At 45.3% G+C, this 71,661-nt stretch overlaps 4 protein-coding genes and 1 long non-coding RNA gene across 6 annotated transcripts; 4 read left to right on the top strand and 1 right to left on the bottom strand.

The window, feature by feature from the left end:
- Nucleotides 1-5,148: 5,148 nt before the first annotated feature.
- LOC119185342 (uncharacterized) lies at nt 5,149-13,407 on the bottom strand. The gene is made up of 4 exons (XR_005111530.2): nt 12,656-13,407; nt 10,378-10,488; nt 8,862-9,015; nt 5,149-5,575 (listed from the first exon to the last, which is right to left on the bottom strand). It is a non-coding gene; the product is annotated as an uncharacterized LOC119185342 (long non-coding RNA).
- A 2,289-nt stretch (nt 13,408-15,696) lies between these two features.
- Nucleotides 15,697-17,870, top strand: LOC119185344 (major centromere autoantigen B). The gene is made up of 3 exons (XM_075874487.1): nt 15,697-15,848; nt 15,962-16,698; nt 17,863-17,870. The coding sequence occupies exons 1-3, from the start codon at nt 15,697-15,699 to the stop codon at nt 17,868-17,870; spliced, it is 897 nt and encodes a 298-aa protein (XP_075730602.1).
- A 13,334-nt stretch (nt 17,871-31,204) lies between these two features.
- LOC142771361 (uncharacterized) lies at nt 31,205-34,659 on the top strand. Its single transcript, XM_075872834.1, has 3 exons — nt 31,205-31,497; nt 32,256-33,288; nt 34,156-34,659. Exons 1-3 carry the CDS (start codon nt 31,413-31,415, stop codon nt 34,541-34,543), a joined length of 1,506 nt encoding a protein of 501 aa, XP_075728949.1. The 5' UTR covers nt 31,205-31,412; the 3' UTR covers nt 34,544-34,659.
- A 596-nt stretch (nt 34,660-35,255) lies between these two features.
- LOC142771852 (uncharacterized) lies at nt 35,256-37,568 on the top strand. Its single transcript, XM_075873760.1, has 2 exons — nt 35,256-35,908; nt 36,938-37,568. The coding sequence occupies exons 1-2, from the start codon at nt 35,682-35,684 to the stop codon at nt 37,059-37,061; spliced, it is 351 nt and encodes a 116-aa protein (XP_075729875.1). The 5' UTR covers nt 35,256-35,681; the 3' UTR covers nt 37,062-37,568.
- Nucleotides 36,946-54,250, top strand: LOC142771851 (membrane metallo-endopeptidase-like 1). Of its 2 annotated transcripts, XM_075873758.1 has the most exons (4): nt 36,946-37,057; nt 41,270-44,058; nt 45,353-45,707; nt 52,283-54,250. In XM_075873758.1, the coding sequence occupies exons 2-4, from the start codon at nt 41,375-41,377 to the stop codon at nt 52,592-52,594; spliced, it is 3,351 nt and encodes a 1,116-aa protein (XP_075729873.1). In that variant the 5' UTR covers nt 36,946-37,057; nt 41,270-41,374; the 3' UTR covers nt 52,595-54,250. The 2 variants fall into 2 exon arrangements, with proteins under 2 accessions (XP_075729873.1, XP_075729874.1); XM_075873759.1 differs by lacking the exon at nt 36,946-37,057 and having other exon boundaries at nt 40,784-44,058.
- Nucleotides 54,251-71,661: the final 17,411 nt, after the last annotated feature.

Below are 71,661 nucleotides of genomic sequence, written 5' to 3' on the forward strand. Positions count from 1 at the left end.
ATTCCACGTGGTGACAAACTGCTCGACCAAACTGCAGTCCTGTGCAAGTTACACTTCGAGCAACGGTTTATTGTGAGAGATTACACCCCCATCGTGAATGGTGAAGTTGTGAAGATTCCTCGCGGCCGCCCATGCCTTACCAACGATGCAATACCGTCGATCTTCCCAAACACGCCGAGTTATCTCTCTAAAAAGCTTCCTCAGAAGTGCAAATCCCGGACATCGAGAGGAGAAGTGCTCGGCAAAAAAAGAAAAGTGAACGCTGAAAATGAACTTCCTTCAATGGAGCACGATTCTTCCTTAGATGTGACAACGAACGGTGAACGTGTTCCCGGCACGTAGTGTACAGTGGAAAAACTGGAGCATATGAAAGGTGAGAAGCTTCCAAGCAAATACTGGTCGATGTGCCTACATGCGGATGCTCCGAACGCTGTTGCATTTACTGTTTGTGCTCAAGATGGTGATAGTGTGTGCTTCAAGAAACTGGTGTTGTGCTCTGCTGAGGATACTTGCTATCAAGATGGTGATAGTGTGTGCTTCAAGAAACTGGTGTTGTGCTCTGCTGAGGATACTTGCTATCATTGTGTAGTGTTTGTGCAAGAGAAAGTTGTAAAAAAAGTGGACGTGTTTGATGTGAATGCTGTGGAAAGCCTCCTCCACTCCATCAACGAGATGGTTGTGTGCTCCGGTTCTGAACAAGGTGCTATTCCACTGGAGCGGCTTAACAGTTCCAATCAATCAAAATACAGAACGCATGGAAACAAGTTGTACAGCAAAAGTTGCTCAGGCATGTCTCAAGATCAAAGGCCTTGTATACACTGCAGGTATCTAAGGAAACTGCTTTTGAACCAAGCATCCTATAAGAAGAGAAAAGCTAGAGTGGCTACTGGTTACCGTGCTTCGAAGAAACTAATTATGCGGGGAAGACAGTTGAGGCGAGAAAAGGCAAAAGTCAGTGAACTAAAGCAAATGCTTGCGAAAATGAAGCAAAGTAATTCTGCTCTCTCTGAATCAAACCTTCAGGAGAGTCTGTCTAAGCTGCCTGAGAAACAGCGGCAGCAGGTACAAACATGCTTTGAAGCAGCGAAAAGGAAAGGAACACAGGGGATGAAGTACAGCGATGAATGGCTTCTGGACTGCATTATAATGCGCATGAAAAGCCCAAAGCTGTATGAGCATATTCGAAAGCATAAAATAATGGTCTTGCCCAGCAAGAGTTGTTTGAACAAGTACGTGAGAAATTATAAGAGCAACTTTGGGTTCAATGATAATGTTTTTGCTGCCATCGAAGAAAAAACCAAAAATATAGATGAGTTTCACAGGCACGGAGGTCTCTTAATTGACGAGCTGAAGCTCTCGGAGAGCCTCAAAGTGACAAGCAGTGGACTCATCAAAGGTTTCGTTGACTTGGGCAAATACACTTCTCTAGATCAAAGCACACAAACGTGTGATCACGGTCTAGTAGTATTGTACCAGCCATTTTCAGGCAACTTTCAGCAAATCTTAGGGGTTTTCGGCTTCCATGGAAATGTCAAGGCAGATGTGCTTGCAAAAATCATTGTCGATGCAACACTAACTGCCGAGAAGTCTGGGCTTTTTGTGGATTTTGTGACCACAGATGGTGCATCCTGGAACAGGAGTATGTGGCAACAATTTGGCATCAAGGGTTCTTCAAAGTCAGTTGTTTGCAAAGTGAAGCACCCTGCAGATCACAGCAGAAGTCTGCACTTCTTATCAGACCGCGCTACGGAAGCTGCATGTGCCATTACCACGAGGGCAGAAAATGAAAGAGCCAGCCATTCAGAAGCTCCAAACATACTATCAGATTGCCATAACAAGCAACAGGGGGAGTGTACGGGATATGTACACTGCAGTATGGGCTTCGTACTTCCACTCATGCTCTACTGACAATGCTGGCAGCCACAAGTTTGGCCCTGCAGGAACAGAGTCGTGGTGCAAACATCAACGCGCTGAAGCACTTGGTGAACCTGCACCACGCCACACACCTCTCTTGACAAAAGCACAGGGATTGGCTGTTTTGCCCATTTATAAGCGGCTAACGGATGAGAAGCTCCTTGCTCGATGCATCAAAGGGAAAACCCAGAACGCATCGGAATCCCTGAACAGCAAAATTTGGCTACTTAGTCTGGGGGCAAAGTTTGTCTCCCGAACGGTTGTCGAGACTGCCGCAGCTATGGCAATCCTGTGGTTCAACAAGGGTCATGCTACTTTCGAGCACATCCTGGAAGAGCTCAACATACTGCCATCTAGAGATCTAGTTACTTTCAGTGATTCCCGCAATGCGAGGCGCATCAAGAGAATGTCCAAGCGTCTGACAGCAGAAGCAAGGGCCCACCGTCGTCGTGGAGTGAAAAGGTCACGGCTAGAAAAGAGTGCTCACAAGGACCGTGAGGGCACAACCTATGCTGCAGGACAGTTCTAGTAACTTGCAGTGCTTTTCAAAGTTCTGTTGAACATTATGGCCAAAGATTATGCATTTCTAACAACTCTGTGATAAAAAAAAAAACGTTTCAAACTTTCAAATGCGTTTTTCTCCTTTTGCAGTTTTGTGTGATCTGTGCTTCTTATACACGCTAGTTCGTATACTTAGAATTGTCATACCTCTATGAAATTTTGCACATAGCATGATGAAGGCCCATAGAGTGCAAGTATCTATTCAGATTGTCAGTGCTGCTTGATTATGTTTTTCAAAAATTACAGAACATTGAAAGCCCTTGGCAACTAGAGCCATAGTAAATTTTTCTATTTTATTATTGTATTTCACCTTTTCACACACAAAATTTATATAGTTTTTTGCACTCTACAGTTCCAAAGGATCGTAGTCAGCTATATCTGCATGCTTTATCTCAAATTTTTATGGGTCAGAATTGTTGCATAACAATGGCCATAGTTCTGCAGTATCTGACCTGCAGAAAGAAAACCAAGCAATCTACATGAAAATAAATGACATATTTGAAAAGACGAGAAAAAACTCTATTAGCATGCCAATTTGTGTTAAATTCAGACTCTTATTAAAGAAAATCGTTTTTCGAGTAGCATCTCCCCTTAACCAACCAACATAGATGGAAGCGACGAGTGCACCAAATTTGTCATGGGAAAATAAAAAATAAATCCTCGCTGCTTCCGTGGTGTGGCCAGAATGCGCTACCGCCATAACTGCAAAACATGGATGACGAAAGAACATTACTGGGAGTGGCTGTTAGAGTTAAACCCACCACCGAAAGGAAAGTGGCACTCATCGCCGATAATTGTAGTGCCTGCTATTCCATGCCCAAGCTTTCAAGCATGGAAGTTTTTCCGCCTGCCTCTGAACACGACGGCAGATTCGCAGCCCATGCATGCCGATATGATTGCCAACATAAAGGTCACGTACAGACGGGTCCACTGTTAAAAGGAACACTTGCATGCAAGGCTAGTCCAGAGTTCGCACTCTTGAAAAAGCACAGTGGCTTAGATTAGCATAAGACTTTCGATTTTTGACAGTGCTGACTTCTTTTGACAGACTAGTGCCCTGCATGAATGACATTTCGAGATAGACTTGCTGTTAGGAGGCCAGCAATATGAAAGGTGCTCATTCGAGTGTTCCTTTTAACAGTGGATGATACTGTAACTTTTCCATGCTGTTGATGACATCAACACATGAACAAGCAGAGGCAAATAATTCTCAAGATCAATCTGTTTATGGCTGTGCAGTTCGTCCTTGCTGCTTCGCCCAAGTAAGCGCTGCTAAAGTGCGGAACTGCTTCGAGAGCAAGCACGTTCCAAGGCAGCAGTGACTTATGCGAAGCATACAAAGCTTCTGTAGATGAAGTGGCAACTCAACTTGGGTCTGCAGTTGACAAGGATGCTTTAGGACTTAAAGGGACTGCTTGCAGACACACTGCAAAAATCAGACCATTTAACCAGTGAGCCAACTGCCCTGAATGTGCTTGTGTCAGAGCAACGGTCCCAGTGACAACGCATTAGGGCAGGCTGCACCGACATTGTCCTCGCAGGAGGCTCTGCAGATGATGCACTCCCTTTGGGGACTTGTTTTCATTAGGAACCTCTCATTGCACAAGAAGCACCTAAAGACGCTTCAAAGGAGAATGTCGCTTCCCATAAAACAAGCAAGGCTGACGAATATGGGGTATTTTATGCCAGCCAGGGAGAAGCACGTGGTGTGGCGATTGTGGCGACCGCATCACCGCATTTCAAGATTTCTCCAGGCCCACAGCAACCTTCTTCTATTTTATAGCACATACTCGTGTCTGTCTGTACTGAGTTATCCTAATTACTGATGTGCATTGGGATATCCTTTCCAATGTTGTGTTTTTTTCACAGCAGTCTGCCATTCCTCTATTTTGCTTTTTTTTCTTCACGCAACCCGCTTACAACATTTACCGGTAATAACAGTGGAATTTCGGAGACACTTGAATATTGTTATACGTGGATTGCACTGTGGTGCTGTTAAGCACAAATAAATTGCACTGGAAAAAAGAAGTAAACCTTCAGAGAGAACACCCTACATTTTCATGCAGCGTGCCACCCAGGGCTGCTCTTTCTCAAAATATGGTAAAGCATCAGTTGATATACAAGGAAGGTACTGACAAACCTTACAAAAGACACTATTCAAACACTATACATCACAATGTCTTATGAGCAGCCACTAGCACCTAAATGGTAAAGAGTATTCAAGCAAAACCAACAAGTTAATAGCAAAGATTGCGCCACAACAGAAAAAACTCAAGACGCCCTATGAAACAAAATTCAGTGGCTTAAATAATCACTTGAGAAAAGAAATACAGCTAGCATGAAGTATATCGTTTAGTTGGATTTCACTTCTCAACAAAATCAAAAGACACCATCGATCCTCTAACATTGTGGCATTTGAACATATTAATGAATCGTTTCTTTAGCACGCTTTCATTAACGTACTTTGCTCTTGAATCTACCTTTCAGCATTCACACAAAAAATTAATACAGTTGGACCCCTCCGTAAATGACACACGCCGGGTCACACTTCTTGTCCCTTTTATGACATTTCTGTTATAAGCAGGGTACCACAGGCTCTCGTGTTCTGATCAACCCTTATTTTGCGGTAGACAAACTGGTGTCCCTTACACCCATTTGTTTCTTACACCAGTGTCTCTCATAAATGGGTTCAACTGTATTATGTGATTGGCAATGCAGCTCCTGTGAAGTAATCCTTGATGCACCTAATTCACAGATGTGAGTAGAACATTGACAACTATTGAATGGCTTCCCATGAGGTGTGGCTCAATAAGGTAGGGGTTGTGGTATCATGGAAAGAATGTGCAGACCTTGACTTGTCACAGGTAGCTTCATTTTTGTCCGGTCCATTCATGATGCCGGGAGCCTGGTGGGTGGCACAGGCGTGATTGGTCTCGGCAGCGGCCTGTGCCGCAGCCACGTTGCTGGCCTCCATGTCAAGGATGTGATGGTGGGTGTAGTTTTCGCAGGGCAATTCCTTGAGCTGCATAAGGAGCTGATGCTCCTCATTGTTCAGCAGCTCTTTGACATCATGGTCAGACCGTGTCACCTGCAGCGGGTCCTGCAGAAAAAATGACATAGTGAAAATTAATTCCCTTCCTTATCATGGTATGCAACCTTCTGCTAGAACTTCCCAAATGTGGAAGTTGCAAAGAATTACACGTTAATGAAGTAACTTATTCATAATTGTCGGCGATTAAGTTCAGCAACTCTTCAGCAGTTCCACTTCAGCGCCTTAACCTTTTCAGACTCGCCAATTCAAATCAGCTCACAAAGTCCCCAATGATCCATTCTTTTATCCAAAACAAACTCAAAAAACGCAGCAATAGGCAAAGCCACAAGTACATTGGAAGCAACAGGCACGAATACTAAGCAATTGAATGTACACTCATACTTTAATACAGTCAAATCTCGATAACTCGAACTCGAAGGGGCCCGAAAATTTGTACAGTTTAAAAGAAGTTCGAATTAACGAAAGCTAACAGAACGGAGGGCTCACCATGCAGTGGCGCATGTGCATTGAGCTAACACACGAGGGGAAGTTTTGGAAGACTTGCATTTATTCACAAATCACAGGACATCGGTCATTAATTGAAGTAATCGGTGATGCGCGTCTGCACACATTTGCCTAGCAGCGAGTCAATTTCGCACGCAGCTTGCGAAGCATTTCTACTTCGGCATCAGCATTCTCCTAGCAAAAGAAGTTGCACACGACACACTCTATAGACAACAACGACTGGGTTTCCACTAAGCAGCCGCAGCGTGACCAGCACATGACAAGAAAGGAGGAGCGTCTCCACGAGGAGAGAAGCAGATCGACATTTGAGAGAGAACCACCATTGCATGGCAGCTTTTTTTTTTTTTTTTGCTCTCTTCCTGCACGTCGTTGAGAGGAGAAGGGTCTACGTAGCAGGGACGACAAAGAGGCACTGGCACTGGCGTGTGAGAGCCAACACTCCGCGACAGCCGTCTTTTTTCCCCTCTCTTTCTCTCTTTTTGCACGCGGTATTGAAAAGAGAAGGGTCTTTCCGTGACAGGGATGGAAAAGGGAGAAGCGTGGCACAGGCACGTTGCATATCGGCATTTGAGAGAGAGCAAACATTCCATTGTGGCTTTTTCTTTACTTTTCTTTTCCTTTGCAGGCAGCATTGAGATGTGGGAGGTGATGCCGGGGGTAGAATGTGGTGTTGAGAGCATTTTCAGAGGGCAGTATGTCCGAATTAACCGTGGCAAGTTCTCGCAAGTTCGATTTACAGGGCGTTTTCCCCCGTTGGAATACACACAGCTTTGACGAAACCTCAGCGTGAGTTCGAATTAACGGGAAGTTCGAATTAACTGTATTTGAATTAATGACATTCAACTGTACAACAAACCCAGATATATTGAAATATCGTATATAACGAACTTATCTTCGAGTAAGATGAACTTCGCTACAATGAGGTTTAATTGTACTGCCCATAATTTCCCTGGTGGCCAAATTATCACAGTGCCAGAGCTCCCTTTAGTAAATACTGTAGCAAACTCTATGTCCCTTACCTCCACATGCTTTATATTGGCTTGTGCCTGGCTTTCAAGCTTTTTTTATTTAAGTCACTTTTTCACAACACAGAGGAAAGTGCAAAGTCCTTTATGCACCTTTAGTTGGCTGTAGCCATCTTGCACGAAATTGCGTGATATCTCCAACTGCTCACACATTCCAGGTTTTCCATGTGAGCTCGTTTGGAGAGGTACCTTTTTTAGTGCAAGGGTGCATGCTATTGTGAAAAGGTGTTTGTGCCGTGACCGATGCTTGGCGTTATGAAGGCTCATTTGGGACAGGTAGTTTGGTCATGTTTTCCTGCGTGAAAGTTCTTCCTGCTAGCGGTATGCTTCGTCGCATAAAGCCGCTGAATTGCAGTAAAGCTCACTAAAGTAAATGTGTAATAACCACGGTGTAAGAAAATTAATTCGGGAGTGTACACTCTCTGCCCGACAAAACGGAGACCGCATCCAGATGATGTTTGATTTTAGTACATGGACTGGCTGCAGCATCCTGGCACAAAAACCAAGGGGTGCTACCACATGGGGGCCTGAAGGGACTCAGCGCGATGAGGCAGACGTGGGTTCCACTTCTTTGTTCGCCTTGTGCATCTTTTTAAAGCACCATGTGCGCTAGCAACTAACACTAGGAACGCATGCTGCTTTTGAGCAACCGAGAAACACTAGTGTGGCGAACACTGTAGTTGCCTCTTCGGTGTTCTCCCACACGCAACACCGTTACGGATGCTACGTGTGCAGCTCGTCATTTATAGTACATATGACGGCTGCGGTCACGTGGAAGGCGACGAGGGGGCCTAAAGGGACTGAAAATAGTGAACATTATTTGGACGCTCCTTCAAGCGGAGTGTCTACACCTAAATTACTTTTCTTACACTGTGGTGATAACGTTGTACATATAATTAGGATTTCCAAATGAAACTTCAGTCACTTTTTCTCCACAGCACAAATAGTTCCTTTCAAAATAAGCGCCCTCTTTGACAGCATCGGCCAAGATAGTGTTGTTTAACTTTTAGCATGAATGTTTCCAGAAATACACGAAGTGTTTGCGGTATCACCAAGCAGAGCACTGGCAGGGGCACAGGCGATGCAGCATCAATACAAAATAATATTAATAATAAAAAAATTCTTTACAATTTTAACACAAGCGCACCAAAGCGATACACAAAAGGTTTCGAAGAGAACGTTATAGTTCAGTGTGCTGCACAGATCATGACAACAGCACCGTGCACAGTCCCGGAAATATTAGACTCTTTTCTTTCGAGTACTGTGCTAATGCAGTCTGCAAGTAACAACAGGGCAAGAACTGGAAAATCAGATTAGGATCAACTCTTTTGCAAGGACACTAGAAAAGGAAATAACCACTACATTCTGAGGTTCTGTGTCAATGGTATGGTATATTCATGAGGAACGCTGTACAGGGTGACGTTGGGTTACTTTTGATGGCTGAGGGCTTTTACGGGTACACACCTAAGCTCACGGGTACTCTTGCATTTGCCTGCCCTGAAAATGCAGCAGCTAAGCACCGTCATGTTCACCAGTCAATCAATGAACCAATACATCAACAAATTCATCAATCATTTTATGTTCCACTTCAGCAAGTAGAAGGGCATGGGAAAAAAACGCTCCTGTGAGCTTGACTAGGCTTCCAGCTTAGTGAAGTTCCCAGTTAAGTAGAACAACACCTCCCACACTATATGTGGATGTAAACTAAGACAGTAGCAGTGAAAATTTCAAATCGGTGGAGCCAACAAGAGGGAAACAATACAGGCTTCAGTGACAAATGAATAGACACAATTTTTAGATCGTACCTCTCAGGTTCCCAAGAGCATTATGGTCAGACTAAATGTCCCTGATGTTTGGTCCATTGGTCGAAAAGAAGGCGCAGCGAGCAATCTGAAGCTACACATTTCCTGTGTTGGTAAAATTTTCACTACTAGTGGTCTCAGTCCCATGAACCTGTAACTAAACGAGTAAAAGATGTAAGTTGAAAGCAAATAGTAAATGGCACTTGAGGTTCCAGGGTAGCACAAAATAATACACGAGGTTCTACAGTAGTATAGCAAAATCACTATCAAACTGGATAGCGAAATGTTATGTGACCACAGTGCTGCGTATGACTTCAATGTAAGCTTTTTAATACGAGCATGGCATGTACAAAGATGCAAGCCATCTGGTCAGCCCCTCTAAAGATCCAGGAAGCAACTGTGTGTGTCAGTCAAAAGATCTAGGGAGCCCTGTGAGTCAAAGCATACACACTTCTCAACAGAAGCACGCAGTGCCTCCTTTTACTTCAGTCCCCCTCCCCGGCTCCTGTAATCCACGTGCCTTTTGCTCTACAAAAGACAGCCACTGCATTTTCTTTCTACTTCAGAACTATTCATCAGCAGGCATCGCATGTCTTAATCCACACAGAATATACCATGCGTAGGACGTTGTTATTGATTTTATCTTTACACGGGACATCAGTGACAGCAAGAACATGCTGTAAGGTTCATATAATTATTATCACAATGACAAATGTACTAATCATACAACCAGTGCAGCCAAACTTCGTAAAAAATGACTGAACACGTTTTGAAAAGCTTGGCTTATCTAAAACAATGACTGGTGCCTGTTCAACATCCAGCCTCATCTCAAAAAAAGATGCCTACGGTAAAGTGACGTTGTTTTACGAAGCCAGAGGAGTGACTGTGCCCGTTTATGTTTAGAATCATTTTGTGCCACTTCTGTTCCTTCAGCATGACAGTGACAGGCAGAGCCCATACTGATAAAATAAAGCGCGAGGGATTCATATGTCCATATCAATCCCTCACTCTTCACATTTAAGACCATCACCTACTACACTGCTAATAGCTCCCACATGTTCTTTCACTCTTGTTGAGAAGCTGCAATTGATGTTCAGTCTTTGCTGCTTTCAGCGAGCGTCACTGCTCAGAATTTCACTTAGGTGCCATCTGGTAATCTGCCAAGAACTTTTCTTGCAAGACCATGAGTGTTCTACAACAGAGTACTTTGCAGTCTATACCCATTCATGTTCCAGATGAAGAGTGCAGATGCAAAAAAATTTCCAGATGCAATAAATAACAAAGCAATACCTACTATATTTCTTGCTAATTTTACCTGTTGATAATTCACAAATGTTGCGTGTGTGTCCCCATAGGTCTATCCTACAGGTTATCTCGCCTTCAATATTTTGTCTCAACACTCTTTGAGGCAGCACTGAGTAGTTCACAATTCCAAGTGCGCGCTGGGAAATCCTTCGTAGGAGCTACACTCATACACAACGTGGTCTGCAGTCAAACTATTCAGCATATTGGCCCTTACCTTTAACTATTTGAATGAGTGCTTTGAAATCGGAATTCCTCACAGCAGTTTGATGAGGCATTTGGTAGTGCATTGAAGCCGGTCCAGAACTGGTTCACCCTGGAGACTTCCCTGTACAAATGGAACTGGTATTTTGTACAGCAACATCTCAATGTAAGGACGCAAATACATGAGTCAGCTTTTGTGAACAGAGGAATTAGGTATTGTATGACCACCCATACAAATAAATTGGGGGGAGCACAGTACCTGCTGTGACCTGTATGGCAATCAAAACATCACTGAAAACTGTTATAATAGGTGGAACCATGCCTACACAGTTTTGATTGATGATTGATATGGGGTTTAACGTCCCAAAACCACCACATAATTATGAGAGCCGCCATAGTGGAGGGCTCCGGAAATTTCGACCACTCGGGGTTCTTCAAAGGGATACTGAACAAAAATTGGTTGATTGATATGTGAAGTTTAACGCCCCAAAACAACTATATGATTATGAGAGACGCCATAGTGGAGGGCTCCGGAAATTTCGACCACCTGGGGTTCTTTTCGTGCACCCAAATCTGAGCACACGGGCCTACAACATTTCCGCCTCCATAGGAAATGCAGCTGCCGCAGCCTGAACAAAAATTGAGCTAACTGACGAAACTTGGCAATTGCACTCGAAAGATGCTACTGTTCCAATAAACTGAGTTTCTTCCCCGTATTTTTGAACAGTTCGTTGTGTTTTTGATGGATTGTGAGCGCGCGAGGGCTGCTTGTGAGCGGGAGCAGTGACGTCGAATTCACCGAGGTGCATGCAAGATACACGTGTTCTTGTCCTCCTCTTCCTTTTCTCCAGCTGTCCTTTTACACTCCCCTCTTTTTCTTTTACAAAAGCGCTGCCGCTTTGCCCCTGCCCGATGCATTGTTCACTGCTGTTGCTGTTCATACCGGTTCTGGGAACCGAAACGGAAGACGAGGGAGTCTAGAGAGGCGGGCGATGGCTGGCATTGCTGGCTTGCCAGTTTCCGGTGAGTTTGACGTCACCCAATGTCACATCCTCTAGTTCCTGGCCCTGCTGCTAGATGCAACAGTTTGTGAAAAAAGCATTCAATTTAATATTTTCCTTTAGTTTCTGCTTGGAATGAAGGTTGTCTCTATCGATTTAAGGACCAAATCTATCGATTTGGCTGACAATATTGGTGGCAAAAATTTTGCTCAGTATACCTTTAACATGCCTACACAGTGTTTTACCAGGCACAACCTAACTGTTCTGTATGCATGCGGTCTTCCACTGCACCAGTATTCCAACCTTGTGGCACTCTATTCTTGTCTTCAATATTATCCAGTCTTGCACATTTACTAGTGAGCAAAGATATCTGAAGTACTGACGTGACAATCACTCTTGGAAATGGAGTCATCAAATTTGCAGCTGTCAGGTGAAAATTTATGCTTTTGTCAGTTAGTAATCTATGGATTGAAAGCTCATCCAAGTTACCATTTTAAAAAATACAACGAAATAGATGCACATCCTCAACGAAGACACAGCACGAGTGCCCACTGTAATCTGAATTCCTGTAACTACAATAATTCACGAAAATCAACGGCAAAGGTCCGCGTTTATTTATTTTTTGAGTACCTTTCTCCCCCCCCCCCCCTCCTTCCATTTTTTTTAAGTAAGAGAGATAATGGCTGGCACTGCTGCTCCATATTTAGTCACTTCCGCTTAAAGTGCGCCCTAACGTAAACCGGCCTAGATAAAGCGCGGGCAAACTCATCATCTCGTATTCAGAGTGATAGCGTCTAAGTCCCACCATAGCCGAAAGTATAGAGGCTATGGTCCCACATACGTAAAATACAGTGCATGGAACTTTGAGTGCAATGCGTAAAACGACAAATACGCCGTTTCGTTCCTCTAGCTTGGCTTTCATTAACATCACATCGCTCTACTGCCATGCTGTAATTTGTTATTACAACTGTCCTGCATTTGAGCAATGAGTTAAAAGATCATCATAGATATTACGACACGTGCAGTATTCCTGTCGAAGCGCAATTAAAGTCGCTTCAAGTCAAGAAAACCACCGAAAGGCAACGTAGGAGTGTGAACAGTGGCCTAATGAAGTATGGGAACGTCTGGACCAACCGAACGTTGTTTACGTAACAAACACATAAGCTTTATCTCCGTAACAGGACTCCAGGGCATCGGAGCGCCGTCTCGGTGCGAGTCCAGAGAAGTGCGGCAGAAGTAGGGTTTCATGCGTGACACATGGACAATGTCAACATTACCTGCACCACTCACCCGTATCACTGCAGCGAGAAATTATTGTCGTCACGGTATCGCTAACAAGCCCCACTAAGTTTCGCGAAACTGAGAACAACTCATCCACTCTGTACGCTCCATGAATAAGCATAAGAAAGGGCACATGAATTGAAGAACATTATCTTTGCTTCTACCACATGCGATGAACCTTTCAAAAAGGGCAGTCCGCCGTTGACCGACTTCGGCTCAAAATGCCCGTAAGTTGGCTTCGAAGGCATCCGCGAGCATGACCTACTACACTCCTGACCTGCCCAGAGAGCACCTCTTCCAGCGCCCACGTTCTAGTTCATACCTTCTGCCGCTAGGGCCGTAACTTAGGAGCACTGTGGCGCTAGTCAGCACCTGTTCGCTGACGTCAGCTTGAGTGTTCGTGGTCATATTTCGGCCAACAGAGCACTCATATTGCGTAATTATTATGCACTAATGAAAAATAATTTTGAAACAAATATTTCAAAAGTCATTCACAAATTCTTTGCAATTAAATGGACGCAACATCACATATGCTGTCCTACACTATGTAAGTCTACGGATTCTCGCATTTGTCCACCAGTGTGCAATAAATTTTTCGTCACACTGAACAGCTTACTTGACCAGTCATCTAAGTGAAAAAATAGTCACATATATGCCGGCTGTTCATCACGGAATGCAGCCGTTCTTACTCTAGCGCCGTCCAAACAGCCGTAAAGTAGCAGACGAACAGGTTATAGGTAGCGCCACCTACGGCGAGCGATTGAACGAGAGCGGGGACACGCGCTCCCATAGGAACCCCGCTATCTGAACAGGTCAGGAGTGTAGTAGGTCATGTCCGCGAGGACAAACGAAGCCAACACCAAGCCAACGCGATCCTGTAGTCAGTTTGTGCAACGCCTCCTATACTTTGAAATGCCTGGCACGTCGGCCGCTATCCTATTGTTCACCCGCGGCCACCGTGTTTTACCGGACTGCCGTGAGGCGGCGCCAGCTTTTGACACTCTGCTTCATCACAGAAAGTCACTACGCTAGTCGCTCTGTGGAGCTTCGCAGCGCTCGTTTTTGTGAAAATTTTGTACTTCAAGGTTTGTAGGGCTTAGCAGAGTGAAAATAAAGTCAAGAACGAAAACAAAAAGTAAATCAAGTGGAACTACAATAGCACAATATTCTCTGCCAAGAGCTGGGGTGTGCTGCAGATAACGCAATATCACAGTACGGTAATAATACGAATAGATATTGCTTCAACATAAAAAAGAAATAACATCAATGTAAAGCAAGATCAACTGCAGGTTCATGCACATAATGGCCAGAAAATTGTAAACAAAAAAAGGCAACATGTATATATTTTATCACAGGAGTAAGTATCACAGCTATACAAAATAGCAGCAGCCTCGGCTGTGAAGAAAAAAATGCAAAACATTGGTAGTCAAAGAAAGTGCAAAGCAGAAAATGACTTTGTTGTCACAGACAATGGTAAAAATCGAGGGGCATCATCATGCATATGTAGCAAAACTAACAATTTAAAGCGAACAGGGTGGAAGAAGAGTTCTCCAATCCATGACACTGGTATCACAGTTGAAGTCTGCAGTCTAAAGAAATCACTTCACTGAAGAAAATTAAAGAACAGAACCAATATATGCCGTTTCAAAGCTTCAGTACTTTGCGTGACAGCGGCTTGTTGTGATACATCTTAGCCACTGCATTTCTGTCACTTATGTCTAATGCATGGTTTGAAAATAGCGGCTTCATAAATTTTTTGCATATTACTTTAACAAAAGCCTCTCTCTGGTCATCATTGCAGCTTTTACATTTCAACACAGGCAAGCCTGTGATTGCACTGACACTGTGCTGCAAACAATGCTCCATTGGTTTCAGTAGAGCTTTTCTGTCTGACAGCATTATGTCAACGTATTTCTTCAGTCCATAAAGAACTGTAATGAGTTCTTGTGTTGGGTAGTAGAGGCCACCCCTGTCTTGGTGGGAAATCAACCCATCCACAGCAAAGTTTCCTTTTGCTTTCCTAACTAAAGAGACACAGTTCTCACACGCACTTGTTTCGCTCACTACGCGAGCTATATAGCCCCCAACAAGTGATATGGCTGCCATATTGGGAGTCGGCAAAAAAGGCTTCGATGACAAGCAAACTTCTCGCAGCACTTGTTGCGTCCTTTTGGCGTTCGCACAGACAGCTGCTGTGCTGCCCCTCACTTCACTTCCACTAACAGCCCGGGAAGAGCAGAAGGAAGTAGAGCTGTTGACCTTGCTTCTGTCGGATGATGCAACTATTCCTGTCTTCAAAATTTTTTCTAGTCCAGAAACAGCACTTCTCACATCCATGACGTCAATGCAACCTGCAGTCCTTCTTAGAAATCCAAACAATGATTCTATTGGATCGCTTGAGAATTTTCTTGCGAGTACAAACGTGAAGCCGCACTCATTCAGCAGAAACTGTATGCATTGCACGTTGGAAACTGTGGTGAAAACTAGGGCATGGTAGGTTTCCTACCTAAAGACTGCGCGGGCGCTCGCTTGCCGGAGAGGCGCACGATAGTGTCAGAACACAGCGCCGCGGCGCAGCGGTGGCGTGCGTAAACAAGAGAGAATCACACAAAGGAATCGGCGCCGACGCGCCAGGCATCTCAAAGTACAGAAGGCGTTGGTTTGTTAAATGGTTTTGCGCGCTCTTTGAGAAGGGGCACCGTATCATTCATTCGCCTCAACAAAGGATACTCCAGTAATGTCGCGCAAACGACGTTCGCTGAGGCTCGACGAAAAGCTCATGATACTGAAATTCGTCGACGAGAACCCGACGAGCAAGCGGCGAGTGCTGGCCGGCAACTGGACATTCCCGTGTACACGCTGGTTACCGTGGTTGGGAAGCGCGAACGTATCGAGGCCGATGTCCAACGCTTCGGCCTGGCCTGCTGAGCGACGAAGTCGGGGCAACACAAGAACCTCGAGGACTTCATGCGAACCTGGTTGAGCAACGTGGCTGAAAAGCGCCCACCGCGCAGGAAGTGCGAGAGACTGCCCAAGCCGTGGCTCTCAGCATGGGCATCGATGACTTCACCGCGAGCAACGGCTGGCTGTGGCGCTTCAGGAAGGGTTTCGGCTTAGGTCGCTGCGAGCGGCTGTCTTCGGCGAAGCAGCGAGCCGCCGTCTCCAGCGAAAGGACCCGGAGGGAACCAGAGGACTTCCTCGCGTACCTTGACGCCAGAGAGCAGTACCATCCGCGCGACGTCTACGTCATCTGCTGGAATCAAATCTACTGTGCGCACCTTCCTTTCGACCTCGTAAAGCCTGATTCGGACGGAGATCCCTGGTCGCCAACCACGTGGCGGTGGTCGGGCAGCGTGTCGGCGTCATTCTGGGCGTAAACGAAGACTGCTCGGACAAGCTGGCTCCGTGGGTCGTGGGACGCCGCAGTGACCCGAAGAACCTGCGAAACGTTTGCAGCCCACCTTGCGCGTACCTTGCCAGCACGGAGGACCTCTCGCGGATGCCTGTGGGTGCATTAGAGCAGTACCTGGATGTCCTAGACAGACGCATGCGTGCCGAGAAACGCGTGGTCGCCGTCTTCCTGACCCCAGATGTGGCGGAAGCCGTCAGTAGCGACTTCAAGAACATTCGCCTGTTCTCGCTCGGATGCTCAAGCATGAGCAACCGGAATTCGTCAGACGTGAGCATACTGAAACATTTCAAGCAACTCTATCGAACCTTCCTGTTAAGGAGGTTCACCGTACTGAACGGTCAGCCGGTGGAGGCGAGGCCTACGCTCCTTTCCGCCATGTCCTTGATCACCATGTCGTGGGACTGTCTGAAGCAGGACATCATTAGGACCGCATTCAAAGATTGGGGCTTCCATGGTTGCATCCTGTCTCACTCGGCTGCTGCCGAACAAAAACAAGGTGACGCGGCAGGACATGCAGTGGACACTGGGAACGTTCTGCTGGACAGCTTTGTCTGGACGGATGAAGAGCCTGTGCTGAAGGATGTGGTAGTGAAGCTGGAGCCTCGTGACACTGTCGACGAGACAGAACAGCGGCAGGCAGGTGATAACGGTCAAACGCAACGAGTCATGTCAAACTGCAATGCTTTAAAGGCACTCGACACTATCCGTCTTTTTATTTGTCATAACGACTGCGGCGAAGAAGCGTTAAAATGTTTTCGCACTCTCGAGAGCGCATTCTACAAAGCATTTTCTAAGAAAGTGTGTGAGCGCCGAAGAAACCGAACTTTTGTCAAAGTACGAGTTGGAAGCACGGGGCAGCATCAATATAAGTCATGGTTGAATAGCATTGGGGGTTCGCATCCTTTACAAGCTCATTGTGTCAGTATGTTGGGTGATGTTCAGAAATAGGCATAATATGCCACATAGCTTCATAAACAAGATATTTTCTGATTGTCCATAGCTAGTGGTGATCAAAAGGCTGTGGTAGATTGAAAGATTTACTTTAAGCATAGCATTGTGCATCTTTACAAACAGCATGTTAACGGAAAAGAAGCAGCATTTGTCATCCAAATGTGTGGCAGTTTGGCTTAAAAAATACTACTCTCGTAGCTGAAATCTACATGTCTAGCAGTTCTATGCAAATGTGATCAAGATGTAACGATAATTCATTCAGCCACTCACACCAGAACAAGGAAATGTTTGCTGCCTACGAATTCCATCTGTAATAAATTGTTTGCTTTGTTTCAAATGGATTTGACCCACTATTGCGTAGCTGTCTTGTCAAGCACAAGTTGCTACAAGAGAAACTGACTATATATATTTGTAGGTGTTTCTTTTTATATTTGCTATAACTACGTGCAGGGACATTATTATTATTACCAGGTTTCCCAGTGCAAGCTAGCACATTTAGAAATTCTAGCTGCTATTGGCTTTGCATGGAAACACATGAATCTTTGAAGTGAATGAAAATTCAGAAAGAAATTGAGTTCCTCAAAACTGGTGTGTGAGGAAAAGATACCATTGTGAAGTACAGTCCGCTTTTGTGCATCATTTCATGGCACTGCTGTAACTTTTGTAGTGCAAGCTACATTGGCCTTATTGCCATTTCGCTGCGGTTCATGGCCACACTGAGAGCTGAGCCATGGCCTATCAACCGCCTCTGCAGGCAGCGCCACTCACCCTGCCATCTGGCATAACAACAGAGAAGGAGCCGATGAAACGGCATTTTCATTTGAAAGTCAGTGTTGTGTGTCTCTGTGTGTAGAACCCTGACCATGTTCAGTCGCACTGTGACTGTTCAAACTTAACAAAGGAGAATCTTCTATCATGTTCCCTTCTTTTTTCATCTGAAGGGGTTTAGTATGAACCAAATAGCCCAACAACACGTTCTCGTGACCGGCGTTGCATCATACATACAGAGAAAGCGGCTCGGTGGGATTCGTCGGCAGGTATTAAAAATGAGTCGCAGTGACGAAAAGAAGCTAGTCTTGTCGGCTGAACAAAACCGAGAGGAGGCAACAAGCTAGATTATCAAGGTGGAGATGGATGCAATAAGCAGGACACGAATCGTACCTCTCGTTACGTACACGCAGGCAAGACTGAGTGGAGCAGCAGCCAATTTTTTTCAGATTTTGGGTACAATTAAACAGAAAATTGAAAAAAAAAAGCAATACGTAAAGGTAATGATAGCACAAGTGCCACTCCCTCTCTCCTCCCCTTCAGTGAAAAGTAATTCAACAAGATTTGGAGTGGTCGCCCTTAGTTGGTCCAGATCAAAATTTCATATGACGGAGGATGAGCCACTAAAAATTTTAAAATGCTCACCCATGATTTTAGTAAAGGGCTTTATTGAGTTGGCATAGATTCACCATTTCGAAAATGGTGAAGTCATGTGAGGAAAGTGTATAGGACGCTTGCTTCGTCATTGTCTTAAATTTCAAGTTTTGAGAACGAAGGAGGGGGGGGGGGCACTGGCTCGGGATTTAACAGTAACACTTAACAGCTGAAGGTTAACTTTGTAACATTCTACGGTTATATGGCTAGTTCTACAAATAGCATGCATTAGAATAACATTGAAAAATTCTTACAACAGTGCACTGAGCCAATCACAAGAATATCATTTAAATTACATCTGTTTCTAAAGCATGGAGCCGCTCTTATGTTTAGCCACAATTTTTGGGACACCAAAATGTGGTGATCACTTTTTTTTTCTAGTACAAAACATCCTGTTGTACAATCAATGCAACTTGGGCAGGTTGGCGCATAACTATAATAGAGAAGCGCATAAGATTCGTTTGCGAAAGATGGAGATGTAGACAGCACAAGCAAACTTCAACCAAGGTTCAGTTTGGAACACGCAAGAATAGATCGTGTCATAAATTGCAGTGATGTCACGCATCGTGCTTATATAATGAAAGTACTAAAAATCCTTGTTATCACAAAGGCCAGTGGGTGTCATTGCTGCCAGCGCATGTAATATTCTCGGCTCTATAGTATCACTCCTGTTTCTTGATAGCTGAAAGGCTTTTATAATTTTCTGATATCACCAGGATGCTTGAGATCATGGTGATTTGTGGTAGGATATATTCTTCTGCATTCCATAATGAGTGTGGTTTAGAGTTGATGTTTGTGCTGTATACATTTCGGGTCTTTTGTATCCACAACTTATGTGCTAATGATTCGATGTTCTACAAGTAAATTCGTAAAGCAGTTTGTGGATGTGCTACATTCATTTCACAGCTAATATAAAAATTTTTAATATTTTGAGTGAAGAGATGAAAAGCATACATGAAATCCTAAGTGGTGGAAAGGTAATCGTTGCTTTAAAGGTGGTTGTAGTAATACCACGCTTGGTTCTATATAGCTCGAGGCTATAACCAGTAGTTGCCCCTGAGATAAACCATGATGAGCTTGGTTAGCCACCTTATATACGAAGTCTCTCTCTGGATGGGAAGGGTACCAGAATCTTGGAAGAACGCCAACATCGTTTCAGTTCATAAGAAAGAATGTGTCAAGCAGTTGACAAATTAAAGACTTAACAGCTTACTGTCTGTTGGCTACAAACTATTTACAAAAATAATAGCTAATATAATTAAGGCGACATTAGAGTTCAATCAACCAAAGGACCAAGCAGGATATTGTAGAGGCTGCTCCACAATAGACCATATTCATCCTGTAATAAAGAATGCGCAGAATACAACAAACCCCTATACACAGCTTTCATAGATTACGAGAAGGTGTTTGACTCAGTTGAGACATCAGCAGTAATGCTGGCACTACGGAATCAGGGCATCAACGAGCCCTACATAAACATACTGGAAGAAATATACAGTGGATTTACAGTCACCATAGTTCTCCATAAAGAAAGTGACAGAATCCCCATAGAGAAGGGTGTAAGGTAGGGAGACACGATCGTTCCAATGCTATTCACTATACGTGTTTACAGGATCGGCAAAGAAGCACACTAGCTGAGGTTAAGCCAAGACATGCTGACTGCAGAATGTTCAGCTTGTCTAATGAGCTATGTATCTAGCTCTAATTTTGCCCCAAGTTGACACAAGTTCCATACGCAAACATATACCGGCCCCCACTGAAGTGGTTGTTAAAATATGGCTCATATTGAAAGCTTGGGATGGTTCTATACGTATTCATACAAGCATGTTTTTTTAGTGCGTGTCTGTTTTTTTATTTCCGTGCATTGAAGAAACTTGCCAGTATGAATAGACCATAGAGGCGCCAAAATTGCGAAGGCAAAAGAAGGTAGAAAGGCGCTATGCATGTCAGGCGAAATCAATGCACGTCAGCATTATCGCTTTTTAAAAAAGCACGCTGCTAGCACGTGCTTCAAGTTTAAGAGTATTTCATACCGTGGTCATTTAAATGAGGGGCGATTACTTATAATCCCAGGGTTTATTGCTGACTTATACCCAATAAAGTGGATGCTATGAGAACCGTCACCATGACCCAATCGGTGGTAGAACATCGATCACGTAATTTGAAAGTAATAGGTTTGGTCGCTGCCATCTCAAAGTTGCCTTTTTGTCCACTCTGGTTTAAGCAATCCCGCATGGAAGAACACCTGGAAAACTGCTCCTCTGCATTCGAGCAATTTTTAATCTAGGCTTTTAGACGTCTCAGCTGTCGTATAAATGTATGCAATGTAAGTAGCAGTATATATACATGAATAGGGACGTTTTGAATCGAATACGAATATCTATTGAATATTAGTCGAACAGTTTTCGAAAGGCTTAACGTTCTGAAACATTTTATTTCAAACAGATACCCACAGTATTTAACAACGTAACATATTACTTCAGACTTAAGCACCGAAGATGCCAAATTTATGTAAAGTGAAATAAGCTCGTGTACCGCATGCAGCGACCAGAGCCTTCGAGGTTCTAACCACTTATATGCATGCGTTTCGACACATTTCTTAGGTGTAAGTTGAATAATACACTTACTTCAGTGCTGGAGGCGTTACTTCGTCACCATCTTTTCAGAAACGCTATAAAACCTAAAAGTTATTTCGTGAATGAACATCATAAATTTCACGTTGATAAGTGGAATGAGGATGGTCCCTTCGGTGACGGTGAAGTTTAAAGCAAAAATTCATTCATCTATTGGCGAGTGTAACACTTCGATATTCCCATGAAAGCTTGAATTACACACGCCTTGGTAATTCACCAACTAAAGTTTGCTCTTCCGACACGTTGTTCCTTTCAGGTTTTCCCATCAGTAACAATTGTTCGAAAGTTATCAGTTAAAGTATATTCGGCAATTCAAGTTTTTGCCATTTCATACCACTACCAAATCGAATATAACGCTATTCGATTGGTTATTCGAAACTTTCGAATATTCGCACACCCCTTAATGTATGACGTTGGTTAGATTTTTCGATACGTGGGAACCCTGACACTGTAAATTTACCAGTATCGCCAGTATCGATTAACTGGTAGCACAGCAACATCATCGTTTCGCCAGAGTGCTGGGTGATTACTTCAGCCTAGCTCTGTATCATATGTCAATAAGTAGAAAAACTATGATATTGGTATGCATTTATTCTACAGTTATTCCATGAAGGACCTAGTGAAATTTTGCACGGCTGGTTTTACTTTCACGGTGGTCTTGTAGATATTGTGTGTATATACAATATAGTGAATCGACTTCTCACCCAAGGTCGCAGAGTAGAATCCCGGCCACGCCGGCCGCATTTTCGATGGTGGCGAAATGCTATAGGTCGGTGTATACTGTTATGTTTAAACAGATAGTCGAAATTCCGGTCCACTTCTCTGCAGGGTCTCATAATCAGATCGCACCTTTGGCTCGTAAGACCCCAGCAATTATAACCTTCATAAGCTTCCTCACGCAGTGGACGTTCTGAAATAATCATTAATGCTTAATTAGTGCGTTTAATGAAAACACTAAGACTGTTTTTCTCAGTGTATGGCAGGTAAAGTGCGCCGCTCATCTGCGTGTGAATTTTATATCCAGGAAAGCACACTGCCGTGCGCGTGTTTTATTTATACAAGTCCGCGTTCCTGCATTAGCAAACTGGCGGAAGGGTTTGGTGCTCCGGTTTAATTATACCTAAATGGTAATCTTCCTCCCATTCTTCCTTTGTTACCAATCCTCTTCTACCTGCCCGCCTCATCAAGGTACGTTGTTAATGCTTAAAAAAAGTTTCTTGTCTTCTTCACTAGCTTCCCTGAACAATGTTTGCGGAGGATTAATCTGCTCTCGCGGTGGTAAAGCAATTCACGCATACAGATACGTTTGCCTATACACTTGAACAAACACCACCAATCCGTCTACTCGATATAAACAAGGATTCCCGCATGTTGTTACCCACGAGTTAGTCGCCAAAGGCTTAGTTTCACGTAAACCAGCGGGATCTCGACGGACGAGTGGTGTACAGAGCTTTGTAGTTGCCTTAATCCAACCAAATCTAGCCACAGTGTATGCGTGCATCAGCCGCTTTTCTGACGAGATGTTGTACACCGCATTTCTTTCTTATTGCGTGTCTACAGCGGTAGATGTGTTTTCGTGGACCCAAGTGCGAGGTTCATGCCCGTCTCAGGAAACCCTGTGCGCTTCAAGAGGACTTTTACAAAAAAGAATAAAAAAAATAAAGCAGTAAAGCACGCAGCGCCAGAGGTGTATCGGAACATGGGTCCCGTGGAGAGGCAGTAGAACGTGAATCCGTCAATCCTCTCATGCAGCAACTTAACCTTCCATTAGTTTGATTTCCTCACTGCGTGTAAACAAAATAAAAAAATCACAGCATATCCACGGAGTGAATGATATGTGGGGCGAAGCGTCCATCCATCCGTCCGTGTGTCTGTCCGTCCATGCATGTGTTCATCACGTTCGAGAATGCATATGGCGTGCGGGTAACACCGACGAGACGCAAGCCAAGGAAGCCCAGTGCAAGTTTTGTCAACGCGCCCGTCGCTCTGCTTCGTTCTTGCCTAAACCAACAATTCGCCACGTACGGGAACTATCCAGGAAACTAAGAGAAGCACTCGTTCTCCGCGCAGTCAGGCAAAGCGCGCGCAGCAGCTAATCGGAGCAGTGGCACTTCGGAGAGTCGTGGCAGAGTAACGCCATCTAGAATATGAGACGAGAAATGGTCATCAAATTGTTTTGCCTTCTTTCTCCTCTCGTCTTCTCTCGGTTACACGTGACTAGTGACAAGGTTAGAATAAAAGGAGCTTAGCCCCTGAAAAAAAAAAACATCGACCCAAGAGTGAAAAAATAAATGAAACTGCTGCAAATTGTTTCGAAAAACACTGGGCGTTCATACACAGACGAAATATCAAAGTCAGAGCACCACAAAATGGTGTGTTGTCCTGACTCATTGTAGACAGGTTGAAAATTCTGTGACGTTTTATTTTAATCAAATATTCACATATTCGCAGCGTTGAGGTGTCACGACCTTCTTCTTGTGATCGTGTCCACATGCTCTGTCTTTATATAACGGCAGATTAGATAATCTGTGAGCTTCGTCTTTTAAGAGCTGAACGCGATAGCGATATGCTGTCCCTGTAGTGCGTACTTGAAACACAAAGTGCATGAAATCTTTTCGGACTTGCTATGCAACCACTATGCGGCGTTAAGGGAATACGCGCAGTAACGTGTGTGCTTTGTGTAGTGGGTGACCGGTTTTTTAACCATGAAGTCGTTATGATAATCACAGGTTCTGATGCCCGATGTACGCTTGTATCGCACGTTACTACTGCAATATTTTAAGTTGTATTGTGAAGAATGTACACAGGACGCGTGTGTTTATAAAGCATGAAAGTTACTTTCACTGCATTTCAAAACAGGGAGAGTTATTCTCACTGATCACTCCAGCAGACGCGAGGTTGTGTGGTAGAATATCCGCTTGTCACAAAAAAGGAACACTAGGCAGATCTGTTTAGTGTTCCTAAACGAACGGATACTAGCGCGACAAAAACGAGAATGAAAGATATACTACAGCGCTGCTCGCAACCTAAATTTTATTCCGAAAAGAAGCGAAGAAAAAACAAATAGAAACTGGAAAAACTAAGAAAACAAACCATCGCGATATGAAAGGTGACCAAAGAAACAACAACAGCATATGCGACCGATGAGACGTGAACGTGACGCAAGCTACCCATGAGTTATGGTCACTTCTGCACCCCATAGTGCCAATGAAGGCTGACTTGCCACCTTCTAGTGACATGCAGAACACTCTCATGATTTCCCGTGAGCGCTGGTCTCTGTGGAAAGGCAAGATTTATATTATATCAAAGCAATGTTTACAAGCACTTCTCCGATAATTAATGGTTAAAATGGGAACCTGTGCCTGTCTGTCTTTTCTCTCCTCATTAACGTTTTTGTCGCGCTATAGTATTCGTTAAAGATACAGAGGAAATGACACTGAGTATACATTTACGAGAGTTATTCTTTTTCGAAAGTCTATATCAACTTTTCAATTACGCTGTTCCACACATAGAAGGGCGTCTCGCGAAGGCTAGCGAAGTTATATGTCATGTTTCGCAACCCGAAAGTATTGAGTCGCATACAAAAAAACGTATATTTATGCGTCATGCGATTTTATACTAGGCTGCATCTGACGCTTCTATGTCAATGAACCCGCCTTATTGCTTGACAGATGGTCATAGGTGTCAACATATTTGTCTTCGTATAAGTGGCGTGATACGCCTTTGCGAGCAGTGGTAAGGACACCTCAACTCAAGTTTTCGAGCGCATGATACAATAAGCAAAGCAAGAAACACACACAAAAAAGTTGATTTCATGTAATCTTGTGTTTTCTAGCTAAATATATGGCTGTTAATGACAAAGAACAGTTATTGTTTGTCGAAAGCGTCACAGGTAATAGAAGAAGAAGCTCCACACAACGCGCGGAATAATACATATATATGAAAACACTATAGAGATTTCGTCGGTAGCGCATGCATTAGACGCTGTGTGTGAAACGCACTACAAATATTCACATTAATTGTCAAGACATCAACAGCACTCACAGTGAAGCAAGCTGCAGTTTCTGAGAATTTACGTCTCATTCGCTGGAGGTAAATGACGCGCCGTCTCCCGAGGCGCTAAACACGACTTCGTGTCACTCCTACAGAGCTCCCGACAACGCCGACTAAATGAGGCACGTTCTGAGTGATTCGTATAAGAAATGTCTTTGCCGACAGTGACAAGCTTTTTCTCTTCGCATCTGGCATGCGCAGAGATCCCTTCGTAAGCGTGAATTACTTTAACTACCAATAGCTTCACCAGGCTGCGCAAATGGCTGGCAGTCACTTTTGAGCCGTTTGCTCCTATGGGGAATGCTGTTTCCGAAACGCGCGACCTGTTTAGAACCTCCTAACGACGCTTTGACTCGACCTTTTTTGGCCTTTTTCTTTCGCCGAACGCCTTCTGGCTTTCTGCCATACCTTCTCTGGCACACAGGTGACCAGAGAAGCTCCAGGGGTTGCTTCCTGCATTTAGTTTCAGTAAACGGCATTCTTTGTTGAAGCAAAAGCTTCATAGCCCTGCCTTTGTTGTACACGTGTACTGACAAATCACCAAGCTCAGTAAAATCCTGACGAAAAGCTGGCTTTAATGTAAGCAAGGATGTCGTTGCCAGGCTAATAAAAGAAGAAGGACGACAAAAAGATGACGTTCGACCCCGTGAAGCATGCGCCAAATAGTGACGTACTATTGTACTAGCAGCTCGATCGTTGCCGAACCTAATTTTGCTTCTACCAGCTGTACTTTCACACAAAGACATACGGGATAACGACGTCCGCTGTATAAGTCGCTGTATTTTTTTAGAGCCCAATATCAACGAAAAAAAGGAAGACAACCATGGAGAAAGAGCACAAACCCGAGGGCCAGCGGAAAAGCACCTGCTGACCCTGCAGCGCAATTTCCACACGGTGGAGACCCCACTAATGAGCAGGCTTTGTCGTGTCAGCAGATTATTTAAGCAAACATGTCGCCAAATGAAGAACTCCCGCTCGCATCTACATGAACCGTGAGCTACATGTGGTCTAGTGGCTAAGGTACACGGTTGCTGACTCGCAGGTCGTGGGATCGAATCCTGGCTGCGGTGGCTGCATTTTCGATGGAGGCGAAGCGAAAGAATGGCGCTAGTAGCTCGGCCTCAATTACTCTAATGGCACGTCATGCCCCCATGACGCGTAAGCAACGGGTGTGACGTGAAATAACGTTTTCAACGTTGCGGCAACGTGTTGTCAATAATCAGTGCCATTGGGGTTGTTGGAACAGTCCATAAGAATAAACCGCATGAGATTGCGCCAACGGATGGTGTCGTTCTTTATGCGAAAGCGTCAACCAGCTCACGCTGCGAAAATCAGCGTGAAGGCGTCGGTGTCGTTGAAAAGGAACAAAAACTACACTATCTCCCGCTAAAGGGAACCATGTGCAGATGCAAAGCACCGGGCGCTAATGTTTGCACTGATGGCGACGTTGACGCTGGCGCTGATCGTGACGTGGCGCAGGAGAAAAACCTGGACTGCACATTTTTATTGTTAAACAACGCACAGGAGAAATCTCCCACCAGCGCTACGGTGAAGGTCAAGATCCAGTGCCTATATATACGGGGTGGCCACCGGTGAACGGTTGTGCAGTGCAAGCAGTCGTTGTTTTTTTTTTTTCAATTAAGGAACTCGTCAGCACACGCTACCTGCGTTGGCAATGAGAGCCGAGAGATCGGGGAGCGAACGCGGATGCGCAATGGAAGTGTAAACACCGCCGCGAGAGATGCCTAGAGGAGAGAGAGAGGGCAGCGAGCGTAAGCTAGCGGATGCTGATTGCGTCGGCGTTGCGAGGCTAGAGACGGGGAGCGTAAGAGATGAGAGATAAGGGGAGGTGATGCGCATGCGCAGTAGAGCGTGGTCGCCACCGGATCAAGCTCTCTCATAAGATGCTTCGCATCTAAATATCTGCGTTTGCTGAGAGAAAAAAAATCGAAATAGCTGCAAACAAAGAAATGACTCGAGTTGCAACAGAAGCCAGGGCTGCTGCGTGGCGAGCTGGTGCTCTACTAAACAGCACTACCCTCCCCGCCCCCCCCCCCCCAAAAAAAAATGAAAATTGAAGAAGAAAGAAACCTCTATACTAATGTCATGTAATGCGAGATCACCGTCACGCATGTAATGACGAATGGCATAATAGTAGAATCGCGCTATAGGTTTCAAAAAATCTGAGAGACACAACGAGTGAGGGGTTCAGATGCCTACTTATTACAACACACTCAGTCATATCAATCATCATCATCAAAAAGAAGAACAAATAAAGTGAGGGGTAGCATAAATTCGCATGTTAGTTCACGGAAACGTAGTGAGTGCCAAGATTCCGTAAAGTATTTTCCGTAAAGTGGGTGTAACGCTTCCGTAAAGTTTGACCAGCAGTGGGAATGACACAGCGCTGAAGAGCAAGAAAAATCCCGAACTATTCAATTCTAATGTGATCACTTTTGCTTATAAATTAATAGTTTCTTGGCAAATCCCTCAAAGTGGGTGTGAATCATACATAGACGCCACCACCATCATAATCATCAAGCGCGCGTGTCCCTTTGCTAAGTTGGAGGACCCCGTAGAGAAGTGGACCTGTCGAGAGAGTCTTTCAGGTTATCATGGCCGACGAGAAGGTGCGTAGGCGTGAGCGGTCCCGTTCGATCTACCAGGACGACCCCGACGTCCGGACCTTCTTTGGTGAGCCGGACCCCCGGAGCGATTTCGATGTGGACTTCAGTGCGGAACCCGACAGTAAGGTCAGTGCGGCATGAAACGCTTGTGCATGGCCCGTGTGCCCCAACAGATTGTTTTCTACTGTTAGATTGTAAGATGCCGGAGCGAAGAGGTAGATGCCTTGGGCATGGTTTCGCGGGTTGAATTTCGAAGATGGCTATGCTTCCTTAGTGACGTTGACAGAAATTTGGTTTCGAAGAGGGGGGGGGGGGGCTCACATCTTTGGCATTCAAAGGGCACCTATGGGTAGGCGAGCGTGACTTAGGGCAAGCATGTCCCATAGTCAATTATTACTATTATTTTTTTTGTTCCGAGACTTTATGACTGCCCGACCGCTAGCTCGTGTTGCGTTTTCATACATTTACGATTTGTTTTTGTGTTTTACTGAAACTCCATTGGATGCTTTGAAATACATAATCAACTAACCCAAACATCCTGCCTCCCGGTTCTTGGGCGATCCCCCTCTGTGGGCGAGTGCCAGCAATGCAAGAGGATAATAATCATCATCATCATCATCATCATCCTAATCATCATTCGCAGGGGCACGTGTGCACTGTGCCACCCTCTGGCCACGTCCCTGGTTTGACAGCAAGCAGACGCTGCCGTTAGTGGCCAACGCTCTTGAGAGCTTTATAGTTTCGGAATGCAAGATATGATTATATCCAGAACTTCCCGTAAAACAAACGCGTGTTGTGAGGAAAAAATTAAGGCACCTCGCAAGCTAGTAGCTCATGCCTCCGATAAATAAATATTGAACAAGCGGATGAACTCTGCTTCATGGAAGTGTCCGCTAGTAAACATGAGTAAAAATGTGATGCGACATAAGGATAGCTGGAATGATAAGTTGAATGGTTATTACCATAGGTTGGCATAAAAAAAACCGCCAGGCCAGCGCGGAACGCGCAGGACTGTCACAGTGGAAGCTGGAAGAGCGGCTTTTTAAAGCCTATTGTAACTATTTGGATAACTGCTACAAGGACACTTGCAGGGTACCCAATTCGCCATAAATAACTGTTGGGTAGTAGGCTTATATTCACTATGCCCCCAATCGTCATTCTTCGAAAAAGCCTGGCAGCCGCTACACACTTGCAAGAAATTTCGTGCAAGTTATTCATGCAGTACAGCTGACGGCGATAACCAATTATGGCCTGAAGTGGATATGCGGTATAGTTAATAGGTCAACAAGAACAAGATTTTTTAATGGGATGGTGCATACCCACTCGTTACGCAATCCGCATAATGTGACGCCTGGTTGATCCTTTGCTCTCAAGGCATCTTTGCAACGAGATTTCAAAAACCGGCATAACTTTGTGGTAGAATATTGGGCTGGCACGCAGGGGACACGGGTTTGAATCCCGTTGTGTCCTTAATGTTTCATTTACAAATTTTTTCCTTATTTCGTAAGATAGTGGTTACGGACACCGGCGGTGGCAGACAAGCGCGGTGCACGTGACCCTTGTAGTGATTGATTGATTGATTTATTAGTGGGGTTTAACGTCCCTGAACCGCCATATGATTATGAGAGACGCCGTAGTGGAGGGCTTAGGAAATTTCGACCACCTGGGGTTCTTTAACGTGCACCCAAATCTGAGCACACGGGCCTACAACATTTCCACTTCCATCGGAACTGCAGCCGTCACAGCCGGGATTCGATCCCGCGACCTGCGGTCAGCAGCCGAGTACTTTAGCCACTTGACCACCGCGGCGGCCTGACCCTTGTAGTGATCTCAAGTTTCAATATAAAAGTGAAGAACTCACCTTGATTCACAGAATATTATATTACGCTTAAGGGCTCACTAGAGCTCAGACTCGCTAAAATTTTCTCAACTGGGCTCGCATGGACTCAGACTGACTCAAATTTCTCAACCGGGCTGTCTCGGCCTCAACGTAAAAATTTACTGACTTGGACTCGATGCTCGATCGGAGTGAGTCGTCTCTTGAGGGAGTTAGCTATAGACCAATGATACTGTGGATTGGTTTGTAGTGTTGGTCTACTGCGTGCAAGCATTAATCTGAAATGACAGCTGGCCTGCGAAAACTTCACAACATTACCGCGTGACAATGTTGCTACATGTGCCGCTGTACAAGGAACCCACGCGTGGTGTGAGACGTGCCTGTACCGACTGCACATATTTCAATTTTCTCGTAGTGGACAGCCTCCTCGTTAATATGTTAATGGAACTAGACGGACTGTTGGAACAACGCCTTATGGAAATTTACCACTGCCCTTTATTTGGGAGGCACTCGAGTTTTCCACTGGTTAGGCAATGCGTACGTGTTAACTTGTAGTGCCAGCCCCGCCGCGGTGGTCTAGTGGCAAAGGTACTCGGCTGCTGACCCGCAGGTTGCCGGATCGAATCCTGGCTGCGGCGGCTGCATTTCTGATGGAGGTGGAAATGTTGTAGGCCTGTGTGCTCAGATTTGGGTGCACGTCAAAGAACCCCAGATGGTCGAAATTTCCGGAGCCCTCCATTACGGCGTCTCTCATATTCATATGGTGGTGTTGGGACGTTAAAACCCATATATCAATCAATAACTTGCAATGCCAAATTCAAACCGTAAATTTTGGAGTCGGAGGGTATTTTAGGCCGGCGGGGCCGTTTTAGAGGCGGTGGGCACCCAAGTGTCAAGATAGACATCATGAAGTCGTGAAAGGGTGTGAGAATACTAAGAGCTAGCTAGCTAGCTAGCTAGATAGATAGATAGATAGATAGATAGATCGATAACGCACCTTAATTAACGTCTTCTGGCATTCACAAAACTAAGGGAGGTGGAGGAATAAAATTTTTTGTACTTGTGAGCACAAAGCAGGACTTTGTACAAGCCTCAAAAAGCACGTCTTTCGAAGCTTTCGGTGGGTCCATTATTGTTGCACCGAGACATAACAGTGCTGTCGAATATATGTATACGTGGTAAGCGCTTATTTTGTTCGATGTGGTCTCGGCAAATGTGACGCCCACGGGACGGTTTTCAGCTCTCCCATAGCAGAGTACTGGGTACTCTGAATAGTTAGCAACTTCTTCTAAATACACTGAGTATTCAAAAGTGTCCAGCTCGATGAATCAGTGGCTAGGGGGCCCGGCTGCTGGCCCAAAGGTCGCGGGTTCGATTCCGGCCATGGTGGTCGCATTTCGATGGAGGCGGAATGGGATTCCCGCGGTGTACTGAGCCCTGTCAGTGCTCGTTAAGGAACACCAGATGGTAAAAATTTATGTAACCCTCCACTGCGGCATCTCTCATATCTAGTTTTTAGGGTGTAAACCTTTACATATTATTATCATTATTATTATTATTATTATTAATATTATCATTATTATTATTGTTATTATTCAGAATTCGCCAGTCTATGTGGCAGTTTGGTCCCGAGCATAGAGCACTGGTGCGTGCACGTATGAACGTATCTACAAACAGCTGACGCCGATGGCTCACATAGAAGCGTTTGGGGGAAAATACCAGGATCAGTTCTTGTCGGTACCTGCGTTTTCCACGTTTTAATAAAGGACCACGGCTTCGACTGCAGGCGGAGGTGGACGCCGACCAGCTGTTCGGAGACACTGACAGATTTATGGCCGACGCTGAAGCCCTGGCCGGGAGCATCAATAAGAGGAAATCGCGAAAAGACCACGACAGTTCTTCGACCAGGTCTAGAGGTACAGCGTAATTTGATTTCCCATCCTTGTGCCTAAACTTATTTCAGTGCCTGATAACCGTCCATTTTTTGAATTAACCATTTTGGGGTGGAGTGTCACATTTGCAGAGAAAGGAATAACGACTTTAGCCGGTCCCTCTACATTGCTGAGCCATGCAAGACCAGCGACAGCTAGAGGACCGAAGCTGGAGTGGAAGCAACAGCGTGTAGATTTCTGGATCACAGCGTGCTTAAGAGGCGACTCGGGCTGGGCACGTGCATTGCACCATGGACACGAGACGACTTGGTGTTTGAGCCGGCCAATTTTAGACACGACGAGCTTCTTTATTTTTTTTGTCTACGTGTTGACGAATTTAGTATCTAACTTGCCCGATCGCTGATTCGAAGTCCCCTCTTCACGAACAAATATGTTAAACTAATTTGTACGTTAAGGTTAAAAGTTATTAGTAAATATATTTCACCGCACGTGATCGTTCAGAAGTTCCTTCAATTTATCAGGCCGTATAATAATTACATGTAATCATGCAGCAACACCAAAGCATGACAACGTCTTCAGTTAAATACTTTTTGTGATTGTCGCGTGTTTTCGTTCTGTGGCACTTTATCAGCGTTCTGTAATTTCTTTAGCGAACGGCTTATGTTGATTAAGGTGAAGTTCGAGAGAGAGGGCTGTTGGAGTAGGTGCGTATTGCCAGGAATAAAGTTAGCGCAGTTTTCTTTTTAATTACGTTACCATAAGTGTACGTTTACTTTCCGTAGGATCCAGGAGGCGGCGAAGGCCTTCGCTGAGCAAGAAAGGTGGAAGCGGCAAGGACAAGAAATGGGCAAAGGAGGACTCTTATTTCGAGACGTTCTCAGAAAAGATGAGCAAAGCCGAGCGACGTCGAGACACTGCTGCTACCAAAGAAGCGACTGCCAGCGAGTCTGCTTCGAAGGTCGAAGCTGACGGCGGCACGAAGCCGGCCGACTTCACAAAGGCCACCACGGCGGAGGGCACAGAGGAGCGTTGGAGTGCCGCTGAGCCGAACGAGCCAGCAGGTACCACAGCGTCCACTGCAGCAGCAGAGTCCACTACGAGGAAAGGTTCCAAGGAAAGGTCGTCCAAGAGGAGAAGCAAGAAACGCGAAAGCGACAGTGCAATTCAAGGTTTCAACGTCACCGACCTGGCCAAAGCTCTGCTCGATGTTCTCGAAGCCGAGCAGCAACAGCAGCAGCAGCTGCAACAGCCGCAAACTCAGGCCATCTCCCAGCCGCCATGCGAAGTCTGCATCGCCGCTCGGGAGAGTAGCAACCAATGCATGGCATGCGAAGATTCCAGACCGCGGGATCGTCCCGAAGTGAGCCGTAGAAGTTTGTGGTGCGACAAGCGCAAAACGCCGCAGAGTGACGACCGCCCTGACACACCAACGAGGCGAGGCAGGCAGCGTCCACTTCGCGGTCGCAGGCGCAATCGAGGCGTCTACTACGACGACGAATTGGACGAAGAGGAAGAAACCTACGATGAAGAACATATGGTGACCAGACGAAAGCCGAGGAAGGTGTTTGCTCGAAGCAAGCGTGGTAGACGAGGCAAAGGCCGCCATGCTTCGCAGAGGCCCCTCGCCATTGAAGAGACCACGTCGACGAAAGTGGTAGAGACTCGAGACCAGAGTCGGTCCCCGTATGCCCCGTGGGACCCCCGGTTGATACATCCACCACCAGGTGATGGGGAACAGTACTACGGCGAAGGCTACGGACCTTTCGATGTGTGTGGGCCGGTCTACTATCCACCCCCCGAGGACGCTTTCCTTGAGTAAGTGGTGGCAGCAGTGTAGCATAGTGTCAGTAAAAACACCGTCGATCATGAGAAACAATAGCGCTCCGAAATCGAGAGTGACTGTCGTCTCCGAAACAATCATGCTTAAACTGATACCATTCTATTTAGAGTGGGGCTCTATAATTTATGAAATAAGATCAGTTCGTAGGGCTTACATCTACACTCTTCTTGCGCCATATGTCACGTGGAAGAGAGAAAAATACTAATACATTTCATATCGCATCGAAGCTTATTGTTATGGAAGGCTTCAGGATCACATATGGTTAAGCCCTTATACATTACTAATAACTGATATTTGAGTTCGTGCAAACTTGTCCTATGAGTGTAAGCATGTTTATTTCTCAGTGCAGGTGCCCACTGAAACGCGTATAGCTAGCAACTTTTACATGTTAACAGAATGTAGTTATAAGAGCGATGTAGTAGTTAACTCTTTTTAGTATGTATGTAGCCGAGAAATTAGTACATCGAATGTAGCCGAAATGTGCAGCGTGCGTACGCAGACTAAGTTCTGGCCTTATAAAGGTAGTGTTGCTTTCTGTCATGTGCTTCTTGACGAACCAATATTGAGCTGCGACAAATTGTGTTTAGCCGACACGGTAGGACAGGGGTTATGATGATTGCTTACCCGATCGCAGCGTGATTAAATCCCGGCGGTTCCTGCTGCATTTCAATGGAGGTGAAATGCTTGAGGTTTGCGTGCTTTAAGTTAGATGCCTGCAACAAAAACCATGCTGTCGTCATTTTCAGAGTACTCCACTACAGTGTCACTCACAATCTTACCATTATTTTGTGATATACAAGCCAACAATTATTAGTGACAGCTTTACCTTGAACCTTGAACAGTTACTTCGGAGACCCCATGGATCCATGGTCACCACAAGGCTACCCGTACTGGTGCGGCCCTTGCGGAGCTGGTGTTCCAGGCGAGTGGCCCACTCCTTACGCCCCGCACTGTCCATGCGTTGCGGCTGCTGCCGAACCATCGCCCACGCAAGGGACCATCGTGCGCCGCGAAGAGGTTTGGACCGAAGGTGGTAGACACCGCCACAGGGTCCAGGAGATCCTGGAAGGTGGAGAACCTGCGTCCGGAAGTCCAGATGTTGGGTTTGAACGCTTTCAGGCACGTCAAGCCGTTATAAGTACGGCCGCTCAGTCACCGGTCTTAGGAGTTAAAAGCAAGACAAGTGCATTGCGTAGCCCACGCGTTGTAGATACTGTGCACAATGTGTGAATTGGCTGCGTGGCTAGAAAATTATTGACCTAAAGAGAAGGCACCTCAAATCGGGGCTTTCTGTTGCGAGCCATACTCAGAGTGGGTATCGAGGGCAAAGAAGGAAGTTCGTGCATTTACGGGGAACCTCCTGCTCCGTAATCATGGTAACAGAAACTTTTCATGCATTTTCTGCTTCAATAAAAAATTTTGTTGAAAAAAAAATATTGGCTGAGATTTTCTTAAAACGTCATGTTGCAGTGAATGGTGCATAACATATTTTTGCAACGGGACCTTGCCAGGGGCTCCTGCCTGAGCACAAATCACATTAGGTGGACCGATAGACTAAACAAAAAAACGTAAATGTATTCTGCAAGCCTAATACAAGATTTACCTAATGCGAGAAGGTGCCTTTGCAGTTTGTACCTAATGCACTCCTAGCTGAGCGTTTTCTATACGCTCCGGTCAGACGTGCGCATGCTAGCAATTTACACACAAACGCGTAGAAGGAACTGTAGTGCCCATGGGATGAACGATCTTACGAGCAGCGGAACGTGGAACGCAGCTTTGGCTCCGCTTGTGATTATGACACTGCTCGGTGCCATAGAGGGTGGAGTGCTGAAATGACACTCGCATAAGTTCAGTGGAGCGTTAAGGTGCGTCCACTGGGTTTCGCAGTCACTTTGCAGCCAATCAGTGCGCCATCGCAAGTCACTCTCGTCAAAATGTGAAATCTATGCAGTTCCTTACATAGTCTATGAATGCCACCACTACGTGAAACGGAACATAGGCGACGCACAGATAAAACTGTCAAACTTTTCCTGGCTGGGCTTCACACTGTTCAACACAATATTGTGCAAGCATGCCGCTGCTTTGGTGATCACACAAGAATAGGCATATCCATTGTGACATTGCACCCAAAACTCCTTGCGTTGGGGTGACCCCGTCGTGGTGATGGTTTGCTTATGTCCGCAATATTATTCATTGAGGAAGTTGTGCTTGTGTGAAAGCGTTAGTAGGAGGAACAGTGCACGCAGAGAGGAAGTCATCGGCAAAACCAACCACGCAGGAGGCCCCTTCAGGCTTTCTGCGTGATGATGTCGCCGCCGTCGGCAGCCAGGCGTCCACACACGCCAGTGCCGAACGCCCAGCAGGGTCAATGGGCCGCGGACGCATTTTGCTGGACGCTTATGAGGAGATACGGCCACCCGGTGGTCCATCATCGGAGCGCCTGTTCCCGTCACCAGCCGGCAGTCGTCAATCCGCCACACGCGCTGCGTTCTCCAGAACGTCGCAGCAGGATATTCAGGCCGGCATGAAGAAGTCCGAGTCAGCTGTACCACGTGGGCGGGTGCTGTACTGGGAGGAGGATACGTATCCGGTCAGGTTAGTGTGCAGCTACCTGTTGTTCTAAGGACATATCCAGTCACTATCAACACATCCGCACCGAAAGTGCCGGGACACCTGCCGCATGCAAACAGAGAATGAAACAGCGTCACCGATACGCTGTTTCGCCTGTTTCGCCTCCCGCTTGTTGGGGGCAGGTGTCCTGGCACGTGCGATGCGGATGTGCTGGTAGTGCTTGGATGTGCCCTGCACGCCACTGAAACCCTCACACCTGTTTGACGACGTGGGCGTCCTATAGATCGTAGCCGACGACGTAGCTTCCCACAAAGCATCCTAGGGTGCAGCAGTGCTTCTGCGTAGCAGGGTGACCTACATCGCCTATACGAGGGTGAATGCGGCAAGGCAAGTCTGTAATTGACGTCGGCTTGTGGTTCCCTCTCTTGTAACATCTCATGTTGCTAAAGCTGTTTATTAGTGGGCTAAGTGGCCAATACCAAAACCCTATAGACATGTTTGATTTGATTGCGTGAGCACATCACTTAGACTTCCCTGCCACAATATCGACACTGAGGGATGCCGTTATATGAAGCTCTGGCAGAGTTGACCATATGGTGTTCGTTAGCGTGCATCTAAATATAATTGCATGGACCTCTGTCATTCCGGCTCCATCGAAACGCTATCGCCGCGAATTGGATTCGCTTCTGCGATCTTTGGATTAGCAGCTGTTTAGAACAAATGTTCCAAAATTTGCCGCACGATCTACTCTACTATGGGAGAACATTAAGCTTTCTCTCTACCAGCAGCCTACCAAAAGAGTGAAGGTGCAAATATATACCACTACTATAGACCCCCCTCGCGAGTATACCGTAACGACGTGAGCACCTTTCTTTCTTTTACAAAGAAGGTTGTCGGGCCGAATTGCCCCACTCCGTTACTCCTTTCATTCTTCTTCGGCTACATTTGCTTCGCTGTAAAACAAAAAAAAATAAAATCACGAAGATTTATATGTGTATCATGTCATCAGGCACCTACCTCTGCATATCTGTTAATATATAACCTTAATTTCAGGATATACGCACCTTCAGAGCCAGCCGTATTGACTGAGCACAAGAAGCACTCCAAGAAAAGCACCGTGGAAGGCACGCCCAGTGCTCGACGAGCCAGCACGGTCGAACTTGGCAACTTGCTGTGAGACCTGTCGAGTTATCCTTAAATATATTTAGCGATTATATATCTACAATTCGTACATATCTGCACCACCTGCAGTGTCACGAAAACAGCGCTCATTCGCTTTGCAATGAGGACTTCATCAAACAGTTCATACGAGGATATCACAAATGCGACGAAAGATGGCAATGTCAAAGAGAACTGCGAACAGCCCATAATGCGTTACTCAAAGAGAATGTACTTATGAATAACTGATTCAATGTTCACTTTAGCAACCACACACTTGCTGATTCCCAAATCAGCGTTTCGAATTTATGTACTCGGCAAGTAAATAAAACTGTAGCCCACAGAACAATTTACTGTAATCTCATTCTTATGGAGTTATTCAAGCAAAATCTCGTGGCATGGCTATGCGTGAATGGGCGCATAACGCTATTAGAAAGACGAAATGATTAGATGACACAGATCAATGGGCCACAGCAAAACATACCGTGAAGCATTGTCAACGAGTTCACCGCATGCAGTTGGTAGGGTAAGGTGGTAACCATGGGACAAATTATCAAACTCGAGTTCTCATCCTAATGCGCTGCGCAATAAGATAGCTGTTGCCACGAGGGACTTGAACGATCAGCAGCCGAATATAAGCGTAAATAACAGGCTTCTTAATTGAACTACAGATAACAGTTAGAGGAGGCAATGTGCTCGTTAAGTTATTAGCTGCATGTTTCATAGCAAGTTTTTCCACGGCGTGATTATGTTATCGTCACGTCGGCGGCTGAACTATAGTTTCGAATACGAAGTCAATAACTAGCTTAATACACATCTAAGGTTATTAAAACTTGTGGTTGGGTTAGTTAGTAGCACTTCGTATTGTAGGTATATTTAGCACAACCTAACGCAACTTGAAGCGCAGTCTCGCGTTCACAAATATACATACTCAAGAAACACAAGCCGCACAGATCTCGCTACGGACTGTTTATTGTGTGTGGCTAATCTTCAAATACACCTACAGGATGATGCACAAAAGCAACGAACCACAATGCATTAGTGCAATAATCAACCCAGCGATGAAAGATCCAGCTTCCACCCAACAAAATACCAAAGAATAAAGGAAACAAACAAACCAGCTATAGGAGCACCAACATCTCACATCGAGAAAAGAGATATATTTCAGAACAAAACCACGCACGGCTCGTTAACGCAACGATCCTTTTTTTTTTCTTTGAAGTATGCATCTAACGATATTGGTGCAGATGGCTTCGAGCTTCTTCCGAGAATACGTGTGTTAGTAAACCGTGGCTTACAGCCAAAAGCTGCGGTATGTGCCACAAAATGCGCGTATTTATCCTCCTTTTGTATTTTTATACTATCTTTTGGTCGGTCATTTGAGTATCATTCGGTTTATACGACGTGCACTTTTTTCGCAGAAAAAAAAAGGAGAGGAGTATACAACCCCCGTGGAAATCACTAAACGAAAGTCTTACGTTTTTTTCTGGCAAGAAATGCGCTTTAACGTGACAGTTCTAAGGCAAACTATCAGTTGAGAACAGTCACCTTGCTCACTTAGTAAACAGTTTTCTAGGAACCACACTTATTATTACTTTACAAACTAAAAAAGGGCTGCTTGCTGACCCTACAGGAGGTCTCGGCGAGCTGTACCGATATTGCGGGAGCCGAAGAGGCAACCTTTTGACGGACAACAAAAGGTAAAGCGATGTCACGTGGTGGTAGGATTGCCGCCATCTATAGACGCGCATGGGAAGCTGGTGTACTTGGTGAAATATTCAAATCCACATGTGTGAAGCAAGTTCTGTATGGAACACTTGCGGCAGGGCAATATAGTACGGATGGTGCTAAAGAATTAATACAGTGTAGACAGCTGCGCCTTTGAGCCCTTCACTTCATCTGAGCCGTCGAAATGGCGGTTACATTTTTTCAGTTAAAATGTTGCTTAGGTTCACACGAAAACAGTTTGAAACTTCGCAATAACTTTTTTCTTGCGCAGACTGACTAACTGACAAAGTGAGGGAAAATCACAAGCGCTACTGTCAACTGAAGGCTTTATTCAGCATAGAAAACACATATACCGATGCTGTCACCCGCTACCCATGCGCACAATCGTAGGTGAAATGACCGAAGTACAATGTCGGGGAAAAATGAGTGTCAGTATGCGCTAGAAGAAAGTCATTACGATGCAACCGCACCAACTAGTTCGTCAATAACTATTACTTTTGAAACTGTTGACGTATAGAGTACATTTTCACTTGACTTGTGTGGTTCTTGTAATATCGAACGACCACGTGCCAAAGCGCACCACCTTCACACAACCTCAGCCACCTCCGCTTGGCGGACACTGATTAGCAACAAAGCTGGTGGCGTGTGTTGAGATTCAGTGAAAAGTGGTATGAAGTGGGTGACTTAAATGGGAATAAAATGGGATAGGTGGCAGGGCCAGTTGTGGGCATGGTGGAAGAAGTAACGCCACACACACACACACACACACACACACACACACACACACACACACACACACACACACACACACACACACACACACACACACACACACACACACACACACACACACACACACACACACACACACACACACACACACACACACACACACACACACACACACACACACACGCACGCACGCACGCACACACACACGCACGCACACACACACACACACACACACACACACACACACACACACACACACACACACACACACACACACACACACACACGATATATATATATATATATATATATATATATATATTGAAATTTAGCCACTTTCTGTAGGTGCATCTAGTGTGATAGCAACTAATTTTTATACGGAGTATAAAGGAAACGTAGTCTTACTTCCTATTAGGACATGCACAGCTTTAGCAAACGTGGTCGCCGCAGCTAGAAGGAAGGCACCATTGGGTTGTCTATGGCTGCAGCGCGAACATTCCTGTGAGAGCACAATACGTTTAAAGGGGCCCTGCAACACTTTTAGAGCATGGTCAGGAAACGCTGCCAATCAGTAGTAGAGGCTTATGACAACACGTGAGCCAAATATTATATTAAGTGCAGCGCGCGGCCTGGAATTCATAATAAATGATCAAAGTCAGCTAAAAATTACTTTTTCTTTTCCTGACAAATGACGCAATATGCCCCAAAATCACACGTAGCGAGCCCATCTATGAGCCATTGGCTGATTTGAAGATGGCGCGCTCGCTCGTTACAGAGATCGCTGCTGGAGGCCGTCACTTGTCCACGCGTGCACGCGCGATCACACTGAAGAAGCTGCGCATTCGAAGAAAAAAAAATTAAATGTGCTCAAGGTCACAAGGCGTGGGTGGCGTTCTTTTTTTTTGCCCCTGCCACACCTCCCTGCTTACCTTCCAGCGTTTTCGTCAAGACGAGAGAAAAGAGAATGCGATTGCAGCATGTGAGAAATCTTTGTAACTCCACTCGCAATAGACGGATTCTTAAAACTTTTGCGGCATTGAGTTCGTGAGACAATACGCTCTTCCAGTGAATTCATTCAATGGTTACCTGAAAAAGTGTTTCAGGGCCCTTTTAAAGGTGTGACATACGGCGAACGCCTCAAGGAGCGACTACACCTGGTCTGTATTCCTTGCTTGAGCCATGCTATTCTCTCCCGTCCCCTCGAAATTCCTATCTTCATGCGCCTTTTGCGTGAAGGCCGGCCACGCTTTTTTTCTCCTTAAACTAAATGGCCCAAAAATACGATACCAATAAATATTCCTGAGCTTTGTTCTGTGTAGAGAAAAAGAATTCTTCTAATCTGAAACTTGTTGAAACTAAAGAGGAGTTGACTCGTTACAAATTAAGTATTGTTATTCAACACACAAACTTGGTCTTGTTAGGGGCACTGTATTTCAGTTGGCCGTGCCATCTACTCCCTTTTAAAGGTTTTTTGCGCAACTATACGCATTGTGATTGTTTTATAAAAAAATCTTCAGTTGGTGTCTACCCCTTCTACTGTCTACCTCCTGTTCCTTGGGTGGGTGCTGCTTTGCGCGTGCTCACATGTCACAATAAAACCAAATCACCATATGTTGTGAATGGGCCGCGCATCCTAAACTATGTGCTTCAATTATTGCCGGCACAGTCAGTACAGATAGATGCACGGAGAATCAAATCTGTAAATATTTATAGCAATAATTTCAACTGTACAATCATTGCAACACTGACATTCTAATCATCACGCAGGTGCCGCAGTGGATTCGGAGCACCTCGCCATGTCCAGACAGTGCAGGCCAGTGGAAACAGGCATACACAGACAGAGAAGGGGGATCGGGTACTTATTACCTAGACATGACCTGGTCTACAAACCAAGTTGATGCCTGGCACAAGAAAATCTTCTCGTGGTCCACGAAGAAGGCGGCGGAGAAGCGCCTGCACAAGGCCTCGATTTCATTAAGGGAAAAGAAGAAGCAGAAGACAAAGTCGTCATCTCAGGAAAAGCTGTCAGGGTCTGGAACTTCTCTACACCAGACGCAGAAAGGGATTACGGCGAAAGCTTCATCCCCCGCGGAGCGGAGAGAGTCTGCACGGTCGATGGGTTCTTCCGACACAAAGAGCGCAGTTGCGCTGGAACCCTGCGCCGACTTGACCTCCCCGGCTGTACCTCAAGCGCAAGCCACCTCAACAGCGTCGGTCGCGAGTGCTCGCAGACTGCCTGGCAAAGCGGAAGCAGCGACTTGGCTTTCGCGAAGGGCTTCCCTCGCGAAAACGAGCCGCGATACTGCGACAACATCGAAGCTCAAGCAGGAGCGTGAGTTATTGTCTCCTTCATTATCCGTGTCTGGCTCTAAGTCTGCGATTGCAGGACGCCCGCTGCCGCCTCTCGAGAAGGGAATGTCGAGCATTGCCAGAGGTGAGGATGGCGCGGAAAAAGTCGGTACTCCTGAGAACTACGGGGCTGAAGCCAAAGCTACGTCTAAGCAATCGAAGTCTAGAGCTAGTAGCACTGGAAATCGCCGTCCATCAACAGTAATAGCAAATCAATCGCAAGAGGAGAACACCGAAAGGATGACCATGGCGGAAGCTGGAACGATACGCACTAAGAAGCTTAAGGCGGACATACAAACAGATGTATCGGATTCCGGTGGATCTACAAAGGCAGAGGGGCCGCCAAAGGAGGACTTATTTGGCTCTGCTCCAGGATCTCCGTACGTCACACCATCACCATCCGCAATTTCCGCCGCGGGCGAAGGTAAGCCATCTAAAATATCAATCGCGTCTAAGGCATGTAACGATGCCCTGAAGGCCGCTTCAACAGAATCGTCTAGCACCGACGAAAATGAGCAAGTTTCTAAGCTGACGCCGGAAGCCGAGCCCAAGGAGGAAGGTGATGTATCAGTCGCCGTGGCGATGGTTGCTGTCGAAGAACCAGACACGGATAGTAAACAGGATATGAACGAGATACTCAGGGAACTCGAGAAGCAAACCACCGTAATATATCCGGAGAGCAACTTGGTCGTTGTAATTGGCATTCTGTGCATCTTGTGGATTTGCTTACTACTTTTCCTAACGAGCCACAAATATACGTCTAAGACAACAATCTGGCCTACATCTGCCTTTCCGACTTGGCCTCCGTATCATTCTAGCACAGTGAGGCCTTCAGTGGTTCCTCGGTCACACGTGTATATCTGCTCAACCGACTTCTGCGTGAAAGAGGGAGAACACATTGCTGGACTCTTCAGCCGCGACGTGTCACCATGCGACAACTTTTACCGGTACGTCTGTCGCCACTGGGAACGCATAATGTACAATTCAGCTATGGGCATCGGTGTGGCAACGTCGATAGACACCTTGCTGCAAGACGCGATGCACACTGAGGTGCTAGAATACATACTAGATTCGTCGCACGATGACGTGAGCGAAGCGAAGCGACTTTACGAGGCCTGTGCAGCGCCGCACACCAGTTCTAGCGTTACCGAGTTGAGGCACATATTGTCTATGTGGCCTCCTATTGGTCAATGGCCAGTCAATAGCAAAGGGACCGTGAGCGAGTTTGACGTGTGGTCTGTCGCCGCAAGACTGTCGCGAGAGTTCGGCCTGGCCGCTCTACTCGGCGTGGAAGCTGCTCTTGACAAGACTTTCGGAAAACATGTCATCGAATTACAGCTACCCCAGCCACTGTTTTTTCGTGACGACGAACAGCGCAAAGCCATTGTCTCCATGTTCAGAGGGGCCATTACCGAATCAGCTCAGCTCACGCAGAGTTCGGGCATGGTCTACGAGCTCATGTCAGACATCATGGCCGTCTTTAAGAGCATCGCTAAACGGAGGCCCATCTTCCCAGGAATGGAGGTGAAACTCGTCACCGTAAACAACCTGGACAGCGGTATCCGTACCTTCCTCACCGTTGTCTTCGAAGGTACCCTGGAGGGAAACGCGACGGTGCAGTACAGGAATACCATCTACTTCGAGCACGAGCTAAGTGAATTGTTCCGCGAGGTCGGGCCTCGGGCTCTCATAAACTACCTGGGCTTCCGCCTGCTTGTCCGCCTCGCCCCTTTCCTGCCAGAAACTACGAACCTGCTGCGGTTGCACAGCATCGAGTCCGTCGGTCGCGTCCTTTCGCCAATGGCCAAATGGGTTCTCTGTTTGCGTGCCGTCGCCTTGGTCCTCCCGGTGTGCGTAGTCAAGGCGCACGCGAGGCTCACGATCGTCGGCGGCAGCGACCTCACGAACCGGGCCTGGCTGTCTCAGCTGGAGAGCCTGTTCTTCCGTAGCTCACGTAACTACGCGTGGATGGACAGCTTGACGCACCGCGTGACACGCTTCATGCTCAGGCGTGTCCGGCTGGCCCGCTTTTACCCGCAGTGGTCGCTGAAACGAGACACGTGCGCGGGAGGTGCCCTGCCACCGTCCGGTGGGCCAATTCACATGTTGCACGAAGCGTCCAGGCTGTACCAGAACCAGCGGCTGGCGCAGTTCACACGCCGTACCCGGCCTCGAGACGTGGGCGATGCTTTTGGAATCCTCGCCAGGTAAGCGTGATGCTATACTACATTTATATCCGCTAGTTGTGACCATCGCTGCTCGTGCTTCTGGCCCGGATAATAGAGCAGTTACATCAAATATGAGAGAGAGTTATTGAAAGTCCATGGTGCTCGTATCTCACTTAGTTTTGTGCTAATGCTGCGTGGATTATTGTGGCGATGTCCAAATATGTGGTTCTGCTTGTGTAATGGTAAGATGAAAAGGGTCGCAATGACGAACTTCACATTATTGCTGCCTTGCGTATGCCAAAGATTGGAATACATGTCATAATGATCTTTGGTGAAAACCATGAAGTATAAACGGTTCGAATCCTCAAGTTGGTAGTGGTGGGCGCGTGTTTATATTGTATATTCACTTAACGTTTGTGCAAGACATTAAGCTCTTGATTGCCCTAAGCTGCAAGTAGGTGCGTGTTTTGACACAGTGGTAAACCGATAACCTTTGCAGCAATGTGTGAGCTACAGCCAGTGAAAACACTAATGCACTTTTTTCTTGTACTGCTGTGCCGACATTAACTTACTTATTGCCTCACAGCTTTTAGTGCACTGAGCACTTACGATGAATATTGCTTCAAAAGCAGTTGAAACTGCAGCTGTGCCTAATGATTATGCTACTGCTGCACAGGCCATATTCATTGAATAACAGTAAGACGAGCCGCTATAAGCAATTAAAGGAGAGCGTAATGTTGCTTGAGATCTGGCGTGGACGAATACACCATTTGATTGATGTACATGTAATAAAACAACAGCTATGGTGGGCAAAATACAAAAGTCGGGATTATACGAGATGGCTAGGACTGATGTAACCATTGAAAATAGGACAAAGAGCTCCAGCTCTGAAATCATAGGAAAAGCTTGGGTATCCACCTTAAAACACATTTTTCTCTCCGACTTTTATTTGACGAAAGAAGAGACTATGACACTCCGTTGGAACGCCAGTGATAGCATCTTGTAAAAAAAAAGGATGTTGGCCATGTTGTCACCACCAGCTCCTACGATGAAACATGATTTAAGAAAGCCAATGCACCAGCTTGTAGGTTATGAGGGCATAGGGCAATCAATGCCGAGCTCAATGGGACTGGCTCAACAGGTACACTTCGTTGAGCTTAGGGCTCACTTAGACTCATGTTCACCAAAATATTTCTCAATCGGAAAGACTCAGACTCAAACTATCGGCTTGAGTGAGTCGACTCATTGGAGATGTACATCCTTTCACCTTTGCTCCGTGCGCTGACAATTGTGTGGTCATGACGCATACTAGAATGCCCCTGTGGGCCTGCAGGTTCAACCCGGGCCAGCAGGCGGTGTACGTGCCGTTCGGCATTGTCAACACTACTGTGCCTGGCAACGGCACCGTGTTCGCGTTCGAGCTTTCCCGAATGGCGACTCGACTCTTCGCCGGCCTGGTGCCCGTCGTGCTGGAGGATGGAGTGGCGGACGAGAGCGCTCTGCTAACCTTCACCGACGCCGCTGTGCGCAAGCTCGACCAGCTGCTCGATTGCCTGACGCGCGACTACCGCAACCTGCCGCTTCCCTTGCGCGAGGGCAGTGATGACAGCTTCGTCAACGCTGATCGCGCCCGCTACGTGCTTCTCGCACAAACAGCAGCCGTCGTCTTGGCCCACGCTGCCTTCCAGGTGTGAAGCAAGTTCCACCCCACGATGAGGGGGTGCTTCGTTGAAAGGTTTTGGCTATAAGCGGTCACCTAACCTACTCGTACTAGGGACGTCTGTAAAAGTGTATATCAAAGTATGAGATTTCAATGCGGGAGCTTCACGAGGGGCGAAAGAAATTCTCAAAGAGTCCCTGAAACACTTTTTAAAGTAGCTCTAAAATGAATGTACGGGAAGAGCTTCTTGCCTCACAAATTAAATGCCGAAAAAACTCTAACAATCCGTCCAGTGCGAGTGGAGTTACGAAGATTTCTCACATTCTGCAATTGCATTCTCTCTTATCTCGTTCGTATGAAATTACTGGAAGCTAAGCAGCGAGGAATGGTAGGGGCAAAGAAAAAGGTCACGCGTGCCTCGCGATCTTGAGCACTTTTTTTTTCTTCGAATGGGGGGCTTTTTCCGTGTGATTGCGCGCGCACGCGTGGACAAGTCACGGCCACCCACGGCGATCTCTGTAACGAGCGCACGCACGATGTTCAAATCAGCCAACGGCTCATAGATGGGTTTGCTACGTGCGATTTTTGGGCATATTTCGTGATTTCACAGGAGAAGAGAAAGCAATTTTTAGCTGACTTCGGTAATTTATTGTTAATTATATGCCACCTGCTGCGCTATAATATTTGGCTCGCGCGTTGTCGGGAGCCTGTACTACCGATCGGCAGCGTTTTATTACCATGCTTTAAAAGTGTTGCAGGGTCCCTTTAAAATGTCCGCGTACCCACGTGATTCGCTGCAAGTGTCCTCGAAAGATGTTATTCTTCTGTCCGCCGTACTGCATGAGTCCTGGTCTCATTCGCGCGGAATAGGCCACTGTTTGAGATATGGATGCCATCTGTCAGTGGCGTCGGGAAACATGAGCTGTTGCGCTGCAGAACCCAGGACCACTGCCTGGTGGCAGCACCATAAGGTCGACAGAGGAATTTTTTGTGCATAGTGTCACATTTTTAGCGCAGCTCAAGAAACATTATAGTGTTTTTAAAATAACGCTTCCACGTATTTTCTAGTAAAAACACACCACCTAATCCATACGTATTCATGTTGCGCCTCAGATATGCGTAATATTTGTTTTGAATTGACATGCTCACAAGTTTAAACGCAGGCACTAGTTAAACATGGCTGGTTGTTAAGAAAGTGATTAAACATTCGCTGGGTGGCTGAAGTGAGTGACAAACAGACGGAAAGACGGACAGACCACCCACTCCATTGTTGACTGAGAGTGATTAGGGCGTCTTAATCCTAGATACTTTGATTTTCTAGGAGCACTTTCTGGAAGCTTTCTCAGATGCACGGAGCATTGGTAAATTATGAGTACATGAACGTTAGCCTATAATACAGAGAAAGTTATTTGTGTACATGAACTACTGAAAACAACATTGCAGAATGCATATTGCTGCCATCATTCTTCTTGTGCGATCAAGTGGCTGCGCTGGCGCTTCTGGTCGCGAGAGTTCGCGAGACCTTTGAAGGGCCACAAGGTCTCGTCTAGAAACCTACATGACACTATCCGAGCTAGCGAGCGCGTTGCATGACACCCCCAATTGAACTTTATCATGACGTGATCTTGACGTTACACGAGGAAGCCTTCAACCTGTATTTTCTATTGGTCAAAGTAGGCCGATTTGGGAGACACGGCAACGCCACGAGATGTGCAGAAATCGCCAATGAAAGGGTGGGGGGGGATTAAACGAAGGACCTCAGTAGTTTATTGTGTCTTTTTTAGTTTGTTCATGCTTTCTGATCATGTTTTCGCCTGGGTGTCAGGCAGAAAAAGTGTTCAATGCGAGCTAGGTTTCGTAGGCCGCACTCGACGCTACATTTCTACTTACTACACTTCGATCGATAAACGTTCCTTGACGGGTCACGAGGCAAAACAGACCATTTATTGTGCATTTATAACACCATGATAAAACCATGAATACAAATTATTTCGGCAAGCTAGCAAGAAGGCCCGGTAGGACTGCTCATCCATGCGATATTTTTATGTTACGGCACGGTTGTTGTGTCACTGTCTGAATACTTTAATTCCATGAACAGTGGTGACATAAAAAATATGCTTGCAGATTTTTACAACGGCGAAGGAGCGAAATACCAGATAATTTGATTACGTGGTCAGGCATTATTAGGCTGGCAGCTAAGACTGCAATACAGCAGAGTGTAGCCTAACTGAAGATCGTCACACGTACTGCCGCTTGGAGCCAGGGTAATGGGAATGATAAATCATCCTGAAGGCAAGCAGGGTAGGAGGAACAAGCTTATACGCCAAATTGAGACGTAAGTAATTACGCTATGCGAGATGCGCTGGCGTATATAAAAGCCGCACGGTGTATTAGTAGACAGTTCTTGCAAAAACTAGAAGCTCAGAATTGTAGCTTCGTAAGGCACAGGAACCTAATGAAGTATGACATACGGTACACAACAGCAAGGATTTGTCTTAACTTCAAAGGCAGAGGAGCACAGATTGATTGGCTACTATATGTGGGGTTTAACGTCCCAAAAGCACCATATTATTATGTGAAGTGCTGGAGGGCTCCGAAAATTTTGACCACCTGGGGTTCTTTAACGTGCACTCAAATCTGAGCACGCGAGCCTATAGCATTTTGGCCTCCATCGAAAATGCAGCCGCCACAGCCGGGATGCGATCCCGCGACCTGCGGGTCTGCAGCCGAGTACCTTAACCACCAAACTACAGTGTACTAAAAGGGGACAGTGCAGTGAACGAGGCGGCCACGCCGTATCTCGGCTGATTCTCCGGCGGGTCACAGTAGCGGCGGCGCTGTAGTTCCGTGGTACTGAAAATCTCAGGAGCATCTGCATTGGGAGCGCGTGCGCGAAAACGTGCAATTGCTCGTTTTTAGCGCGTTTAATGCGTTTCTGAGCCTTCACAAGTGTATGCACACCTGCTACGCGCCATGGTGAACGAATAAATACGCAGGCATGGCGAAATTGCGTCATGACATTCACTGTTTCAAAACCTACCAAAAAAAAAGAACATGTTAAGTCGTAATTTGAGCGGATCCGCCTAGCTTCTTACTCAAGCAGCCCTTTGAGCTACGCGAAAGCATCAGTGCCTACTGGCGAACTACAAAGAGAGGAGAAGTATCCATATTGCGAATAAATCATACGCTCGCTATGTCGACAATGTCTACGATATCCAGAGCCCTGTTCCTCATATGAGCCCACATGCACTCGATCGTTTCATGAGAAACCCGAGTACAACTAATGTTGTCACAACATTTATATCGGCGACGACTCAGTTTTGTCATGTCAGTGTAGCAGAAGAAAATAAATAATGTTTACTGAAAAGCTCGTATTGCTTAAACCGCGTGCTTTCGTGCGTACTCGGCTTCTTTTATGTAAGCTTCAAGTGCTTATAATACCGGGAGGCCGATCTGAAGGAAAGCATGTACTTAAGAGTCATAAATTCTACGCGAACGGGGTTATCTTAAACATAATAAAAAGTACCAATTGTATATACAGACCGTCTGTTAATCTGCGCAAATTCACTGTAACCAGTTCTCATTTTGTATTCACAGCTGAAATTGTGCTGCTTTCCAAGTATTCTTTCGGTGTATGGTCATTGTAAGCCCAGCAAATCCATCACGATGTATTATAGGTGTAGTTCTTTTATTAACTGTCAAAGCTGTAGGCAGGTGGTGGTGCATTCTGTCTTGAGAAATTTAACTTGTGTACACACACACACACACACACACACACACACACACACACACACACACACACACACACACACACGCGCACATACTTACATACTTACATACATACACACATACATACATACATACATACATACATACATACATACATACATACATACATACATACATACATACATACATACACACATACATACATACATACATACACACACATACATACATACATACATACATACATACATACATACATACATACATACATACATACATACATACATACATACATACATATATATCCGCAAGTATACGCACATAAGTCAAACGTCACGTCCCACTCACAATATGCATACGGCCGCTATTTTTACGCGGCGTGTTTTTTGTCTGACTACATTGAACGTGAAGCGGTTTTGAGACCTCATACTGTCGAAAAGGTGACATTTACAATGCGCATTTGTACAGAGACACGCTAAACGTTCGGCGCAAAGCTACCCAGGATTTTTTTTAGGAGGAGGAGGGGGGTGGTCGTGTGCAGCAGGACTAACTTTGGCAATTGGGGGGCGCTGTAAATGTGAGTGAATATTTTGGTCTACCCTAAAAAGTTAAATTACGAAAGTATTTCGTGGTGTTGGGGGTTCAGATTTCTTTCCTCTCCCCTATCTACTTACGGCCCCGTGGTTCTGCGTGCATTTGACATGGTATTTTTTTTAACTCACAGGTTTCTGAGCGCATCTAACTTCCAATTAATCCGCTCAGTTACTCTGAATATTGTAGACGCCTAACCAACAAAAAGAAAACAGTTAGGACAGAAGATACCAGAATAAGACATACCATTTCTGTTTCTTCTGTGCCTTATTTCTTCTAGCAGTAGTTCGTCGTCCATTAATTATAAGTATTACTTTTACTGCATGTCAGCGGACTCCGAAAACAAGTTTTTGTATAATAAATAATGTTTACGTGTAAATAGGACCATTATTATGATGTAGTGCAACTCACTTGTGTTCAGCTCCAAATAATGATGATCTTTCACGTCTCTGAAGCCATGTTTTCTTCAATCAAAGCCTTACCAGCTGTTTTAGACGATACGCTCCTACCTACCGATGTTCACAATACAAAAGTAATTTGAAGCACATTTTACTTCAGGTAACGTGTGTAATAATGCAAAGGCTCTAAAGCATGACTGTGCCGATCATATTTTTTTCTCATCGTTTTCATACCTGCAGTAACGAATTTAACGGTTTAACCGCAACAAAATAAATAATTTTCGATCTCTCACAAGCTTTTATGGAGCTCTTATTCAGTAGGTTGGCCTGTCATACTTCAAGGGTTATGACATCTTGTGTTAGACATGAATGATGGACAGGTACGAAGAAATCTGCATCAAAAAAGCGCGCCGGAGGAGCCGAAGCGCATAGTAGTTCCTGCGCGTGGCGGGTGGCTCTTTCAGTACTATTCGACGGCAGCGCCGCCACCACTTGTCAACACGGAAGGGAACGGGCGGCGAGGCGCGGTCTCGCCACTCAACATATCTAGTACACTCTAACCAGACCGCCGCTGCGGAACAGAGGAGCACGGAGCAAAACTATTGAGTAGAGACCGAGAAGCATACAAGTACACATCTGCAGCACATAATTATGTACATCTCAAACGCGTAGACGATATATAAACGAAACTGGATAGAAAAACTGCCCGACAGCTGTCTTGCAGGAACAAATGGAGGTACAACTCATGGCTGCGACCTCTGGGTCAGCAGCCATGCACCCTAACTGCTACAACGCCGTGGAGGACAAAGAAAAAAATTAGGACGACACGTCGGGTAATGCGATAGAAAAACGAAACATTGGTGATCCATCTGTAGTAAAGATCAATATAACACGATAGTGAAACGTGTCTTCACACACACAGTTAATCTTTTATTGTGCATTTTTCGCCGCAAGTGGGTATAAATCAATGCTATAGCAAGAAATAGTAATGTCACCCAAAGAATGGCAAGCCGCTGGAAACATGCAGCACCTTCTTCAAGCAGAAAAGACGCACAAAAAGAGCTTACACAGGCCGAGCACGAGCTGACAATTGTCACAGCTCGACACAAGAAGCCCTCTCTCTGCTCAAACACGAACGAGGACGCCCGCAATGAACGCACAAGTAGACGCAGGAACAACTGTCGCAATTGTAACTTGTGTATAAGTAGCATGCTTTTTTTAGCAAGCGCAGCCCCTGCAGCGAGAGAAGTGACCTTCATGCTTTCTGTAAGTTCAACGCACACTCGCGGTGAAAACTCAACACGTACAAAACGCCCCGATCTTGAGATCAGCGCAGGCCAACGAGCAACCATGTCCTGTTGAGGCACGCGCGCCCACTGAAACGCGCTGGGGAAGACCTTTAAGGCGCGCCCTCCGGACCTTTGACACCATCTCGCGAGGAATAGCAAGAACACTCTGAAGTCACCGATCTCTGAGTACCGCTAGCAGCAAATGGTAGCATATATGAATAGCGCACCATAAGAAAACTGATGTACACACGTTTTGTGGCCGATTCGGTTCGCACCGCGCGCTGTAGAGTGAGAGTAGCAGGGGTGAACTTCCCGCGACAACATTTCTTCTTGCTTTTTCATTGCTATGTCTTGGTAGTGCTTCAGAGCGTGGGATCCGTGACAGAAATAAGTCAGTGGAGTCGTGGTAGATTTTCGTTGCAAAAAAAAAAAAAAAAAGAGCTCAAGATCGCACACCGCAAGCTTCGCTTGCCCTCATTTTACTGACGGTGGAGAGGTTTCACTTTTTAACATATAACTCTTCGCTCGTTACATGAAAGAAAAATCGCGCAGAATGAATGAACACCGCCGTAACGTTTCATTATTTTGGGCCGCAGGAGCTGCTACACGTGAAGCGAATCTGGAAGTACGACTTCCGCTTGGCACCCCTTCCAGACCTGACTTCCGAGCAGCTCTTCTTCGCCTACTTTGCACGCGACAACTGCGAATGCAGCGACGACGCCCACAAGGCACATGACTACGTCATCAACGCTCGGCTGCCACCCGAACAGCGTGTCAATTTCGCTTTGCGCCACCTGCCGGCCTTCGGCGAAGCCTTTCACTGTTCACGCGACGCTCCCATGCGACCTCTCGAGGGCTCAGTGTGTCGCGTCTTCGATTACCTGCCATCGTATCTGCCTGACGTTTAGCTACCGTTAGAGGCCTTATTCGCTTGAACGTTGCGATCATTGGTACCCGACGTGTACCTGAACGTTAGATATCGAAATGAAGCTGTAGTTCATAGAACGTTGTGGGGAAAAGTTACCGTAAACAATATTGCAGAAGTTATATTGCTACCGACATTCTTCGCTGGAGCGCGGACAATATATAGATGTTGTTGCGACATTGTAAATATATGCAACTGCTTATTGATTCCCACTCTTTATATTGGGATTGTTCATGGCGATATATCGGTATTTTTAGTGCTAAAGACATGCTATAATTTCGCGTCGATGCTGCAAGAAATATAACTTAGCACCTCCTCGCCACCGTGCCTGTCTCTTTCTTACTAGGCAGCGCGGAGTTTTGGAGTCATCCTCTGTTGGACGTGTGCAGGATAAGGCCGTTGTAACTCTTGCAAGCGTGTATGTGGCCGCTCTGCGTTAGTACAATGTGGTGGCCGTCCTGCTCATCTTCGTAAACACTTCCGAAATGACGAGGCTTTCATAGCCAAACTAGCAATATCATCATTATACGCAAATAATGCCTGATTAACTTGCAGTGTAACAAGCTCACTTATATTATGCGTGAGAAACTCGAGTCTCTTGTCCATTCGTCTGAAGCGACACTGAAGATGAGGATAGCCTGAATATATGGCTCATGTCCACTCTGGGGGATATTAGCCAAGAAACCAATAATTCGAAAGCCATCATATTTATCTTTTTGGTTGATTCGCTGATCCTCCTCCGCTTCCTCAAAAAGTTTTCTGCCCCTGACGCGGCTTGGTGCTGTCTCCGGGATCAGGGGCAATGCACGCTCCCTGCAGCTCAACTTGTTTGGCACTGCATACTTGATCGGCCCACCTTTGTGTGAGTGACGATGTTATGTGATGACGTCAACATGTGACGTCATGAGGATGCTGCAAAATTTAGTGATCTGTGAGTTATGACAACGCCCTATGGTGGCGCAGTCAGCGAGTAGTTGCAAATGCGGAAATTCGTGATTTCGAGCCGAGTCTTACGAGAAGTATCGACGTCTTTGGGTATATTTGTCAATTGTGGGCCCACCGGGGGCTTACTAGATGCGTCGACGAAGGTCGCTGAGGGGTACTTGATGGTCCGACGTAATTTGGTACTTACGTTACAGCATTGAAGTCACTTTTGTCGGAACAGCGTCTGTTTGCATATTCAGGCAAGGACGAGGAGCTGCCTCTGACTTGTGCCGAAGAAGTACATGTTTATAATGTGTTACATAATTGTTAAACCGATATGAAGCACAGCAACAAATATTGACGCGAGACGAGTGCAACCACTGCAACTGAAGTCAGGAAGCCGTCTATGTAACACATTTATTTACGATCTGTACCACATTGTCACTAACTGGGCTGTGCTCCAGAAGATTCGTCATGGTTTATGAGCCTCTAACAAACAATGTGCCTCCTATTGCAACCGCACAAAGTGTCTAATTAAAAAATTTCCACTGCTTATTCTCAGCATTCGAGGGTAAACAGAGACTAAAAATCACGTTTGGTGCTTGCACGTGTATACTGCGAGTTTGGTACGCTGTATGCGTGCATGCCACGAAAACCACGCACCAATCAATAAAATAAATAAATATCAAAGCAAAGTTCTGTAGATTCAGGGACCATATAGTCAAGAAATGAAGGAGCACACTTAAAAATCTTTGATATTTTATTTGTTTTTACTTGTGTGTGTATGAGTTTACCACAATAGTGTAGGCACGTATGTGGTGGTAAGATAGATAGATAGATAGATAGATAGATAGATAGATAGATAGATAGATAGATAGATAGATAGATAGATAGACGGATGGACAGACAGACAGACAGACATACAGATAGATAGATAGATAGATAGATAGATAGATAGATAGATAGATAGATAGATAGATAGATAGATAGATAGATAGATAGAGATGTAGATAGATAGATTGTAATACCATCTCTGATAGACTGATAAAGGCAATGACAGAAAGTTGGAGATGCCAAACAGGAATGGCACAGACAAAGCGCAGTGTTTGTCATCTTGTGAAAATTGCGGCGCAGCCTTTATCGCTCATTATGTTTCAACCAGGTCCTATACAACTGTGTCCCTTTTTCTTCATAGCTTTATTGTCCCGTTTACTGTACTGACTATTGTAGTCATCGCTCGCTATTTCTTGTTGAACAAAGTGCAGCTCCTAATGCACCACGAGTCGCATAAAAAAACAATCTCGCAGACTTTATTTTATCGTTCAGTAATTTTCAAGGTGCTTGAAGGAAGCCTTAGTGCTCAGGGCTCAATGCACACCGTCTCTCAACGCCTGAATTTGCCTTTGGAATCAGCTACACTCCGGAAATTTATTGCCCCTGCATTGAGAGGTCTAATTGAATCGTTTGTATGACAGCGAAACAAAGAAAAAGTTTCGTCTCATCGCGTAGGTGCAAAGTATCTGATCGATCACGCGAACAACGAAGTTTTGTTTTTGTGGCACGCCTTGCGAGTGAAGCAACGCTGGCCAAGCCTGAACAGCTTGATAGAGTACCATGTTACTTTAAGGTATACAGGTTTCTCTAGCAAAGCACAAGCAAAAAACTTGCGAAGATTCCTTGTGCAGCGCACAGGCGTTATTATATTTTGCAATAACCAATCAGGAAGTGCTGTCATATTTTGTGGTGTTGTAGAAACAGCTGATAAAGGAGAGAAATCTACGTAAACACACAGAGCTGGCAAGTGAATGTTTCGAACCAGGAACAGTTCATAAATAATAGCACGATCTCCAGAGCGCGTGATTTGAAACACTTGAAAATACTCGCGCGAACCGCCGAGTGACCGGATAATGGGGGTTTTATATATGACGCCTAAAAAGCACAATCAGGCTATCGCTGACAAAAATTTGGTACCTATAGGCTACGATAAACAGTAAGGTTGCTACATGGGAGCGCATAGGTAGGATTGCATCACGTTTCTCTGCAATGAATTCGTGAACTCATGAAAACATTAGGTGCGCAAGAGAATTTACGAATGTATCACCGTTGCGTTTGCACATTATTTCTATCACTGCACGCCTTGCTGCGGTGTTACTTAACACTACTGGCAGCTGAATAACAAGCACAAATAAGGGCAGTTCCTTTTGCTGTCGCTTTAGGTCATCACTATATTCAAGGCATGTTTCGTTCTGATTTGATAGGGAGCTGACCGAGAACAATTGAATGAAAATCACGAATTTTCGGAATCATGCACACATCTTGCATCTTGATGTTGCCCGCTTAAAATAATCGCTCAGTCCCACTCATGTTTATATACTCTGATACAAAATTAGTAGCGATATAAGCGACCCTGACGTCGCTATTTACTTCAAGCTGTTTTCTCTTACGACTCTTGTACAATGTGACTTCAAATAGAATATGCAGTGTAACAAAGAAGCTAATTCTCCTAATATTGCCGCATTTATTCCACCCCATTCAGTAAGTTTCACGTAACAGTCAAACAAAAACGTTCCTTCAAAGCAAGTAATAGTCTGAATACGCTCGCTTGAGTTACTGTTTTGAATTCCACTTCTAGTTGGCCACGCCTGGTGCTTACAACGTGATGAATTTATTGATCAAGATGATAGATTGCAGGTCACGAAGTGAGCTTGCGTTTGCAGTGCACGGCCGAGAATGTCGTTCGTTTTATATGAATGCGCCTCCGGTATTTAGGTACATCTGTCACGAATAAGAAGCCTCCTTGACTTAGGAACCGTAATGATTTGTACATGCTCCAAATGCACGCCTGAGGATGCCGCGCACTTGTAACCTGAAAGTGTGCGAGTCCCCACAGCGTCGTGAGAGCTCCTGCGGACACGAGTTGTGCCACATAGCCCGGCAGAGTCGTCTTCAGCCCGTCTTTATTAAAGCTCACTGCAACCCAGAGGGATATTCTCATACTGTAATATAAATCTTTTACCTGTTGCAGCGCCATTTTTTTTTGTTTCACACGGGCTTGACCAGCGGAGCGCGCGTCCGCCGAACGGTGATTGCCCTCGTACGCCTATAGGAAAAAAGCGTCAGCGGCTGCGAAGAAGTGAACGTATAAACAGAAGCGCTTGGTCGAACTCCTCAGCGCTTCAGTCAAGTTGTAACTGCGACGAGTGACTTGCCCACTTCCAACGTTGTACCTATAACGCAGTTGATCCGAGAAAAGTACGTCATCTCTAAAGGGTGCTCGCTCTCGCAGGAGTGAACTTTGTGCCGCCAGGTTGGTTGCACTGTTATTACGCTGGCTGTACTTGCGCAATAAGTCCTCAATTTCGTCGCTTTGAGCGTAGAGAAACTGGTGTAAGAACGTCTGCCGAGGGGATTGAAAGAAATTTCAAAGTGTGGAATTTCTTCTTTGTAACGACCTTAAACAACCACGTAGATGAATGGGTGCTTTGTATTGACTAGAAAAATGATGCACAGCCACCCATTCACATTGGAAGCAATTATTGAGGGGTGAGTTCGTGAAGCATCTCTAAAGAAATACAGAATGCAGAACGCACAATATCTGTAGCGCTTGTCCTGTTGTCTCTGTTTTGCGTTCTCTAAACTTGTGATTTTGCTTTCAATACGATCCATAATCACTAGCAGCTGTTACTTTAAAATGTGCACTTTGTTTTTCTTTCCGGCGTTTGCTGTAAATAATAAAAGGAATGTGGGTGCACTCATGCGGCTTGTGAAGCAGTTTTTTTTTAAAGAGAGCTTTAAATGCCCCAACGCGAAAACTTAGCCTTGGCGGCGCGTAGACTGCGCAAAAAATCATCGAGCGATGACCTCCCTTTATGACGCCACCATATCATATAACATCACCTGACGACGCCACCATGAAACATCATAACGATGCGACAGAAGCGTTAAAGTTTGAGGCGTAACATGTGATGGCACGGTCAAATTACATCGTCACTTAGTTGACATATCACTGAGGCAGTGCAAAAAGAACTGAGGTGCAGAATGATTATAATCGCCTCCGATCCCAGAGGCTAGGTGCAACTACGTTGAGTGCAGGATCACTAGGGAGGGGGGGGGGGGTGGAGGCGTTTAATACAGCCCACAGCGAAGAACAATAAGAAGCAGGCTTTCGCGTTCAAGTTTTTGCTAAGCAAATGCACATATTATTGTATGACTTGTGTTTCCTCTATCGACACTAGCCCGTAGCAATATGTTTAAGTTATTCGACGATGCTGCCTATAGTTCCTTGAAAAAGGCTTTGTGCCGTGCTGGGTGAAGTGGGAAAGGGCCAATTACTTCCGAAGTCAGGAATTCTCAGCGTCATTTGCTACAAGCCCACGTTCCAAACTACTCAATCTCCATCAGCTATCCATTCGTCAACGTCTGTTGGAACTGGTGTACGCTACCAATAGACGTTCCACAATCGAGGGGCAATTTATTGGCGCACAATCACAATGGCAGTCACAAAATATTGGTGCACAGTGTAAGGGCGAAAACCTTGTTGCCATTCTTTAATCAGTAAAATGAAGATTGCAAGACAGATAAGAGAAAGTTGCACTCATGCGAGCGTTCGCATTGTTTTATGTAGGCGCAAAAGGTTTGCTTTAATGCTGCTTGAAGAAAACTACATAAATAAAATTGGTGTAAGAAAGGTGCTTGAGATTCCTGACTATATACGACGCCGTAAGACGTATAAACTATATCAAGGTACTGTGCGGGTTGCTTTCTTTTAATGTGGTTAAGCTGAGTGGTGTTGGACAGAAACCTAACCCTTTGCGTTTTCAGGGTAAAGTTAGAGGTATCAGGAAAGCCTCATGCAAATGTCAAACATGACGAGGCATGACATTCTTTAATTAGGCTGAGATCAGTGTTCGTTTGCTCACGGAGTTTCAAGCGTAATTACATTATACATGAGCAACAAGTTAGTTACCGGCTTCTGGAGTGACAACATGGCGATGCCGGCATACAAACAAAGCAGGGTACTCGGCATGTAACGGCATAGCTCATCCAAAACTCTACAAACCGAAAGACACACACAAAGCGTTGTGTAAGTGCGCGTTACTGTTCTTTGTTTGGTCTCGTGTTATACAACCTATTGATTTCGTTTCTATGAATCACCAACAACAAAAAACTATGGTCTACTTCCAAAGCAAAATGATACATATACATAAGTACATTAGAGCATACAATAACAAATTGTGAACCGAGGATCGCAGCCTGGATTCCAAGAGAAGACAAGCGGTGGAGAGAGAGAGAGAGATAAAGATACGAGGAAAGGCAGGGAGGTTAACCAGACGCACATCCGGTTTGCTACCCTGCACTGGGGAAGGGATAAAGGGGAGAAAAGAGGTTGCACAAAGATGAGAAGGTACACACAATCACGAGCACACTCGGGGAGCACACACAGTTCACAGGCGGTCGCTCAGGTTTGTTGACTTAAGGTAAAGAAGCAGTGCTTTAGTTGCTTTCTGCGCAACTGAGGCAGATGCCCAAGGTCCTAGTATCTTCTGCACACAAAATGGTCCGGGGTCAAGTCGATTCAGAACCATCCGTAGCTGGCATCGCTGTGTGTCGTAGCAAGCGCAGCTGCAGAGTACGTGTTCGATGGTTTCTTCATCTTCGCAGTAGTCGCATGTAGGAGTGTCTGCCATACCAATGCGAAAGGAGTACACCTTTGTGAATGCAACACCCAACCAAAGGCGGCATAACAGTGTCGCATCGGAGCGGGAAAGTTGTGATGGTAGCTTTAGCTTGAGCGAAGGATCCAGTTCATAAAATTGACACCTTTGGAAGCTGGCAGACGACCAGAACGTGCGTGTGAGATCTCGAGCCAGCAGGTAAAGTTGTCTTGCTGCATCATTCCTTGATAGAGGAATCGGGACTACACGGGTTTCTTCATGGGCTGAGCGGGCTGCATCAACGGCTAGTTCATTTCCGGTAATACCGATATGTCCAGGCAGCCATTGATATATAATATCATGCCCTCGTGCTAGAGCTTCATGATGGCAATGTCTTATTTCTTGTACCAGTTGGTCATGGCTCCTCCTACGCATGGCAGACTGCAAACTCTGAAGCGCTGCCTTCGAATCACAGAATATGACCCATTTTCCTGGACGTTCTTGAACGAGATATTGTAAAGCAGCCCTTCTAGCAGCAAGCTCTGATGCCGTAGATGTAGTCATATGCGACAACTTAAACTAGATTGTCATTTCTGCAGCCGGAATTACAGTGGCACCTGATGAGCTGCTGGATGAGACGGACCCATCAGTGTATATCTGCGTTCGGTCTAAGTACAACTCATGTAATAATAGCAGTGTTGCTTGCTTCAATGCTACTCTGGAGTGACTGCTTTTCTTTTTGATTCCCGGAATTTCTAGACGCACTTGCGGCTGGTCGAGGCACCACAAAGGGCATGCCGTTCTCGCAGCTGGCGTATATCCTGATGGAATGCTGTTTAGTTGCTTGGCTATGACGTCTGAAAACGTAGCACGTGGTCTTCCGGAAGGTAGAAGGGCCAAGTGGTGGTCGGGGACACGGCTAGCATGTCGAATGTGCGCTCTGAGGCAATCCACAGGTATATATGTCCTGACCGGATGGTCTTTGGCAAGCATGATTGTGGCATAAGTAGAAGCGCATCGGGGCAGTCCTAGGCAGATACGCAGTGCCTGACCCTGCAAACTCTCCAATGAATGAGTATTCGATTTGCAAGTGTTAGTAAGTACCGGCAAGCTGTAGCGCAATAGACCCAGAAATAGGGCCCTGTACAGCTGTAGCATGGAGGCCACAGAAGTTCCCCATGCTTTACCGCACAAGAATTTCATGATATGCACAATAGATAGCAGTCTCTTCTTCAAGTACGCACAATGTGGGCTTCACGAAAGACTTTTGTCGATTATTATGCCCAGGAAACGATGCGTCCGTGCATATTTGACACTCTGCCCATTGATGTAAACAGGGTATGGCGTCATTGGTTTGCGTGTAAACGCCATCAACGCGCACTTCACAGTTGATATATTTAGGCCTTGTTTCTGAAGGTAGGCTGTTGTGAGGGTTGCTGCCCGCTGTATTCGTGCACGCACCTGAGGGCGAGTAACTGCAGCACTCCTGAGGCAAATATCATCGGCGTATATGGATAGGCACACCGACTTTGGCAGAACCTTCACCAGGCCAATGAGGGCCACATTGAACAATGTGGGGCTTAAAACACCTCCCTGAGGTACTCCGCAGTAGGTGTAATGTTGGGCAGTTGTACCCTCATATGTTTGTATAAAGAAACCTCTGCCAGGTATATAATCTTTTATCCATTGAAACATTCGTCCACCAATGCCCATTGCTGCGAGAGAAGTGAGGATGGCATCGTGAGCTACATTATCATATGCACCCTTCACGTCAAGAAAGAGTGCCACTGATATGCGCTTGCGACTTTTTTTTTGTTGAACAAATGTCGATAAATCAAGGACACAGTCAATGGAGGAGCGGCCCCGACGAAAGCCTGCCATTCAATAAGGGTATTTGGTGTATCGTTCCAAGTACCACTCGAGACGAAATAGACCCATTCTTTCCATCACTTTTCCGAGGCAGCTTGCGAGGGCAATAGGGCGATACGCTGTCAAGTCCAATGGTGATTTTCCCGATTTCAAAAGTGGTATTAATCGACTAATTTTCCATTCTCGGGGAACACTGCCGCTGAGCCAGGAGTTGTTGAAGCATGTTAAAAGTTCTTTTCTAGCTTTTTGTCCAAGGTGTCCCAACGCACTATAAGTAATACCATCAGGACCTGGCGATGACATGCGCTTAGAAGCAACTAACGCACCTTCCAGTTCTTCCATGGTGAACGGAATGTCCATTTCTGGTAATCGCGTCTCAGGAATGATCACGGCGTCGATGCTCTCGTTCACAATATTCCCGGCAACTCTCGTGCGAAATTCTTCAGCCACCTCGAGTTCTGTTTTTCCCTGATGGAGTGCCAAAGCTTTAAAAGGGTGCCGTTGTTGTGGAGAGGAGCGAAGACCACGAACTGTTCTCCAGATATATGACAGCGGTTTATGAGGGTCTAGAGATTCGCAGAATGCTTTCCAGCGTTCGCTCCCCAGTTTGTAAATGCGTCGTTGAATCTTTTTCTGGAGCCGCCTTGCTTCCCTCAGATCGTAAATTGATCTTGTGCGTCTGTATCGTCGTTCTGCACGCCTTCGTATAGCTCGTAATTTTTCCAGTTCGATGTCAAACTGTGCGGGAGAGACGAAAGTTATGCGGGCAAATGAGATTTGGAAGTTTACGGGTGTGAAGTGGCAGCAGCAAGCATAGGACCTAGTTGACTGACAGAAGTTGGCAGAGGCCTTTGTCCTGCAGTGTACGTAGTCAGCTTGATGATGATGATGATGAAAAACGGGAACTTTAGGCAAAATGCCCATTTTTTTCCTAGAGTCAGTTTGGAGCCTATTTAACATATAAACACCAACTAAGAGACGGGAAACATGTAAATTACGTATTTATTGTGCATACAAGTGCCTATTTTGAGGTTCGTGCTTATATCAGCTTTTCAGTGCCTAAAAAATGCCTTTTCACGTTCGTCGAGTAATTGTTTTGCTTAAATGAGCTGTTCGTATGCAGGAAAACTTGAAGTTCTTAGTGTTGCCATATTAACGACAACACGTGCATAGCGCACTATAGTTGTTTTTTTTTTGTCGTCCATGTCTTTAGCTCCTGCTAAGGTGTGATTAAGGTTTGACGTGGGGTTGACACGCGCATACGCTGTGTCATGTCAGCGAAAAGAGATCACGAGTCGACGCACTGCCACAGCCAACGTACATCTAGACTCGGCCGAAGTGCTCCGACGCATGTGACGTTTGTCAATGCTCCGATAACGTTGCACTATAAACGCGCCTTTACGTGAGTGGCGCTTGTACCCCGGTGAGGAAAAGCGAGGTTAGCATGTATAACGCTAGTGGGCCCCCCTAAAGGTTTCCGTCGCTTGGCTCGAGAGTAGTGCAGCATGGCGGTGGTGTGAACGAGGCTAGAGTAGACACCTTAGCTAGAGTGCACTGTAGCGAAGCGAGGAGAGGCCAATGCTAGTGTACCCACTGCCCCTTGAAGGTCCCCGTCGCTAGGTTCGAGAGTGGTGCAGCTTGGTGGTTGCGTTTGGGAGGCTTGAATACAGTGTAGCTAGAACGTCTCGAATCAGCCGAAACAAAGCTAGCCTAGCACTGCCGCCTGCAGCATACACGTAAGATTCGCTGGCATTTATGTACCTCATAACAGCAGCTGTCGGAAGTCTGCCGAGTAATGCGGATTAAAAAGATGCTGTGAAGTGTACTTGCCAGGCAATGGACCACTGGATCCCAGCCGTATATTCCGTAGATCGAGAAACGTTCCACGTGGAAAACAGGGGAGAAGACATTGGAAAGGCCAATATTATTTTCCGTTTGATTCCACTCTGAAGCACGCATAGACATAAAGCTCCCAACATTGCTTGCGCACCTGCCAATTTATGTAAATATCCCCTGAACCTGCGCAAATAACATGTATTTTGTGGTCATTCTACGGGCACACAGATTCATTTTGCTATTTCTTTATCTGCATCTGTGAAATCTAATTCACCCATTACACAGAATGCAGTCAAATGCGAGAGCTTCACTGACACAAGCCACCTTCAGCTTTATCGCTTCCGCTGTAAAGTAATCTACAATTTAAACTTCTCGAATAACATCGTGCAATAACAACTGTGCACTAAGTGGTTGAAGTACGCACCAGGGACGGGATATCCCTCTCGTGTTCAACGCTTAAAGGCACGCTTGCGCACTCCCAGTTTTTTCGGACGTGCAGGAAAAGTTTGCCTCGTTCCCAATAGACTCGTCGCTGGCAAAGTTGCCTCAAAGCCTGAATCTGCCTTGGAAAGAATGCCGCATTGTATGTGCTAAAGCAAGCGTCTAAAGTTTCAAGTAGGGCTGATTCAGATATTCTGGATGCAATTAAAACCTTCAAAGTGCTAGGCCACAATTACGGTTCACTAGCTTCAGTGGTCGTCGAATGTTGTTTTTGCATAAAAGGAATACTGCCTGAAAGTAAGCACAATTAAAGCTCGAAAACATTGAGATGATGCCGGATGGTCCCTGTTTTCATAGCCTTTCTCACAATGTCTAACTACCACTTAAATATGTTCAAATGATTATGCTTTTTGTTAATTCTTTTCATGCAAAAAATAAATTTAGCTTTCCTAAAGCACAGAATTTGCCTGCTATGTTAGAAGTTGAATATTTGTCCCGAACATTCTACTGAAGTAATTATGAATTGTGCCGATACATGCTCAAATGATAGCTTTTACCACCTATTTATGCTTTAATGGCAGTTTTAGGGCCTATTATAGGTGCTTAAAACATAAAACATTCTTTTTTTCGTGCCTAAAGTTCCGGTCTCTACTGATGATGCTGCTGCTGCTGATGAAAAAAATGATGAACCAAGGGGGCAGTGTAAGGAAAAAAAAGTTGTATAATAACTCATTTCCATGCGGAATGCCTCAAAAGCATACCATTACAGAGCCGGGGATCAGTCTTTAGTCGCGTCAGCTCCTCCTTTTGTAAAATAAGGAAAACCAAAATTTCACTTACCTTCCCTAAAGTGACCGCGCTCGTCGCAGCGCTCATTCGTAATCATTTTGCGAGTTTCTCACAACACTTTAGCTCTCTTGCGTTCATGACTGAACGGGCACAAATCCTAAGATGATTGAGAAATGCAGCCAACGCACATGCAGTAATCACTGCGGCTACCGCACGTGTTTTTTCTAATGAGAGAGGTTTATCTAGATCACTGCGGCTATCGCACGTGTGTTTTCTAGTGATAGAGGTTTATCTAGATCACTGCGGCTATCGCACGTGTGTTTTCTACTGATAGAGGTTTATCTAGATCACTGCGACTATCGCACGTGTGTTTTCTAGTGATAGAGGTTTATCTAGATCACTGCGGCTATCGCACGTGTGTTTTCTAGTGATAGAGGTTTATCTAGATCACTGCAGCTATCGCACGTGGTTTCTACTGAAACAGGTTTATCTAGAATGCTTTTCGCTAGGAGAATACACTCATTCTCGCCAGGAAGATTTTCAGGAAGTCATCAGCACGCAAAAAAAAAGAAAAAAAAAGCGCGGGTAAGTTGAATTCGCTTCCCCGGATAAGAAAAGTTCTATTAGGCTGTTCTATTATACGTTATGTCCGCCATGGTGGCGTACCCGTTACGGGGCTCGGCTGTTGACTCGAAGGTCGCGGGTTCGACGCCGTACGCGTTTCGACGGAAGCGAAATGGTAGAGAGCCGTGTACCGTGTGAAGGCAGTGCACGTTAAAGAACGCCATGTGGTCAAAATTTTTTGAGCTCTCCACCGAGGCGTGACTCACATAATCATATCAGAGTCCTGGAACATTATATCGAAGATATTTCTATAATAATAATAATAATAATAATAATAATAATAATAATAATAATAATAATAATAATAATAATAATAATAATAATAATAATAATAATAATAATAATAATAATAATAATAATAATAATAATAATAATAATAATAATACCGATTTCTTACGGCGTGGCCACAGTAGATGACCACTGCAAAGCTCGTGCGTAGTGACGGCGTTGACGAGAAGTGCCTCTCGAGGGCAGCGCTTGATGATACTAAAGGTTATACGTCTTATGTCACCACTTGTGATAGTATGTTATGTGTAGAGCGCATATGTATGTGGACGGCCGCTCAAGGCACATTTATGGCTCCATTTTGTCGTGCTGAGAGTGCAGCCCGCAGAAGATCCCGCCTGCTGTGGGGGCAAAATCCGTACGCTGACCGTTGCTGCGATAGCACGGCCACCATAGGTACCCCCCTCCCCCCACTGATCGCTCACAAGATAAGCGCGTGCGTAGACCCCCCCAGCCGGAAACGCGATGCTCGCTCTGCAGAAAGAGCGAACACACAAACACACACACACACACACACACCCACACACACACACACACACACACACACACACACACACACACACACACACACACACACACACACACACACACACACACACATATATATATATATATATATATATATATATATATATATATATATATATATATATATATATATATATATATATATATCTTTTTTACGTATAGATATACGTGAGTGACGGTGGCGGCGGCAGTTACGGTGAAAACTAGTCGAGGATGTGCATATAATTGCTATCGCAATAAAAGCTTGCAGGTGTAACGTGGCAGCAGGAAGCTCAAGACCGGTTTGTTTGGCGGATCACGGGAGAGGATTTTGCCCTGCAATTGGTGTAGTCAAACTAATGATTATAATGATGATGGTCCATGTATGCTAATGTGGCGTCGAACTACTCAGTTCACTAAAAAAAGAGCTGGAGTAATCCGCAGGATCATTTGCAAAATCACACTCGTGCGTGCAGCCAGCCAGGTAATTGTAGGTTCGGCTCCTTCTGGTGCTGAGAATACATGCACAAAGCACGCTTTACAGGCAGGACAGTTGCATGGAAGTAATCTCATGCGTCTTGATGTCTTGGTGCGCTGACTTCTGGGAAATAAACAAGAAAGAAAGGTAGTAGTACTCATTTGCCTTATTATTTGCGTTTGTCATAATAATAAATGTAAAAAACAATAAACATGTGCTTATAATGTATAATATGCTGGGTTCAACGTTCCAAAACGACCTAATGATTATGAGATACGCCGTAGTAGAGGGCTCAGGAAATTTCGACGATATCGGGTTGTTTAACGTGCGCCCAAATTTGAGCACATGGGCTTTTAGCATTTTAGCCTCAATTGACAATGCAGCCGCCAAAGCTGGGATTCGATCCCACGACCTGCGGGTTGGCAGCCGAGTACCTTCGCGAATAGACCACCCGGGCGGAGCGTATGTGCCTTTTCACCTTGAACTTGGCTGACACAGTTTCGATTAAGCATTGTTGAGGACGTGCCGACTTCCATGCTACAAAAATTGACTTAACATTGTTGAAGAAGTATTTGTTTTATAAGTAGCTCATAGGTGCCGTTTGCTGGTTTGACCATCAATTTCTTTGCCCATATTCGTAACTTAAAGAACGAGCCCAACAACAGACATCTAGGTTTGGGTGCCTCGAGCCATGCAAGGTTTCCTGCAGTCCACCCTCTTCCCGCAATTTAAGAAATTAAGAAATAAAACAAGTAAATAACAATAATGAAGAATATAAATAACACATACGTATAGCAATAGGTATCTGTATTTTAGTCGCATATATTTTCTCTAAAATCATTTTTTCTGGATAAAATAATATGAGAGCGAAGACACAATGACGACACGGAAATTATAGGGGGATAATATTACCAGTAATTGTAAACGGGAAAAAAAACAACGCGAACGAAACCACTACTTGTCACCGGCAGGGGATGAACTTGCGACTATTGAATAATGCGTCTGATGCTCCACCGTCTTTTTCGAAGGTAGCAGGTTCGATCCCTGCAAGCGGCAAGGAATCTCTGGGTCCACGTTTCTGTCTTCATGTTAACTTTACTATTAATACTAATAACTTCCCTTATACCTTGCTTGGTATCATTGTCTGTTAGCTCTTAATTATATTGTGTATAGCAAAGAAAACTATCTTTTAACATTACACTTGTTTGCTTCCTAAATAAAACATGATACGCAAAAAGGCGTGAAGCGGTACTCCGGTTTCTTGGTGGAATAATCGTCAGCGATTTTTTTTTTCTGCTGAGGATGAGCACCTTGTCACTCTATTCATTTACTGAAAAGAGTGAAGCAAAGCTATCGTTCATTACCCCAGCGCCAACCACCAGTGCCGTTAAGCATCTAACACTGGTACCAAACTAGGGTTTCACAGCAGAGCTAACACTGTCAAAGTGTTCTGTGTGAGATAGTTGCACAATTAGTGTCATCATTAACCAGCACGCGCTCATTCACCACCCAAGCGTTAAGTACAGATATTAATTAAGCAAAGCTGAAACATAGCCTTGCTAGCTGTGCTAATTTTTCAAACGTACTGTACGTTTATGTGTCTCTCAGATATCCCGTAAAAACACACGGACTGAATTTTACGGGTCAAAACTGTGATACGATTATGAGGCGTGCTGGTGGTCTCCGAAATTTTGGTGCGATGGGAAAGGATGACGCAAGAACTGATAATCGTCAACTGTGCCGCTCTATTTTATATTTCGTTCGTTGGCTTCAAACTGCATGTTTGTTCTGTTCCAGAGAGTTACGTTAATACGACAAAAATTGTCAAAATGAAACGTGCTTTGCGACGTTCTACTGATATTGCGTTTTGGTTTCTGGGCACCGCCATATATCATGACAATGGGAGCGTATGGTACAGCTCCCGTTTAAAAGAAATGGGCAGATCCCACGTACCTAGCAATTGACGGTATGCGAAGCACCCTGAGGGAACGTGACCGCGTTGCATTTTTATTAAACGGCACGTCATAAAATATACGCTAAATATACGCTAAATATATGTACAAATGTTTCACGCACAGACATATGTTGAATAGTTGTATATGTTTACCTTAGAATGTGTTTGCACTTGCGCAATGATGCCAGCTGGAACATGCTTATTAGCAACACCAGAAGCTGATATGAAGCGCTGATGCTCACGAGGATGATGGCCCTGGACATTGCTACATAAATCAACTTCAGTGCATGGCAACTAACTTCAAATTTACGTTAACCCGACGTTACGGCTGTATCAAAGGAGTACACATGGAATGTTTATAAAATTGGGTAGGCAGCACTGCAACCACTATTGACGTCTCACGAAGGTTAGCGTCTATTTGTAAAGTAGTTCCGTGACCTGGCGTAGCTTTGTGATGAAATGCTTCATTGCCATGCAGAATCTTTGGGTTCAATTCCAGCTGGGACCCTGACATTTATTCTTTGCATTCATCGGGGCAACGCTACAAATGTAGGGTATTTCTTAACGCTCGAGCGTTAAAATTGCCCATGTGTGTTCTCGTCGTTCCTGGGTAGATGCTAAGTGTCAATCACCTGTGGCACATACCCGCATACCAGCGGCACATACCCGCCCGAGGGTATGTGCCACTGTATGGCGGGAAGTGTTTGACAGCGCACGCGACGAGATTGGGACTATATTCATGTCTCGACCAGCACATCATATTCTTCAAGCCATCTTACCCTCCCATGCTAATTTTGCTTAACGCCGAGTTAAGGGGGTGAAAACGAGAGCACCGAGTCGTAAGCGGCTAGATAGATAGATAGATAGATAGATAGATAGATAGATAGATAGATAGATAGATAGATAGATAGTTAGATAGATAGATAGATAGATAGATAGATAGATAGATAGATAGATAGATAGATAGATAGATAGATAGATAGATAGATAGATAGATAGATAGATAGATAGACAGATACGCTCAAGGACGCCAAAGTTCGCTGAGAAATGCTTCGCATTTAAAAGGTGACGTCGACAGCGTTTACCTTACGAATGCAAAGAATGAATGCCATTGTCCCAGAACCAACTGAAACCAATCATTCTACGTGGCAATCAAGTAGTCTACCACAAAGCCACACCATGTCTCGGAAGTACTTTTGAAGTAGACCCTAACGTGCGTGAAATGCCAATTGTGATGGTAGTGCTGGCTTTTCAATTCTATAAACATTAGTTATGTACTGCTACGATACAGCCGTCACGTCGGCTTAACATCAATTGTAGTCAGCTGTTATCCCCTTAAAAGGACACTGAAGGCAGCTATGAAGTCGACGTTCATTGTTGAATTAGCGGTCCTAAAACCTCGTCTTGTTACCTTTGCGCCAAGGAAGTGCTTATGTTGAAATAAAATCACGTTTTAGTTTCCCGCATCGGGTTAGCGCACTTCAAATTACCCGCCTCAAGCGAAACGCGGCGCGTCACTGTTGCTTTGCACAACGTTGCCCGGTTTTACTGCGCGGCCCCCGACACTAGTAGTCGCAGAACGAAAGTGGCGGGAGCCACAACGGTCATTGAACGATTTCCTGCCATCGGGTCCGCGATGGCAGACGTGCTTGGTTCAACTGGACCCCGCTAGATGACACGACCTGTATAGTTTAACCAGGCAAAAATTTTTGAACACTCACACCATTCCCCAATGTAAGGTGAGATGGTTGTATTTTTACCTAATCAAACAGAAACGAATAAGCAGCGTTTTATTACGCGTCTTGATGCCCAGAAGGTCCCTTATTTTGTGCAGCTAGTTAGATTACTAGTGATTGATTGTAGGCTGTAACTATGACGACATCGGGATCATTTTGCGAATGTCCTACGGCAGCGCATGTGTTCTCGTGCATTTACCCTAATTTCTTGGCAAGTAGGGCACAGCTCTTGATGATATTGTCGTTTTAGGCATTGTCGTGCATTGAGCTTACACTCTCACGTAAATTGTTCTTTGACTTTAGTGTCCCTTTAGGTTGATTTATGCAGCAGTGTTCAAGGCTACGGTTCTCCGGAAGATATGCGTTACATATCAGTTTACGGCTTCTGGTGATGCTGAGATCGATGTTGCTGCTGGAATCGTTACGCAACTGCAAACAACCGATGATATAAAACATAAGCGGCCGTTACGCATGTCTGTGAGTGCATTTATACACATCTTTAGCACAACTTCGCATTGTTTCACTCAATAAAAAAAAATCCACAACACAGTCACCTTGCCTGCGCACGATTCGCACAACATGAAATGCTAAGGTACTTTGAATCTGCCGAATATCTAGGTTTTGGTTTTGCTACGCGAATAGAAGTTGTTCTTAACACGTGCTTTTCATATTTATTTGCCCAATGGTTACGGAGTCAAGCCGGATGGGAGCGTATTTAATCTGAAAGAACACTTCGAGCTGACGAACCTGGTATATTTTCCGAAGAAAGTAGTTGACGCTTCGTCTCCGTAGTAACTACTGAGCCGAGTGGTTGAGCGAAGCGCTCGCGTAAAAGAAGGTCACACGAGAAAGCGTTATAAAAATAGACGAGGCAAATTGCATAGACGACAGCGGTGGCACGTTCACCTTCAAGAATAACTGAATCAAGCAGCAAAAACGGCAAGAACGAGTGATAAGGTGCGACAGCAGCCAATTAAGAACCGTCCCGGCCACTTGGACGTCTTTCGAGAAGAAGAAGAAGAAGATAGCGAACGGTTCCTGCTCGCTTCAAAGCTTTGAAAGTGGAAGCTTTACGGATCGCCGAGTCAAACCACCGGAAAGAATTTTTTCTCGATTTATTGCTTGTGCGTTTCCTGCCTTCTCCCAGTCTTTCCACTTCCGTTGGAAAATTTTAAAGCTGCGAAGGCTAAACATATTGATTGTCTGCAATTCTCGACCGCAAGACTCAGGTTCAATGCGCATTCATTTCTAAGAAGTGAAGAAGAGAGTACGTACTTGCCTGTTTTTATTCTCGATAGAACACCTAATTAGAGGCAAACGCGTGACTTGGGAAAGTGATTAGCTTGGCGCTATTGGTAGTCTTAATTGTATAAGAGACGGTGTTCCTAAGTACCGCCGATCGGAAGCGGTGAGACGAGCTTATTAATGTATGCACGGTTAGTTGCGATAAATATTAGGCCACTCACACTGCTGTACAACTCGGAGGTATTTTTCCCGTGGTACTTTCCATAGAATTTTCTAAAGGTACCTGTTAATCAGAATGCGTAAATTTAGGGCGAATTCTTTCGCCCACATTTTTCGTTTCCAGCGTATACTTCTGTTCTGTCAGCGTAATTTAGACACGTACATAGGAGCCTTAAGAAGCCGTATTTACAGTACATGACATTATTGTTACGAGTAATTTGTCGCACTAGTCATTATCCTTGAAATAAAAAAAAACTATGTTGCTTTTCACTTCGTGAATACTGTAAATTTTTGCACACTTGTCCCAAAAGCTGTGTACATTAATGTATGAAAAGGTCTATTCCGGCTTAACACATGAAAAACTAAATATATAGACCTTTTGAAGCTGTACACGGGATGTCTTAAGCATACAAGTGTACAAATGAGGAAAGTTCTCCTCAGCACACACGTGCTTGTAAACGTCTGGAAGGAGATCACGGTTGATGTTGC

Source organism: Rhipicephalus microplus, chromosome 9 (assembly GCF_043290135.1).
Source record: "Rhipicephalus microplus isolate Deutch F79 chromosome 9, USDA_Rmic, whole genome shotgun sequence".
Taxonomy (NCBI): domain Eukaryota; kingdom Metazoa; phylum Arthropoda; class Arachnida; order Ixodida; family Ixodidae; genus Rhipicephalus; species Rhipicephalus microplus.

What these genes read in the sequence shown, in the direction of transcription:
- LOC119185344 (XM_075874487.1), top strand. Translation starts at nt 15,697, where the DNA reads ATGGGCATCGATGACTTCACCGCGAGCAACGGCTGGCTGTGGCGCTTC. An exon ending in GAACCAGAGGACTTCCTCGC is followed by an intron (nt 15,849 to 15,961) that starts GTACCTTGACGC and finishes ATTCGGACGGAG; the next exon opens with ATCCCTGGTCGCCAACCACG.
- LOC142771361 (XM_075872834.1), top strand. Translation starts at nt 31,413, where the DNA reads ATGGCCGACGCTGAAGCCCTGGCCGGGAGCATCAATAAGAGGAAATCG. An exon ending in TTCTTCGACCAGGTCTAGAG is followed by an intron (nt 31,498 to 32,255) that starts GTACAGCGTAAT and finishes TACTTTCCGTAG; the next exon opens with GATCCAGGAGGCGGCGAAGG. An exon ending in CCCGAGGACGCTTTCCTTGA is followed by an intron (nt 33,289 to 34,155) that starts GTAAGTGGTGGC and finishes AACCTTGAACAG; the next exon opens with TTACTTCGGAGACCCCATGG.
- LOC142771852 (XM_075873760.1), top strand. Translation starts at nt 35,682, where the DNA reads ATGGGCCGCGGACGCATTTTGCTGGACGCTTATGAGGAGATACGGCCA. An exon ending in GAGGATACGTATCCGGTCAG is followed by an intron (nt 35,909 to 36,937) that starts GTTAGTGTGCAG and finishes CCTTAATTTCAG; the next exon opens with GATATACGCACCTTCAGAGC.
- LOC142771851 (XM_075873758.1), top strand. Translation starts at nt 41,375, where the DNA reads ATGACCTGGTCTACAAACCAAGTTGATGCCTGGCACAAGAAAATCTTC. An exon ending in GCTTTTGGAATCCTCGCCAG is followed by an intron (nt 44,059 to 45,352) that starts GTAAGCGTGATG and finishes GTGGGCCTGCAG; the next exon opens with GTTCAACCCGGGCCAGCAGG. An exon ending in TGGCCCACGCTGCCTTCCAG is followed by an intron (nt 45,708 to 52,282) that starts GTGTGAAGCAAG and finishes TTTGGGCCGCAG; the next exon opens with GAGCTGCTACACGTGAAGCG.